Source organism: Pinus tabuliformis, chromosome 8 (genome assembly GCF_031772625.1).
Source record: "Pinus tabuliformis cultivar Carrire ecotype Pingquan chromosome 8, CPIR1, whole genome shotgun sequence".
Classification (NCBI taxonomy): domain Eukaryota; kingdom Viridiplantae; phylum Streptophyta; class Pinopsida; order Pinales; family Pinaceae; genus Pinus; species Pinus tabuliformis.
In genome coordinates, this window is record NC_142294.1 from 2,074,579,566 (window position 1) to 2,074,651,654 (window position 72,089).

Below are 72,089 nucleotides of genomic sequence, written 5' to 3' on the forward strand. Positions count from 1 at the left end.
TCCCTCCTCACAGAAGACACAAGTTATTTCTTCTGACTCTTCTTTGGGAACTGTTAAACACACATGGGCAGCAATAGAATCTGAAGAATAAAACATGAGAGTACATTTTTATTAACAAATGATATACATTTATGGTACATGGTTTGACCGTTGGGTTTCACATCCCAAGGTCTCTTGGACTTCTTTTTGTTTATTCGGCTTCCACACTAACCCATTGAGGATTAGGTGTCCAACATTCCCCCCCTTAATCCGAAGGGTTATGTATGAGTCCAAGAAGAGAGTTATAATACAAAATGTGCAAAAAATGCATGGCAGCACTAGGCTGAATGTGTTCTCTGAAATGTTGGTATAAAGGGTGGTGGTTTAAGGATAACCACCAACACTGGAATGCTTAGTGCAATTCCTAAAACTCTTCCAAAACTGGGAAGAAGCTGAAGTCTTCTACTAGAGGAAGTACTCCTATTGTTTTGAAGAGGGAAACCTTCAACCATGAAAGGGAGGTCTCACCCCTCATAAAAGGGAGAACTTCAACCTGAAAATGGAAGTCTCAACCTGTGATGGTTTACTGATGACCAACAACTCTGAAATGCTTAATGCAATTCCTGGAACTCTTCCAAAATTGGCAAGAAGCTGAAGTCTTCTGCTAGAGGAAGTGTTCCCAATTCTATTTCTGGAATTCTTCCGAAACTGGCAAGAAGGTGAAGTCTTCTGCTAGAGGAAGTGTCCCAGATTACCAACTGAAGGCATGCTTAGGGGCATCTTTGTCTCTGGTTACAACTCTGAAACTGGTGTGACAGGTTGTGGCTCAGGCTCACTTGATGTGGCTTTGAAGCTTGTAGATGACCATCATTTCCCCCCTTGTCAAATACAAGGTGAGATGATGGAGAAAACTCAACTGCAAAACTGTTCAATACTCTGGAACAAGTTCTGACATGTGATTGGAATATCTTATTGACTGTTGATTCCCATTGCCAAGAAGCGATCCATCCAAGATGAATTTTTGTTCTTGCAGGACGCTTGTTTCTGAAGCATCTGTGTGAAGAATGGGTGGTTTTATGACAATGCTTACATGGATGAAGATCAAAACGGTGATCTTTCAAATGGCCAACTTGGTCATAGTGTTGGCATTTCACAATCTGTTGTTGTTGCTGTGGAAGAGGAGTAGAATCTGGAACAGATGGAGGTGAATTGTCATGAAGGAATCCAGCACTTTGAAACTGAATGGGCTTTGAGTATTCTGGAATATGAAAGGACAAGTCCTTCTCATATCCGAGACTAGTTCCGTGTTTGTTGTGGACAAGCTCTTCCCAAGGTCTGATGATGGGCTTGGGAAGTGCAAGTTGAACTTCTGCATCTGCATGTAACCTTGCTGCTTTATGGGATTCTGATTCAATCTTCTGAACAAAAATAGGTTCAGAATGACTCCTCTGTTTTAATTCTTCTCACTGTCGCTGAGATTCGAGCTACAAAAAATCAATTTTCGCTTATGCATTTTGTAGACTGGACTTAATGTCTGTGAGAGAAACTTTGCTGACTTTTAATGTATCATGAGTAGTATACAATATCAGAGTTTTGAGGAACTCTAATACTTCATTGATTTTGGCCATTTTCTCCAATTTTACGCTTTAAACCAACTATGAACCAATATCACTACAAGGTATTCTCAAAACGTGTTCTCCCAAAAAACTACAACAATCAAGTGATATTATTCCTTGAGGAATGAACCAAAAGCAAGATTTCAACTCTACAATTATTCCCCAAATCCACACACAACGATGGTTGGTTGCATTCATATACAGGGAAAGTATATTGTGCATTCCCAAACAATGAGACTCAAATGCTACAACAAATAAAATACTTGTTTCTCCATTATGAATACTCAGAAATATATATCAGCGAGGATGCAAACTTTACACAGTCATCTATTCAAGAAATACAATGCACAAATTGAAAAGGAACCTGACCCAACCACTTGTATAACAAATTCAACTTCTAGAGAGTCTGCTACAGCCCTAGGATTGCCTGCTATGCCAAGGGAATGATAGTAAACTTCATAAAATTGTCCACTGTTAAATCTGCACCAGAACTTGATAAATTTCGTCCCACTGATTTGAAGGTTTAATAATAGCAATCAGCAGCCCATTTATCTTCATGAAAATTATCCCTGCATTAGAGTTGAACTCGCCACCCCTCCCCCCCTTTTTTTTAAGGATACAATCTAGGTGCAAGAGGAAGTAAGACCCTGCTATTCTTTTCACAGCCGCCAAAGTTCCAGCTCGAGGGGACTTTTCTGGAATCGCAGCTATGGCAACTTCTCTGGAATCACAACTTAAAGCTATTGCCTCCACCCATGTGCAAGTTGAGGATTTGAAAAAGAGGCCTTTCACGCGGCCATCAATTCTTTTCGATCCCACTGAAGCAGCAGACGTTCGTTTGGAAAGCGTTTATGATATTGCTCTCAGAGGGCTTGATGAACTCTCCACAATTGAGATCCTTTGCTACATTTAAGAAGACTTTGTTCAATTCAGAAAGCCTACAGATAGACCGGGAGTTTCAGAATAGAGAATACAATGCAAAACTAGATAAATCTATTGCCACATTCTTGCATTTACTGTCTGGATATCTGCTTCTTGCACATTCTCACAAGACGCTGGAGTACTTGATTCGGTGATACAAGATATATGCATACAATGTAGATGATGTGATACTGATGAAACAAGCTTATTTGTATCAATTTAGGGTTTTTGCATTGTTGAAGTTGGTCTGAAAATGCCTGGTCCAGACTTCAAAGCCAACAAAGAGTTCTGCAAAGACTTCTTGAAGAATTTTGTAGCGGAGAATGGAGTTACGAAGTACATGGATCTGCTGCAAGATGTTGCAAATAGGAAAATCCGTTCTGTTGATATTGAACTCGATGACATCAACAACTACAAGGGGTTGGATGAGGAGTTCTTGGATAGAGTAAGAACAAATACTCGTCGGTACGTCGGCATTTTTGCGGAAGCAATAGATGAATTGTTGCCCGAACCCACTGAAGTTATTGCAAGGGACGACGATTATGATATTCTAATGAGACAGAGATTGGAAGAAGCGGGTGAAAATGTAGACAATGTAGACCCTTTTCAAAAGATGCCACCAGAGATCAAGCGTTTCTTTGAAGTTCATATTAACGGCTTTGCAAAACAGAAGGCTTTCACACTGAGGGAAGTGAAGGCCTGCCACATCGGACAACTTGTCAAAGTTGTTGGTATTGTTACTCGTTGTTCAGATGTCAAGCCATTGATGCAGGTCGCTGTCTACACTTGTGAGGAATGCGGATTTGAAATATATCAACAAGTCACATCTCGTAGTTTCATGCCACTTTTTGAATGCCCATCAAATCGTTGTAGGACAAATAATGCAAAGGGCAACCTCATTCTGCAACTGAGAGCCTCGAAGTTCTTGAAGTTTCAAGAGGCTAAAATTCAGGAGCTGTCAGAGCATGTGCCCAAAGGGCATATACCTAGATCAATGACAGTACACATAAGAGGAGAACTTACGAGGAAGGTTGGGCCGGGTGACCTAGTGCAAATCTCTGGAATATTTCTTCCTATTCCTTATACAGGATTTCGAGCGATGCGAGCAGGATTGGTGGACTTGGTAGCAACGTTCCATTGCTCTCTCTGTTTGCAGCAAGCTCCATACGCTGCTCTCTGCTGTCTAGTTTTGAACGCCCGGAGAATAGCAAGACAATCCAGTCTTCAACGCTAATTCCAATGCACCAACTGAGCTATGAAATGTTGTCAGCATATGAACGAATGCAGGTTGAAGCTGGTCTGAAAATGCCTGGTCCACTTGCCATGGCAGATAGGAACGTTATATCAGGCTATAATAAGGTGCAGCGTTATGTGAAGGATTAATAGCTGTCAGGATTAGCTCTCAGGTAAATGTAACGTTTTTGCAAGAAGATTGTATGGAGAGAGCCCAACTCAAAAATAGATGACAAAGCATCCAGAATGTCAGATCAACAGGACAGTGCAGCGTTCAAATAGTGCAACGTTCAACATGGTATGCACACAGTGCGAGAATTATGTTATTCACCATTCAACTGGAGAAATCACAAAACTCAGTTCAAGATGCTCGCTCGCTCAGAAACGCTTTTCCAAATATGCATAGAGAGACCACAAAACAAGTGGCTCAAATATGAGATTGAGCAGGTTAGGAAGGTACCCGCTCTGATACCATGTTAAACACACACGTGCGGCAACAGAATCTGAAGGATAAAACATGAGAGTACATTTTTTATTAACAAATGATATACATTTATAGTACATGGTTTGATCGTTGGGTTTCACATCCCAAGGTCTCTTGGACTTCTTTTTGTCTATTCAGCTTCCACACTAACCCATCGAGGATTAGGTGTCCAACAGGAACTGCCCATCTCCCTGTTTTCGCATCTAAGATGATGGGATTCGGTCCTTAGTTGTGCTATTAAAATCTTAGTCTTTCCCTTGATTGCGGCACTCAAATAGGTCTTTTCATTATGCGACCATGTTGGGTTGAAATTATTGACATATATCATTTTTTTACGACCAACCTATTTTTCCCACATGGCAGTCCTGAATTTTTCAAGTACCTAATTTTTTATTTCCACGTTAGAATTAGGACAATCTGGCCAATTGATTCCCCATTTTCCCATCCACTTGTCATTTTGCTTCCTCCAAGTTTTCTTCCTACGCTTTAACTCTTATGCCACAATCAACTTGGGCCATCAGTGTTCATCCATGCCATCTACCTTTTTTAAATACATTAACAAACGAATGATTGTTAAAGCTTCCATCGAAAACAAACCAGCCTCCACTAGTAAGATCTCATATGGCACAATTGATTTGACTTTAAGATTACTAGTGATTAAGTGTTTTTGAATTCTTTCTACCTATCTCCATTTGTTGTCTGACATGTTGCTCCCCCAAACTTCGCACCCATAGAGGACAACCGGAGTAACTAAGAGTCCAAAAAGAGTTTTGTTGGCTTTCCAATCCCATTACTCTGAAGAAGGTAAGAAGCTCACCATCCCCCTTAAATCATTTCAGTTCCTCTTGTCTCCCAACTGAGCTTGTTGTGAAAAACAATTCCCAGGTACTTGTACTCTTCCACTAACTCCAAGGCTTTTCCCTCAAAAATAAAGCTAACTTGTTGTTTTTTCCGCTTCAAAGAGAATATCATGACTTTAGTTTTGCTAGTGTTTACTTGCATCCCCACCTCTTAACAGAAGAACTCTGAGGCTTTCAAATGCTTTTTCAAACCATGAGGAGATTTTTCAGTTAGAATAAGATTGTCTGTGTACAAAAGCAGCTTCACTACATATCCTGCTAATTGAACACCCTCCCCACTAGCATTGTTCACCCATTCTTCCAGCGTATCAATATATAAATCGAAAAGTGTGGGGGAAAGAGGGAACCCCTGCTTAAACCCTATGTCACTACCAAAGCATTCAGAGAAGCCTTCCTTAGTTTTGATATTTGTGTTAACTTTATCATAAAGTTTATGCACGGTTGCTCTATACTCCCTTGGAATTTTGAGCTCTTTCATTCTTCTCCAAAGCTTATCTCTAGGGATAGTGTCAAAATCTTTCTTGAAGTCAACAAAGCAGCAAAAGGCCTCCACGCTCTAGACGTCCCAAATCTTTTCGATGAAGTGCCTAAGAGTGATGAAATGATCAATGGTAGAGTGCCTTGGCCTAAAACTAGCTTGAACTCTTTTACCCTTTTTTCTGCCTAGTTGTTGATTTTGCGCTCTAGCATGCTCTCAAACAAATTTCCAAGAAGAGGGTTGACCATAATAGTGCGGTAATTAGTGGGATTATTGATGTCTCCACTTTTGTAAAGAGGGATAACCACACTTGTAGTCCATTCCACTGGAAAATTTCCTTGTGTGACCCTATTGAATATCCTTTTAATGATTGGAGCCAAGGTCTCAACACCCCACTTTAAAAATTCTGCCTGCAAACCATCAATGTCTTGAGCCTTACCACTTGCTAAATTTTTTATACCCTGCTTGACCTCCTCCATTGAGAATAACTCGATTGTAGAGTTGATTACGGGGGAAATATTTTTCTCTTGATCTCTCTCATAAAGGAGCTTTACATAATCTAACCACTACATAGCTGATATATTATTATCTATTTTCTTTGTCTTTTGTTCTATCTCCCGCCAAAACCCTTTGGGGTTGTACTTTCCCAAAGTAATTAATTCCTTCCTTCCCGCAGCCACACAACTTTTTTTGTTTTAATCAGATTTTTATACTTCTTCAGGGTTTCATTATTTGTCTCCTTCTAAAGCGACCTTTTAGTTGCCTTGCATTCTTCATCATACCAAGGATTAGTTGGAAAGGTGTTTGAGACCTTCTTCCTAGGCCGAGATCTTTTGCACACCTCTAGGGATTTGTGTATTAGGGGGATCAATATACTGCTGCAGAAGCACTATGTTCCCACACTATCTTCTTTGACATCAATGTTGTTTTTTGTCACCTGAAAGTGTTGTTCCATAGTTGCATCAAATAGCTCTTGATTTCCCTGGTTTATGAGGATTCTTCCACTTGCATGTGCCTTATTTTGATATTGTATGATTTGCACTTCCTGTAGCTCACTTGTGCACATGCCCAACTTAATAAAGAGAGGCGAATGGTTTGAATTCATCTCAATGGGACAAGCCCCAATCCTGAAATCCAACAAATTACAAATCAAGCTCTGGGAGCATATCACATAATCCACCACACTTTGACCATTGTAAGTTTTACATGTGATGCCACTAGATCTTGGCCAAGCTTTCATGCCATTGCAAATAACCATGTCGTAGAGGCTACATAAGCCTAACAACTCAATGCCAAAGTGGGACACACTCCCATTCCCATCCTGAGAGGTCCTTGTCCACATGTGATCCTCAATCTCCTCTAACCAAAGAAGGTTGTTGTCCATATTCTCATCACTTCCCAATTGAATAGACTGATTGTTTGTTGTCCTAGCATTAAAGTCCCCAATTAACACTATATCTCCTAACATCCTGAAGGCAGAGATATCTCTTTTCAAAGCACCAAAAGGGTCTTCATTATCTAAATTTGTCTTCTTGTAAAACTTTGAATTTTTTGGGGCAAAGTAACATGCAGCCAGCCTGAATGTTACTTTGTTGTTAGTTATACTCAACCATATAAATTGCTTATTTGGATCTTCTTTTTCCACTTTTACTATTCTACCCCACGATTCTCTTATTAGAACTGTGATCCCTCCGTTCCCTTTACCAGTTCCTATTCCTTCATTCCACACTGAAACTTTATTGAAACCTTCATATTCTGGAACCCTGCAGCCCTCATGCTCATGGGTTTCTAAAAGGATAATGATGTCTTTCCCTTCTGTTATGGGCCCCAATCCTGGTCCTCTCCTCCATGGAAAACCTCTATAGTTCCAACTTACCATGCTTAGATATTCCCAGGGGGGCGAATCCCTATTTGTGATTTGTTAAATGCTCGTTAATTTGGGCTTTCCCATTTTTCAGCCATGCCCACTTTCCTGCTTCTCTTGTTGCTTTCACCTTCTCCCATTCCTTCCTTCAATCTTCCTGTTGGTCCCATGTCAAGTCATCATCTAGATAAATGTGAGTGCCTCTAAGTAGCCCCCTATTTTTTAGGATAGCTATTTTGTCTTTTGTGCTTCTTAAAGTAACTCTCACATGTCTATTCCTTCCGCTTTCTTATTTCCTACGTATCATATTTTCTCGTTGAATGTAACTTGTCCATTTCAATTCATCCTTGAGAAAATCCCTTGTTAAAATATTTTTTCTCTCTATCCATAATCCTTCAAACCTTTGATGATGAAATTTGTGGCCTTGTCTTGTCTATCTTTTTATTCTCTTATTTATCTCTTGATTTGGCTCTCTATGGTTTCTTTTTTCTCAACCAATGGTTCCTTTACTATTTGAGCCCAAGATTTAGCCTCTAACATTTGTTGTCTTATTTTGTTTTCTTTCATTTCCCCGTTTGTAGTTGTTGACTAAAGCTCTTCCATCTGAATTTCTTTGTTAGTTGTCCTTGTCCCTGTGTCTTTTTCCTCTACCACTTTTGCTTGCTCTAATTCTTGTTTCAATGTGACTAATTCTTGTTGCCCTCTTTCCAAATTGCTTTGAAAGTTTTTTTTTCTAAGTTATACTAATTCTATTAATGAAAAAAAGATATCATACACTGAGGCCGGAACCTGTACTTAGCTATGCCAGAGGAATGGCAACAACCAGCAGAGTCTGGATCTGAACTGCCCAAAAGGGAAACCAATCTGTAACAAAAAAGAGTTTAGAGAATTAGCTTGTTGCCCACGCATGGGAAACCAGCAAAGCATCCAGTTTTTATCATTGTATCTAATGAGACAAAAAAAACCAACTAAAGAGCCAAAAACTCATAGTTTTTTCACCAAAACCCATTGAAAACAAAAAACTGAAAAACAGAGTCCCAAAAAACCTGAGACACGTAGCATGCTGAGTGGCAGACTGTGTGGCAGACGCGTGGTGCGTTGAGTGGCAGCAAGGTGGCAAACAATGAGGCGGACACGCGGCATCAAGGTGGCAGACTAGGGACGTGGTGGAGATGGAGGGTGTTCCTCCACGATGAAGCACCTGTACTCCTCCATGTCGCCACCTACCAGAAGCGAGGTCTCCATGTTGCCTGCTTGCAATGCCTGGTGTTCTTCCTCAACGAGACAACAATATTTGTCCATTACCCAATTCACCTCCTTCCCTGCATGTCTTGTCTTCTGCTCCCCTGCTCCTTGAATGCTCGTCTGAGCCAGTTCTGGTATGGCTTTGGTGTGGTTGCACCCTGTTGTGGTGTGCCCACCACTAGCAATGTCCGATACCCCAATTTCCCTAGTGCTGCCACCCCCGTCGTTCCTTTCTCCTCAATTACATTGGTGCATCCACCAACCTCAGTGGCTTGTTCCTCAATGATCTTTGCTTCATGAAAGAGAATGGTTATGGTGGTCGTGATGAGGGGCTAGTTTAGGGTAGAGCGGAAGGTGAATTGGGCATTCTGGGAATGCAGTTGAGGAATGGGTGGAGTGCCTCTGAGAGGCGAGGCAGAAATGGAAGGGAAGTTGCTGGGAGGCGAGGCAGAGGCCATCGAGTGGAGGCGACCTCTTCCACTGCACGTATTTGGGTAACGTCCAGGGATTTGCTCAGCCAGAGAGGAAGTGGTATCCGAAGCAGGAGAGTGCTGGGGGCGACTCAGGCTCCCTCGGCTCCCGCCCCTATGGCTGCGCATACGGTGTCGCACCATACTGTCTGCAGGCGTATGCGAATTTCTTCCAGAATTGGGCACAATGGGGTGCAACGACACAATGGAGCTTGCAGACTGCTCAGCAGAGGGGTGAGCAGCCAGGGCCGAAGGGAAGATAAAATGACAATCCAGGCTATGGGTGAAGTGGATGCTCGGGCCGAAATCAATGCAGCAAAGGAGGTGGCAGCGTCTCCCTGTGGTGGTGCGGGAGCTGGGTATAGTCACGGCTTGAGGGCAGAGGCATTGCAGTGGCAAAGGTTGCAGAGGTTGATAGGCAGAAGCAGAGGTGAAATTCTCTCGAGAATTCATGTTTGCATTGAGCCGAGGTTGATGGCGGTTAACAGATTGGAGGTAGCGCTCGCATAAGGTACATTTATGGCAATTATAAATGCCATTTTTGGACCTCTATGCCAACCTGCGGGAGGCCATGTGGTCTCGCCACACGCCAACCTAGTTGGCTGCCACCTTACTATCCTTAATTGTCACCTGCATCTTGGATGCTTTGAAAGTTTATTACCTGCTCTTTGAAGATCTTGTTTTCCTTTTCAAGTGTTTGATTGGCCTCTGAAATTTCTTTTAACTTAAGATGATCGAATTGTCCTTTTAGCTCAATGAATTCAATTATTTTTTTCATGCTCATGAGTTTGCATACATAAAGCTCAGATGACCATAATAACAGAGTGGTTGTGGGGTTGTATGTGTCCATGTTTTTTTCTTCTCTATTTGCTGGTGTAACTTTGATTTCACCCTGCATTGGACTAGACCCCTCATGTGCCGATAAGATAGCCTTGTTTTTACTGTTGACCACCCTCAGCCCTGCATGTTCCTCTACTAATAATTGTAACTTGGTTGTAACACTTGCATTACTTTTAGCTGATTTCGGTAAGATCCAAGTGAATTTTTTTCTCTATGATTGTCTCATCTTTTTGGCCTGTCTGTGCCTTAAAATCCCCTTGCACTGCTTCTCATTCACAAAAATCAACTTTTCCTTTGTGTCGAATGCTTTGGCTTTATCCACCGCAGGCAAAAGGGGGCTCCAAGCCCCGCTTACATTCTTAGTAAGAGTGTTTAGGTAGGGCTCCCTATCTCCTCCTAATATTGGGAAAGTGTGGTTACAAGGTGTGCACCAACCCTCCTCTTACAACCCCCTTAGAATGAAACCTGGTATTTTCATTTGGAATCCGTTTACTATTTCCCAACTGTTTGATATGACTTTCTCTACCTCCGAGATTTCTGGATGTTTGTTTTCCACCAAAACCAATGTTTTTTCTGCACTAAACCCCATTGTCTCCATACTAAAATGCTTTTGCCTTTAAAATTTTCTTATTAACAAAGGTTTAATGGACCCAGTTTTATAGAGCTCTAGTTTGAAGATTTGAAATGAAAATCTTCAAACCTAAAACATGCTAAGAATAATATGTAAATGAGAGAGGTGCGAGCCTGACCTGCCCCTTCAGTTGAAAAAAACCGAAACTGTGGAGCTGGCCTATTCCTTCAATTACCCTATAGCTCACCACAGTACTCTCTTGCATCTCACAGCTCTCTCAGTCTCACAACACCTCACAACACTCTCTCGTAGCTCACAGCTTCGCCCTCCCAACACTCTCTCGCAGCCTGCCCTCACAACGCTCTCTCGCAGCGCCTCACAGTTTCCTCACAGTTGTCTCTCACAATGCCTCCCTCACAGCGCCTCTCTCATAACACTCCCAACAGCGCTCTCAAAGCTCCCTCTCGCAACGCCTCTCTTAGAGCACTCTCACAATCACTGAGATTGACAGCAGCATACACGTCTATTAAAAGTTCACAACACTCTCCCAGCATCTCTATCACAACGCCTCTCTCTCAAATCACCTCTCTCCAACAACACTCTCTCGCAGTGCTCTCTCAACAGCTCTGCCGCAACGCTTCTCTCACAGCGCCTCTCCCAACAACTCTGTCACAACGCTTCTCTCACAGTACCTCTCCCAAGAGTGCCTCTCACAACGCTCATGATTGTCATGTGTTCCAGTCAAATGGTCAAGAAGAAAGACAACAGACTGACTACATTGGTTGATGGTGACAGTGGTGGTAAGAGAAGACAGCGATGGCAAAGGTCTATTAAGCGACAGACAGGTAGGGTCAGGGGTTAAAATTGACGCCCGTTTACCCGTTTTTGCCCATTTTAACCGTAAAATACTGTTTACTGCAAAATAAACCCGTCATGGTTAACTGGCTAATTATTTATAAAAGTGTCAAAATGACGGGCAGGTAAGAAAATCGAAAGTTTCAATTATATATACATATTTTATTTTATATTTATTTACTCCAGACTGGCGCACTCCAACTCTCATCTTCGGCATTTAATTCATCAGATTTGATGTGAAGCTATATTTATTATTCAATCTATCAGATTTGATATCAGGTGATTCTATTATTCTATCACTTTGGGTGCAGAGAAACTAAAACCTTTTGCTCTGAATTAATTGAATAGAATATTGATTTTGATTTCCCATTATGGTATTAAACAAAAGTTTATGGATGCCAAAGAAAGCTCTTTCACTAAAAAAATTACATCGAAGCTCACAAAGAAAGCGGGAAGATGACTCTCACAAAGGGAAAATTACATCGAAGCTCACAAAGAAAGCGGGAAGATGACTCTCACAAAGGGCGGGAAGATCACTGTTGCAAGAAAAGTGGATTTGAGAGTTGCGTTTACCATTCTCAATTCTCTTACTTGTGCCTTGAAATTCTCTAAACGCTTTGGGAATTTTATAATATCCCTGGTACAGAGTTTCATACCATAATAAACAGAAATACAAGCACTCCAGCGTTCAAAGAAGGAGTAAGCATTTATCCGAGTAAAGACTTCTTCAGATTTGGGTTAATGGCACGGTGTTCAGGTATGCCCAACTTTTTCTCCTCGCCCTTTTTCATGTAGCAGAAGCAATGCGTGATGAGTGTTTGCGGTTTTGAAGATAAGGCTATTTGTAAACTTGTTTGTTAATTTATTTGGATCAGCGACAGTCTTGAATGTTAAGGTGGGTTTGGTTGGCAAAGAACATTTAAGGGAATTTTTTTTTAATATGTCAGTTTTTTTTTCTTCTTTGTGTTTCCAGGCTATTCATTGCATTTTTATTCAGAGTACATTATTTTTATCTTAATTATCTTTTAAAAACAATAGACTAGGTTAGTTGAGATTATAAATAATAATATCTCCAAGTTACTCCGAAGTCAAACTCTATTGGGACAAGCTAGTTAGACATTCCAAGTTTGAATCTAGAAAATAGTTGTTTTTTGTGAGTATTTTATTTACAACAATTACGGTAAAGGTTTTCCACTGGGTGTTGGAGAACACATGTCCAACATTGATAATTTTCTGACCAATGCCAAAAAGGTGAATGCCAACTACAAAACAAAACATCTAAATACTTAAAAATTGCACTTTGAATGACATTCCTAAAAGATAAATTCTTAGAAGAAACCAAATTGAAATCACTTCTTTGTAAAAGAGAAAAAAATGTATTTTGCATTATGGAAAAATTTAGAGTTTTTTTTTATTCAATGGAATTCCTAAATCAGTTAAAAACTTGCCTTAATGCATATTAATTAAATATAAATTACGTGGTTTATAATAAAAATATAATAATATACTGAGGAAGATTTGATCCTCGTATTGCATCGCTTTCTTGGAAATAGATAGATTGTATGACCTTATACATTTCTAAATTGCAGAAAATTTGATAAAACATATATCTATAAAATGGGACATGGATATAAACTATGAATCTGTTACATTAGATTATTAGGGGTTTGTTTATCAAAGTTATGGAGTGTTTTTCTTATGAGAATATTACACTCTATAACTCCATAAATATAGGTTTTGCTAATATGGAGTTATGAGAATATGGATTGTCATTCCATTACCAACCTATTTAGTTATGGAGTGCCATATTTAGAATATTTAGTTAAAATATTTCAAATATTCTAAATTATGTGACACAAGCTACCCGTGGAAGTAAAATGGACTTAAATAACGGACTGACTTGGGTTTCTTGCTTTGACAACTCTTACTTCATTTTTAACCCTATCATATATTATGAATTCGAACACCTACATTGCCTTGACTTTCACAATTCCCATTAATATCCTTTCTTGAAATTTGTACAAAATTCATTTGTCAAAATATTTTTAATATAAAGTAAAATTTATATATAAAAAATATTATGCAAGGCAGAAATAAATATCAAAAGTCATCTGAAGGGCGATTTAAAAATAAAGTCGTCAGGAAAAAATTTCGTGATGGGCAGGGGGACCCGTCAAATTTAACCCCTGGGTAGGGTGGTTGCGGCTGCGTACCGTGGGAATCTAGTCAATAACATTATGTACACAACTAATGATCATACACACATATATATAATTTTTTATATCTTTATTTTTTATAATAATAAAAAATTATGGCCCAAGACATAATGGTAAAATGGAGAACCTCCAAAACTTGTTTAGCTAAAAGCCTCAATCAAATGACAACGAACTTGACGAAGAGTTGATAACCAAAGGCCAAGATCAAAGAATGCTGCTCTGATACCAATGTAACAAACAAAGTTTGTATACACAGCTGAATATTCAGAATATCTAGAATATAAGAATGTTTGTTATAGGACAAGTAATATATTTATATAAGAAATGTTGAATGTACAAAAGATATGATATCATATGTTTACAAATTAAGACACGCTTATCTACCTAAGACATTCCTCTTTAGTGTCTAATCATTATTAATTATTATTATTCCTTCCACAATTGGGTTTTTAGTCAAACCCATATTAGTTTGGGTTTTGACTAAAAAAAATTTCACATTTTGTATAGTCTAACATTGCACATTAAAAATTATTATTTTTTAAAATATTTTCATACTTTTGATTGGCTATCATCTTATCGATCCTATTGTGTAATTATAGCTAGAGTACGAGGGTTACATCACTTTGCAAGGTAGGCATTTATGGCTTCTACAAAGCACAAATCCTCATCAAACCTCTAAATTTCACAGAAAGACGAAAGTTCAAAAACATACTCATGCAAGGCAAATGTATTTAACGAGATGATTCACTGCTAAAATGTTTAAAGTCATTTTGATGCAAGGTATAAATTACATGTTTTTCAAGTTCTAATGGGCTTTACAAGTTATTTTCTATGAGACCATAAATAGAAATTAAAAAGGACTCGAGTCCTAAAGATGCGTACTCCAAAATTTGCAGAGAATGTAATTTATACCTTGCATCATAATGACTTAAAACATACAAAATAGAATCCTCATCAAACTTCTAAATTTGACAGAAAGATGAAAGTTCAGAAACATACTACTGCAAGGCAAATATATTAAATGAGATGGTTCACGTCTTGTCGTCCTCATTCACTGCTAAAATGTACCCACTTCTGGCATTTTAATGGCATTCAAATAAGTTATCTTTTAGTTAATTGCATCTTTACTTAGCCACAATCAACATTCTAGAATTTGGATGTGCCAATAATGTACGTTTGACTCGCAATAAATTTCATCCCTACTCATGAGTCTTAAATCCCAACCTAAAGACCCCGTACTGCACATCTGCAAATATCCTTAACAATTTCTCTATATTAGATGATAAGCTCACTGCCCTCAACCTAACCTCTTACCTAACACAAACACATATAATATAATAAAATTATCTCTTACTTGCCATATAGTCATATTAATATTATTCTTACCTCTGTTTTGCATTCTAAACACTAAAATCAATCATTACACAGCACTCGCATCCTTCGATCAACAATTAACCCTCCCCGCCATATCACCATATTATAATTTTTTCTTTTCACTTCATTTGCCATTTCAAGCTGTAATGGGCTTTACAAGTTCTTTTCTATGAGACCATAAATAGAAATTAAAAAGGACTATCTTAAAGATGTGTACTCTAAAATTTGCAGAGAATGTAATTTATACCTTGCATCATAATGACTTACACAAAGCAAATTTATGTTTTAAAAATCAAAACAATGGACACTTCCACATAATAACCAGAAACCTTCCACACACGATAGAAAATACATTAGTTATGTTTGAGATACATAATAATTTAAGATATTATTGTAATTTATTTTAAGAAAATGATTTTTATGTTAATTTGTCCTAATGAAAAGTCATTTTTTATGCATTGTTTTATTTAGAGAGATGACAGTCATAAATTTTCTAGATAAAAAAATTTCCATAAAATTGCAAATTTTGGTATATTAATTTGGCATACAAATTTATTTATTGAGTTTTTATCTGTAAATGTGCATTAACATGAATATATATTGTGAGATGTAATTATTGAAATAAAATTTTACCATTTCTTTTAAAAAACATTGAATCAATTGATAATGAGTGACTCTTAAGATGTCATATAACAGATAAATTTTATCCATTTTAATTTTGACTTTTTAATTTCATTTTTTTTAATTTTAATTTATTAAATATTTAATAAATCATCATAGTGAATCACATCTACATCTTATCAAAATGGTCACCATAAATATCTTATTAACTTTGTTCAAATCTTTATTACATCACTAAAAAATCACACCATATACTTTCACAAATTAATAATAAAAATAACCTATTTAAGAATAACCTATATTTTAATTTAGTTATATTTAAACTTAGTAGGAAGAACTACCTACTATGTAGCACTTGTTTATATTCATAACAGTATCAAACTGTACAATTTTTCATGATACAAAATATGCACTCGCAAAATACATTGGTATATAAGGCTTTCATTAAAAGCTTAAATTTAAGTTAATTCGTTGAAAATTACATAAACTTGCAAGGAAGCATAGTAGATGCCCTGGGGCACCCTAAAGGAAGCCAAAATTTTCATAAAGGAAAGAATAATATAATAGCATAATAAAATTTAGATATATTTTAAACTAAACAGCAAGAACTAGCTACTATGGAGCACTTGTTTATATTCATAACAGTATCAAACTGTACAATTTTTCATGATACAAAATATGCCCTTGCAAAATACATTAGTATATAGGGCTTTCATTAAAAGCTTAAATTTGAGTTAATTCATCGAAAAGTACACAGACTTGCAAAGAAGCATAGTAGATGCCCTGGGGCACCCCAAAGGAAGCCAAAGTTTTCATAAAGGAAAGAATAATATAATAGCATAATAAAAATTCAGATGTATTACTTTCGTAAAATCTGGATACAGTGGCACTGGAAATGACATAAAAATACATAGGAAAAATGTCGAATGTATAATGTAATGCTAGATATATGTGACAATATAAACAAACCAACCCCAAAAGGTACAAAAAAATTACAGACAAATTAGACATATTTCAACTCGAATGAGGATGCCTTCTGAACTTTGACATCAGGTAAATGCTGCTAAGGAAAAATACAATTTTAGAAATGGAGGATCTCTTCTTTAAGTGTATGAAGATGCCTTTAGGTATGTTGCTTTAACTGATTTCAATCTACGATTTGGTTTTACTCAGTTCAGCTATCAAACCATTCACAATGACTGTCAAGTTGGCAATTACATGGTCTAGTTGAATAGTTCGAATTTATTTGATGTGCGGTAAAAGTTTTTCCACTCATCAGAGCTATTTCCTTGTATAATTTTTCAAAATACCCAAATTAAGGAAAGATTAAAAAAAATGTTAAAAAAAAATCTATTTGATGTACATATGTATCAAAAGTTTTCCTTTATACAACTTTTCTTTCTTTTTCTGGGGATAAATGATATAATCAATACAGGTCGCATCTGTTATGATTCTGCACAGATCTTTATAGAACCGCACTGAATCCGTAAGAATTTAGCGGGAGGATAGATCTGACAACAACAATGAGAACCAAGATAGTAGTTTAGCAACAAGTCTGCATTTTTAGATGCAGCCTTGTGAATGCATATGATATGCATTTCTTGGAAAACAATACTGAATACGTACCAGACTTGTCCCACTATATTACAAATATTACATGAATAGTATATGTTCTTTACCCTTTTATGTACAATGGCTAAAACATTGAGCAAAGACTAATGTTCAGCTAAACAAGTTCAACATGGTAAAAATATTACAAAAGTACAATTTTCCCAAGGATGAAACCTCAATGATTTACCACCCAAAAGGCCATGTATTTTGTTATCAGTAAGCTATACCTCTTGTAACACCTTCACCATCATGGCGCAGACTTTCAGTCAGCCAATAGCCATCCCAAAAACCGCCAACCGGCTGGACAAAGAGAGCAGATTGTTAAGTGCAAACTAATTACATTGATGATAAACCACAAAAGAGAAAATGTCATTCGAAAGATGAGAAGAGACACCTGAACCATGGTAAACTCAAATATTTCTTCCTCCTCCGGACGCAATCCTCTCATCCAAACCCTTTGCTTGAAGCAGTTCTGCTTAATAAAATAAGAAAAAAATTCACAGTGCAGCCAAAAGTTAATAAAGATACATTGTACAGAGAAATAACAAAGTATGTTCCTGAGAATCAATTGATATTAAAATTTGTACAACAATATCATGGCCTTAGTGACTTGATTAGTTTCAAATATGCACTTACTTCCCTGACATACAAGCTGCTCAATATCTTTCTTTCCTTGTGAGAAAGCAACACTCTGTATGCAGAATGGTGGAATATGCGCCTGAATCTTTCAAACTGAACAGAATAATCCATAATCAGGAATTCACCCAATCATTGCTAGGATCAAGATATAAATAAAATGTTAATCTTCCATATAATAAAGGGAAATATCAGCAAAACATAGTCATAATGCCTACTCACCTGACCAAGATCAAAATCTGGTCCAAAATATTTGGAACGCTCAAAAGGGTCAAAACTGGCAAACTGCATTTATCAAACCAAAACGTAACCTTGCATCAAGGCCATAAACTTTATAGTATAATTTAACATACAGCCCCCACCTGAGCAAAGAAAGATTGTATTCCTGAAGTTTAACATAAGCAGCAGAATTCACCAATCTAACACTATTTAAAAGCATGCCAGAAAAAACTAGCTAGACTTCAAACTAAAGATTTTTCCTCGGATTAGCAAGAATCATAATCTTTTTACCCTGTACATCACTTCCACCCCATGGTCTTGATATGGCTCATTGTTATATTTTAGTGCCTCAAGCTGGCACTGTATAGTTTCTTCCACAGTCAGCTGAAATAGACATAAAAGATTCCTTAGAAAAGCAGTATAAGCATTTTCTATAGTGGTACAAAGCACGCCATAAACTGTTTCTGTAGAAAAATGGAAACAATTATTTGATCAAAACCCCAAGAAATTTAATTGAGGGAAATCAGAAAGACTATCTATAATTGTACAATAGCACATCATAACTGTTTCTGTAAAACAATGGAAACAATGCTTTGATCAAAATCCCAAGTAATTTTTAAATTGAGAAAAATCAGAAAAACGGACATATCCAAGCCATAAGTTCTCTAGAATTTATAAGTGCCTTAAGGTCTCAATAACTTCCTCCTTCAGAATTTGCAATAGAGGACATTCACAGAGCATACATTAAGTCTTGGACCAACAGGCCTTTTCTCGCGAGAGTCAACCCTGCAGCCAGGCAAAACAAACAACTTAATTAGTTGTAATCTCTCACACAAAAATCCAGATGAACTAAGGCTGTGAATCAAGAAGCTGAGAGGCCATGAAATCCATGTTACAAGATTCGAGTTTCAAATATTATGTTATATTTATCATTCTTCCTTGTTATTAAAAGTTATATTTCTTTGTAAATATTTTACTAATAATCATAATGTATTTGCAATGTTTTTGGTTTGACCAATGTTTGAAAATTAGAGATACGAATAAAACTATCACATGAACTCTTCGCAGACACTGCAAAGCTAAAAGAACACCAATTTCAAGCTTATGAAAAAATGAACCACTATGGAGGTGTTATTGGATTGTTGAAAAATTTGGCAGGGCAAAAAAATCAACAAGGGTCCAGAATACAACTTCTCAAAAACATCGGCAGAAAATCAGAAACGATTGGCAAACTGCAGCAAGCATTTAAAAATACAAAATATTTTTTTTTCAGATTCTTAAACATGTAAACCAACAACATCAAATAAAAACATTGGCACATAAATATGGAAAAAACACCAATATATATGTGTGTGTGATGTAGTGAATACAAAATAAAAAATGATACATCAAAATCAATACTGAATCCTAAACCCCAATAGCCGTCAAATAAACAACTTGAAAGTGGATAACCAGCATAAAATGACATCAAACATATAAATTTATCTTTATCATTATGAGTCATCTACAATGACAAGTCTAGCAGCTAGCTATCATTTATGGGAAAAGGTCATGACTCTCTTGCCAATAGAAGGTCTGATGTCGACTAGTGGGTGACACTTTATCAACATCTGTAGAGGTCATTCTGATGTTGCCACATCACCCTCCATGATGTCTCTGGCCCCCTGTGCATATTGTTGTTCCTCCTCTAACCATCCTAGTGCCTCCTCCATAACAGGTGCTTCGTACTCCACCTTCCACTCAAACAATATGTTAACATTGTCCAAGGAAATGGCGTCCACATCAAGTCGACCACTGTAGTGGACAGATACCAAATCATAAGCCGTGGGAAATCAATGTCAAAAGATCATAAATGATAATAATTGTAATTGCTTAGTCGAAGTTCTAAACTGCTGCACATTTTTTAGTGTAAATTTTTTCAAATACGTTCCAGTTGCACTCGCACATTGATGTGCTAAAGGTTCAGGTGTGATGCAGATGCATCTAACCTAGGTTAAGTGTTTACTTAGGGAGTTAGTTTAGAAAGCTAGGATTTAATTAATTAATGTATTTTTCCTATAGATTTTAAGAGAAAATGATAATTCTTGGAAATAGGAGAAGATTCGAGAGTATTGTGGAAGATTTGAGAAGATTATGGATTAGTTAGCTTTTATCTATAGGGATAAGGGATTGGATGAGAGATTTTAGGGACCAACAGAGATATTTTGGGAGTTAGTTTAGGCATCTAGAACCTACTTGGGTTCTAATCCATTTGTATTAATTGAGGTGAGCCTATGAGGCATGTAGGAGGTAAAAAAGTAAGTGTGAGGAATGAGAGGCCATGAATAGGCCATGATTTCTCCTGTAAATATTTTCTTTATTAATTAATCATTTTTTGAGGATTTTTATGTGTATATGCTTAGTGTGAGTTTCAATTCAATTTTATGTGTATTTGTGAAGACCCTATGGTTAGATGTTATTTTACCTGCGTCAAATTTTGGTATCGGAGCTTATAACTTGCGTTGGGACTAGATTGGTGGCTAGCTGCGTTTGATACCACTTACATAATTGCAGAAGCATCTTCGTCTGCTAATTTTAAGATGGAATGGCAAGCATAAGATATCGGATGCTTGCATCCTTGGATATCTGACCGCTTTCTATATGGGAAGGTTTTGTCTTAGCTATAAAGATGATCGATCTCTACAAAGCACCTGTACAAATTCCATTGATTTCTACGTAGTGTACCTGTACAAATTCCATTGATTTCTACGTAGTGTAGTGCCTGCAGTCACTCGTGAAGGATGTAATCTGGCCTAAAACACATTTGCAATTGCTTGACTGCGTGTCTTCTGGATTCTACACAGCTGCAGACAACTTGGGCTCTTGAACGATTACGGCCAAAGGTGATGCGGACCCGCAGGGTTTCCCTCTGTGGATTACCTTGAAAATACATACAATGGCTGTGTGGAGAAACCAGGCTATAAAGTTCTGAGTGGTCCACAGATATGCATTGAACGGTGTAGTCCATAGCGTGTTGTTCCACATCGTGTGCTCCACGTCATACTGTTCTAAAAGTTTTTTTGGAAAATCTTTATGCGATCATTTCACGAGGAGGTATCGTTTATGCCTGTATAAACAAGGGAGATTTGATTATGTTTGACTGTATTGTATGTATCAATAGAGGCATTCATTTATTCATGTTCCATATTGATTGATTGGTTGGTTTTAATCACAATCTCCATGAAAGTGGCAGTTTTCAATATATACATTGCCAGTTTAGTTCTGCTCAAATCATTCTGAGCCTTGGTCCAGGAAATTAGTAAGACATTCGTTGCCTGCGTAGAGCTTGCGTGCTTCTATGTATGGCTAGAAGCGTATTTGCATGAATGAATTCACATTTTAGTTGGATAGAGCAACACAACGAAAGCAGTGGAGAGTCTGCAGACGTCTCGTGGAGTTGAAGAACTGTGTGCAAGAGCTGACCGTCACTGTGGCCTGGACGTTTAGCTAGTGTGGAACAAATTTCGAGATTCATGTTCTGTGAACCAGTGCGTGGTAAGAGCAAAAGTGTGTTGTCTGCTTTGATTCAGATTTAGCTTTGCAAGGATCATCATCCCATTCATGACCAAGTCGTTAGACCCATTGATCATGCATACCAATATGTAGCCATTTTCTAGAAATTTTAGTTTGCTTGCTCAATGTTTCTCTCTTCTAGCCACTGCCATCATTCTTAGTGTAATTGAAGCTCCAACTAGCCATGAAGAAGAGGATGAAGACGATTATGAGAACAGATTTTGGAGTAGTTCGGATTTAGATCCTGAATAGTTTCAAAAAGCCTGCAAGCGGAAAGTTCATCCTCATAAACTGGCGATCTCTGTGTCCAAAACTGTCAGCCGAAACAATGTCAGTGACTTGCAGTCTACGGATTTAAAATCTTCACATGGAATATCAAGGGTTAACCTCAGCAAATTGGAAACAACAGCCTTTGGAGATATTGGAAGCACTTTAATTTTGTTGAATTAATTGCAGGATTTGTGCAGGCTGCAAAGCGATTGAAGACAGTTTGTGGTTAGATCTATGCTTCGGTGAAGGGTAGATATATATCATAAAAATAAAGTTGAGAGCTATGAGGGATTTATATAAGACTTTGTAAAGGAGTTATGTTCTTTGTTTTAAGCATTTTTGTAAAGGGTGATACCATAAGGATTGTTGAGATAAGATTATTGAGTCATGAAAAGAGTTGTAATTGTGAAGTCAATATCTAAAGCTTGAGTTAAGTCAAGATAGAGTCTAAAGTCCACCATTAATTATTGAGTTATTGTACAAAAGGGTGCATTCTCGGTTGTAACCGACACCCGAGGTCTATTAAAAAGTTGACGTCAAATTAGAAGTCTGGAGTCAAAAGGAAATATAGAGTCAAGTCAAAAGTATGTTTAAGTTTGAGTCCTTGGATGTAATGGGTGCATGATTGGCAGAGCCCGACACCCAAAGTCTGGTCATTGTGAAGACAATTTGAAAGAGATACTGCAATTGTTTCAGCGAAGGAAGCAAAGGAGCAAAGGAGTGCTCAGAAAGAAGGTTCAAGTGAAGTGAACCATTGACCAAGTTTAGAGGAGATAACTTGGTAAAGTGATTCAATTGCAGGTTACAGTGAACAAGGTGAAGTTCACGAAAGGAGAAGAATATGAAGATGCAGATTCCAAAGAAAGGCCATGATGATGCCATAGAAATTGGCATTGGTGATGACGAGAAAGAGATTGTTGAATTAAAGGCACAACTTGATGTGCTAATGGAGTTGTTACAAAGACAGATACACGGATGGGTAATAAAGAAAACAATTAAATGGCCAATTAAACAGTTGATGGAAAGAAGACTGAAGCACAAACTGAAAGTTTTAGAAGCAGAGAAACTCCAGACAAATATATACATTTGTGAACCAGAGAAAGGACCATTGTTGGGTGACAACGATGATGATGTGAATGTGGGAAGAGTCAATGGACAACTTGAAGGGTTGTATGCTACATAAGGAAGGGATGCAGGAAGTCATAAGAGAGACCTCCAAGTCTCATGATTTTGAAATTAATACTTATTTTGTGTTTGCAGGTAGTGGAGAATCACAAGAAACCGAGAGTAAGCTGGAAATTAAGAAAGCTCAGGAACCATTGGAGGAACCTGTAGTGTCCACTCTAGTTTATCATAATATTAATAGATAATAGAGTCACGTTTCTGGATCCTCAACCTGAGTTCCTCATAGACTAAAGTATCTAAGATAATGTCATATTAGGATCAGGAAACTAGAGTGGACACTACAGAACCTATGCAAGTCTACAAAGGTATAGATATGGAGGTTGTTGCTGCAGAAATGGATTTTTTAGAGGATTGGTTGGACAATCCAAAGAATAGTTGTGAAGCAAATGAAATGATGATGGACTGCAACAATTTCATAGAGGATGAGGATGAGGTTTCAATGAAGAAAATGCAACAGCAAAGTGGCAGTAATGAGGACGACTTCCAGGAGAAGAAGCAGAGAATGATAGAAGATGAGTGGTATCCTAGTGAATTCATGGAGGACAAGAGTCATTTTCAACAAAGAATGGGTGATTTTTACCAACAAGAAGACAAGTTGGACATGGAAATTGAAGAGATTAGAAGATTGATGGTGAAAGTGTCACAAAAGAGACATATTGCAGGAAGGAAAGAAGATGGCAGAAGTTTTTTGATGACAACAGAACAAGCATATATCGGCAAGGAGAAGGGATAATTACAACATAAAGTTTGGAAACCTGGAAAACAGAAAATGACAGCCACGGAATATCAACAACATAACAAAGTACATGATCAGCGACAAACTAAAGTTTGAGATCCAAGAGGGTTTTTGTCATCTCATGAACACTGATGGTTGGGAGACCATGATTTTCTTTTACTTGGGGAGTCTGATGCAGGTGCATTTAACCTAGGTTAAGTATTTACTTGGGGAGTTAGTTTAGAAAGCTAGGATTTAATTAATTAATGTATTTTTCCTATAGTTTTTAAGAGAAAATGATAATTCTTGTAAATAGGAGAAGATTCGAGAGTATTGTGGAAGATTTGAAAAGAGTATGGATTAGCTAGCTTTTATCTAGGGATAAAGGACTGGATGAGAGATTTTAGGGATCAAAAGAGATATTTTGGGAGTTAGTTTAGGGATCTAGAACCTACTTGGGTTCTAATCCATTTGTATCAATTGAGGTGACCTTGTGAGGCATGTAGGAGGTAAAAGAGTGTGAGTGAGTATGAGGAATGAGAGGCCATGAATAGGCCATGATTTCTCCAGTAAATATTTTCTTTATTAATTAATCATTCATTGAGGATTTTTATGCGTAAATGCTATCTTTGGGTCTTTTACGGGCATTTTGCTTATCGCATTTCGTGGATTCTGCCTCATGACTAACCTTCGTTATTATTAGATCCTGCAATTTGCGATAAAGCAGGAATGTGTTATCATAAAATGACTTGGTTTGATATCTTAGTTTATCCAAAGTTTTAATCTGAATGTTTTCTAAAGGCAAGCTCTTATTCGCTAAGTTTTTTGGAAAATTTTTTAAAAGGGTCCCCATTTATTAATACAATATTAACTATTAAATCAATAAATGGGGGGGTTGTTGAACAATACAACAAAAGGCTAAGCAATAATCAAAACAATAAATTTAAAACAAGAGCAGTGTCATAAAGAAATAAGTCTATAAAGTACTTATCTTAAACGACGATTAAAGGAAGAGATCAGCTCCCTCTTGATCCTCTCACCGAGAGTTTATAGAAGAGATGTAACCATTCGCAAAATCATTGTTCCAAGTCCTTTCTTAATCATGAGGTGCCACAAGTCATCAACAAACATCAATAAAGGAGAAGATGCCTCAACTATCAACAACCAATCCATACATAGTCTCCTGGAGTGAATCTAGAATTATACTAAACCTGGCACAGGTGCTTGTGCTTATCAAGCTAGAGTTTCAAGACTTCAGGCCTTCAACATTTCCAAGCCATACTTCAAGGTTTCTTCTGAACCCTACCAAACCCTAACAAGGGTGCCTAGGGTTTCCTTCAAACCCTGGGATTCCTTTAGGTCTCTGCCATCTTTACTAGCTTCCATCAACAGTGTTTTCATAGGGGTGATATCCATCACTTTCCATCAACAGTGTTTTCATAGGGGTGATATCCATCACTTTTCTTCAGCCCGACATGTTAATTTTTCTTAGACTCATATTGTTCTTTGCTTTAGATAATTGCATTCATCATTCACATATAGAATTCACCCCATAACATCATTACATCATTAGCAATTGTGCAGAAAGAAAATGATATCATAGTAGTGGAAAAAAAAGGAACATAAGAAGAAAAGCAAGCACAAAAGAACAAGAATTTTGGTCAAAGACCAAGGAAAACCCCCACAAGTAGGAAAACATATCCAAATTATTCTTCTTCTATTATATTGTCATCAAAAGTTTGACAGAGAGTTACAAAGTACAAATATCATCATTGGGTTGCCCAGAGCCTATACATGACTTGTTCACAACTACGCTTGTGAACAAGTCTTATCGAGAATACTGCTACACCACACTGCCATACTAATAAAACACCATCACTGCTTCTGTACTGAACAATACCATACATCTACTTGAACTGTAATGCCAATAGAGCCATGTATACACTGTTGGACCATGATATTAATAAATTTAAACATATACCCTAATTGATGACAAATGCCAATGTTGTAACTGAATTGAGATGCCAAAACTGTGATACCAAACCACTGAGCTGCCATACGACTGCGATATCATACCTAATACCACTGTGATGCCCAATCATTGAACTGCCATACCACTATGCAAAGGTCCATTATGCCATAGAGATGCCAAAAGCAAGACTATACATCCACTGAAGCGAGATTGTACACTGTGAACGAGACTATGCAAACAACTGAGAATCTGTGATGCTATGCATATTGCGATGTTGTAGATATTACGATGTCATACTTTATGCTTGTTATGCCAAGTAAGACATTTGCTAAACTGTGATGCCAATGCATACAACAAATGCCATATATCTATATACAATAGTGAAGTCATACATGATGTGTACATGTACAAAGAATATATATATCAATGTTACATAATAGCCTAGGCCGACTGAACCATCACGCTGTAATTCATAAGATGTGTTACCCTTATATATATGTTGACACCTAGACCATAGCACGGAATTGCCATGAGCATAAAACTAAACTATAACAAGATCATAAATCACACTGAGTGCACTACATTGAGCTATGATGCCAAACAGAGTCATACATCTACCATGATTGTAATGTCAATATGCTATCCATACAGTTGACCTAAGGCGCCATATACATAACAGTGACATGGTTGAGATACAGAGGTTCCATACATAATTGTGATGCCATACGATTTGTACAACTGTGATGCTCAATGTAAACCATTCAAATGATACAACTGGTGCGAATCAACTGGAATACCATAAGGCATAATAGAGAACCATAGTGCAAGTCATAGAGCGAGCACAGAGATGCCATAACAGGGATATTTTTGCCATGCGAGGAAGACCATAAGCGAAGACCAGACTTTGAGTCACAGAACTTTGTGCCATGCGGAACCTAACGCAGGAATATTAAACTTCAAAGTCAAAATGTATTTTGACTAGACTAGGGGACATTTCTTTACATAGGGAGTTGGTTCTTTAATTAAATGTAATTGATTAATTATTTGTATTTTCCTATGTTTTCAAGGATTTCTAGAAGAATATGTAATTAGGAAAACAATTGTAATCAGATTTATTCCTTAGGATAGATCTCGTGAATATTTGAGTGAGTTGGAGAGATTTGAGGGTAGTTGGATTCCTTGAAATATTGGTGGATCTAAAAATCCTAGAATAGAGGTTTAGGTGAGGATTCTATGGATTTGAACTGAATTAGTTCAGAATCCATTTTTTTATAAATGTAATCAATTTCAGAATGGTCAGTAGTGTAGAGAAGTGTGTGGAAAAGAGAATTCGAGATATGAGGGCCAATGCAGGCCTCAAGGCCAAGAGGGGCTTCCTTAAACCAGGCTAAGAGGGCCTTTGTATTTATTTATGTGTACACGTTAACAGAGTAAATATTCTATTCGAGTGGTTTAAAATCTGAATGTTAGCTTTTGGTTGATTATCACAGACTTTGTTGTGATGTGTGCCATTAGTCGAAGTTTTTATAGGTCTGGCTGAAGCTCGGGAGAGACTAGTGCATATATATATATATATATATATATATATATATATATATATATATATAGATATAGATATAGATATAGATATAGATATAGATATATATATAGTCTTTGCAAAGAATCAGAGTGTGTGGTTGTAGAAGCCGAGAACATAGAGGAAAGAGGGCACAGTAAAGAGGAGTGCAAACTCAGGATTTAATTCGAAAAAAGAGGGCAATTTTAAAGGGATTTGAGACAAAAGGAAGATCAGAGTCACAGCGAAAGCAAACCCAAGCTATTGATAGAGTACCAAGAGGAGTAACGTTAGAGGAATGTGTATAGAGGACTTTATCATAGTGACACAAAAGATGGAATAAGCCCAGGAGAGATAGGCGTTGATCCTTGATCAACGAAGGATCAACTATCCACTAACCAAAGGAGTCGAAAGCCAAAGGAGGAGTTGAGCACAGAGGAGCGAGTCCCAAAATAGTTGTAACTCCCTTTTGCCTATTGCTCTCTGTCCACTGCCTACTGCTCTCTCTCCCCTTCACTGTTGCTGCTGTGTGTTGTACGCTGGTCTGTCATATGCATTTTTATTTCTGAACGCTGGCCCTGTCCGTCATATGCATTTTTATTTCTGAACGCTAGCCCTGTCTCATTTTTATTTCTGAACGTTGGCCCTGTCTGTCATATGCGTTTTTATTTCTGAACGCTGGCCCTGAACGTTGCCTAAAGGCGCAATTGTCAGCTATTCAAACCAAGTCTACCGGGATTCGCGGTACATGAAGATATTCTGAAGTTTGAAAATCAAATGCCACTGTTTGTGGCCATATTCTTGAACGTTCACTGAATGACTGGCCTCCTACGCACTGTTGCTGTTATGCTCTTAACCTGCAAAGCGATACCCAAACATAGAATTTGCGAAGAAAAGATACCGAGAACACAAAACATGCGAAAAATATACCCAGAGCACAGAATAGCAATGATTGTATTATCCAGAAAGAAATGTTCACAGGCCTCTTCGAGGGGGCAACCTCCAATAGAGCAGAGCTCGATTACAAAACAAGACACAATGCTCCTCGCAGGGAGTCTCTATCCTTTATATATGACTCATACATGCAATACCACGAGCCAATATCGTGGATTTTATTAATACCATCTATCTAATACTACCGCCCATTTGCAACTAACTGTGGTCCCGTCATTAATTGCGGGTTAACCACTTACAAATATTAATATGGGCTTTATTGACTCTTGACTATGACGTGATCCCATGACATAAATAAGGGGGTTAGGGTGGGACCCTAACATGCCCTCCCCCTTAAGACTAGCCTTGTCCTCAAGGCTGAAGCTGCGGAAACTGCTGAAGAATAGCGGTTGGTTCCCAAGTTGCATCTTCCGGCGAGGTGTCTTTCCATTTGACGAGGACCTCCTTAATCATGCAGCCGCGCAGGTGCTTGTTTCGTGTGTCTAGAACCTGTTCAGGTTGAAGCCAGATTGATCCTTCTTCATCCAATTCAGGTAGACTGGTTTGAACTCGGCAATTGTTCCCAATCACTTTCTTGAGGCACGATACATGGAAAACTGGGTGGATTTTTGCTGTGGGTGGCAAAGCCAGCTTGTAAGCCACTTCTCCAATGCGCTGAAGTACTTGATATGGTCCGTAGAATTTTGGAGAGAGCTTTTGACATCCCTTGTCTTTGAGTGATGTTTGCTTATATGGTTGCAGCTTCAAAAAGACCTGATCCCCTTCTTGAAATTGGCGCTCTGAGCGATGTTGGTCAGCCTGTTGCTTCATACGGTTCTGAGCTTGATGAAGATTCTCGCGCAGGTGGGCAAGCATGGTTGCACGGTGTTGTAAGAGTTGATCCACTACTTGTACTTTGGAGCACCCCGTGAGATAAGAAGTAGGGGACGGCGGCAGTTGTCCATAGACTGCTTCATAAGGAGTCATTTTGGTGGTGGCATGATAGTTGGTGTTATACCACCATTCCGCCAGAGGTAACCACTGTACCCAAAGGTGTTGTTTTTCTGAAGTGAAACACCTAAGGTAGGTTTCTAGACATTTGTTGACGGCTTCGGTTTGACCATCTGTTTGCGGATGATATGAAGTACTGAGTTTGAGTTGAGTGCCTTGTATTCTGAAGAGCTCTTGCCAAAAATTACTGGTGAAGATTGGGTCGCGGTCGGACACAATAGAAGTGGGCATGCCATGCAATTTGAAGATTTGATCCATGAAAGTTTGAGCCACCAAAGTAGGTGTGAATGGTTGGGGTAGAGCGCAGAAATGAGCATACTTCGATAGTCGGTCCACAACCACCATGATGACTGATTTGTTCCCAGACTTTGGAAGACTTGTAATGAAATCCATGGAGACCTCCATCCAAATTGACGCCGGAATGGGCAATGGTTGTAATGTGCCTGGTGTGTTGACGGTTTCCCCCTTGTGGCGTTGACAGATGTCACATTCTGCTACAAAAGTAAGGATGTCCTATTTCATGCCGGTCCAAAAAAATGATCTTCTGGTGCGAGCGTATGTCTTCTGAAAGCCCGAATGTCCTGCAATGGGAGAGGAATGCAATTCTGCCAAAATGCGACTTTTGAGGGTGGATGTTGGTGATATGATGACTTTGTCCTTGTAGCGAAGAATATCATTCTGCCACGAGTAGCCCTTGCTGGAATTAGGATCTGCCTGTAATTGAGAAATGAGTTGGGAGAGCCCAGGATGTGAAAACCATTCCCTGCGAGCCTCTTCAATCCAGTCTGGAATGGGGAGGGATATTGCAAGCAGAGTACTTTCCTCCTCAAATTGGCGTGACAATGCATCTGCTACCCTGTTGTCTTTCCCTTTCTTGTAAATGATCTCATAATCATAACCCAGCATTTTGGCTAACCATTTATTTTGTTGGGGGGAAGATAGGCGTTGCTCTAAAAAATAGTTAAGACTGTGATGATCTGTGCGGATCTGGAAACGTCGCCCCAACAAGTAAGGTCGCCAGGTCTCAACTGCATGTAAGATGGCCATCATTTCCTTCTCATAGGTGGATTGGCCCAAGTTCTTCCCACTTAGTTGTTGGCTGGTGAAGGCCACTAGTCGCCCTTCCTGCATTAAGACAGCTCCAATACCTGTTCCCGAAGCATCAGATTCAATGACAAATGTTTTGGTGAAGTCCGGTAGTGCTAAGACCGGAGTGGAACACATGGCGGTTTTGAGAGCGGTAAATGCCTGTTGTGCTTCTTTGTTCCAGAAGAAGGAATTTTTCTTTAGAAGTTGCGTCAGGGGCTTCGCTATGCGGCCATAGTTGTGGACAAATTTACGATAATAGCCTGTGAGACCCAAAAATCCTCTCAAGCTTTTCAAGGTCTTAGGTTGAGGCCATTCTTGCATTGCCTGGATCTTTTTGGGATCCACCTTGACACCTTCACGGCCCACAATGTGGCCTAAATACTCAACTTCTTCCATGCCAAACGCACACTTAGACATTTTGACAAATAGTTTATGCTTGCGGAGCAGTTGCAAGAGGATATCTACATGCTGAAGATGTGCCACCCAAGTGCCACTATAGATGAGGATGTCATCGAAGAAGACCAGGACAAATTTTCTGAGATATGGTTTGAGGAGGTGATTCATAAGGCTCTGAAAAGTAGAGGGGGCATTACAGAGACCAAATGGCATGACCAGGAACTCATAATGGCCTTCATGAGTTCTGAAAGCTGTCTTGGGAATGTCGACTTCCTTCATGCGAATTTGGTGGTAGCCTGAGCGAAGATCCAATTTAGTGAAGAATTGAGCCCCATTGAGTTCGTCCAGCAAATCGTCAACCACTAGGATGGGAAATTTATCTTTGACTGTTAACTTATTGAGGGCCCTGAAGTCTGGACACATCCGCCACTCCCCATCTTTCTTGAGGACCATGACGACTGGAGATGAGTAAGGACTAATGCTAGGATGAATGACACCTGCTTCCAACAATTCCTTGATGATTTTTTCTATTTCATTCTTTTGGGTGAACGGATGTCTGTATGGCCGCACATTTGGGGGTTGGGCCCCTGGAACCAATGTGATGCTATGATCATGTTCCCCTCGCGAGGGTGGAAGTTCATGAGGTTTGTCAAAGACCGTCCGATGTTTATTCAAAATCTGTTGCATCTCAGGATGAATTGGCGAAGACATGGTGTCTACTACCTGGATGGCATTAAATTGAGCTATTACTCCATGATGGCCCTTTTTTAACAACTTTTCCATACGATGCGAGCTTATGATAGAGGGGGCTCCCGCTTGTAGTCCACGGAGGGTGTGTGTGTAGTCGTTCTGCTTAAAACTCATATATAACTCCTGGAAATCCATTGTGATTGGCCCAAGAGTGCGGAGCCATTCCGCACCTAGGACAATGTCGCAACCCCCCATGTGTATTACAAACATGTGGGTTTTCAAGTGATAATCCCCCATTTGAATTTTGACATTTTCACAGCGACCTTCAAATTTCATTGTGCCCCCATCTGCAATCTGGACTTGGAAGTTAGAAACTGCTCGGACAAAACAATGTGCTGCTTCAGCGATCTTTTGGTGGATGAAATTATGGGTACTTCCACTATCAATCAAGACTACGACTGGGCGATGTTTAAGAAAACCCCTGATTTTGAGAGTTTGAGGGGAAGAAATTCCTGCCAATGCATGTAGCGAAATCATTGGTTCATTTCGATACCATCTCCTGTTGGTTATCTTCTTCGGTCGCCTCTGGTTCCTCAAGTGGTGGATCTTCCTCGGTGGAGCTGTAGTCAGTGGCATCTATTTGAAAAAACTTGTGCTCTTTGCATTTATGACCCGGGGAATATTTTTCATCACAGTAGTAACATAGTCCTTGCTTCCTTCTTTCGGCCATTTCTGCAGGTGACACCTTTTGAACCTTAAGTGTTTGGGTCATATTGGGAGCCTGTGAGGGACGACCTTTAGCGGTGAAGTTGGGGCGGCTGGATTGGGCTGTTAATGCCCGTTCCACCTTACGGGCTACCTGGCAAGCCTCGTTCCATGTGGGGGGGTGGTGGAGTAGAACCTGAGCTTTGATCGCTTCTTTAAGACCGCTGATAAAGCATTCCATGTAGAATTCATCTGTGAGACCCTTAGTGCGGAAGGCTAAGGCTTCAAAAGCGGTAATATATTCATCTACTGTACCCGTCTGTCAGAGCTTAGTGAGACGCCCCAAAAAAGAGTCTTCCTGTTCAAAGCGATTTCGAAGAGCTTTGGTAAATTGGCCCCAATTCTGAAATTGTCCATTGCAACGCTGATACCATTCCTTCCATTGCCATCGTTCACTGTCCAAGTACATGGTGCCCACCATAAGCTTAGTCCCTTCATCTATGATATGATTCAATTGAAAATACTGCTCCATTTGTGCTAGCCATGCGGACGTGTGAGAACCGTCAAATTTATGCATATCCAACTTGGGAGGTCTCTGATTGGGTGGTGGATGGGTGTGCCAGACGTGAGGAGAGTGGCTAGATTCCCCCTCATGGTATTCATGACCCTTATACGCCTCCTCGTGGGCTGGCTCCTTGCCCTTGTCCTGTAGTTGGAGACCTATTCCTTTAAGCTGATTTTCGAGCCTTTCCACGGCAGTGTGGAGGGAGTGCACATGGTCTTCAATTTGGTCTAACCTTTCATTGGCCATTGCTTGAGCGCGAGTTTCTACCATACACCCGCCTGACGAAAATTTGGGACCGCCTAAAAATTGTTACTAAGAATTGAATGGTACCACCTTGCTCAGCTCGTCGTCCTGATTCTGATTTTTAAATACTGCAGTCGCCAAATCCTCAAAATGTCAATGCCGCCAAAAGTCCTGCGAAAATTATATCCAGGTACAGGAACCCTTCCCAACTACTCCGATCTAGCGAATCTGAGAGATCTGAATGGTGGAACAACTGCTGCTGGAATATCCGATCTGGTGGATCTGAGAGATCTGAATGGTGGACAACTGCTGCTGCTCCGATCTGGTGGATCTGAGAGATCTGAATGGTGGAACAACTGCTGCTGCTGATCTGGAATAGATGATGTGTGATCCCCCGATAGAAAGGGAACTATGGTCTTGGGGAGTGTCAGGTGCTACAGATCGCAATATACATAAGGGTCTGACAGTAGTACTCGGCCCAATGTTTCAGGGCTCTAACTAAGGAGGATCGACCGTACAACCCGACTACCCTATCGTACGGGCGAGTAATCTCTCCGAGTGTTGTTCTCGGTGTACTGTAGCCACAAGACGGCCGAAGTTTTATCTATGGCGAGGTTTCAAGGGAGCTATGGGGCTTCCTATATACCCAGAGGGTACGTGGAAGACAGTCCGTGCGCGGTTCTGTCTAATGTGCTACTACTCGAAGGGGTACCCACAGGGGTTACAAGGGAGTCCAACAGACGTGACCACCTCTTGTATTTCCTGCGTGCATGCCTCCCCAAATCCGCAGGTTTATGCGCTTAACGACAGATCCCGTGGTTTAAAGACGCCGGAACACGTCTCTAGCCTAAAAAAAAAATTTGCTAAAATTTGGAGATCCCACCGAGCCCTGGAAAGTGCTCTGATACCACTTGTTATGCTCTTAACCTGCAAAGCGATACCCAAACATAGAATTTGTGAAGAAAAGATACCGAGAACACAAAACATGCGAAAAATATACCCAGAGCACAGAATAGCAATGATTGTATTATCCAGAAAGAAATGTTCACAGGCCTCTTCGAGGGGGCAACCTCCAATAGAGCAGAGCTCAATTACAAAACAAGACACAATGCTCCTCGCAGGGAGTCTCTATCCTTTATATATGACTCATACATGCAATACCACGAGCCAATATCGTGGATTTTATTAATACCATCTATCTAATACTACCGCCCATTTACCATCTAACTAATACTACCGCCCATTTGCAACTAACTGTGGTCCCGTCATTAATTGCGGGTTAACCACTTACAAATATTAATATGGGCTTTATTGACTCTTGACTATGACGTGATCCCATGACATAAATAAGGGGGTTAGGGTGGGACCCTAACAGTTGCCCTCCATATCCCCTCGGCATCATGCCTATCTGCTCTCCCATGCCTAGATGCAAAGAACTTCCATAGGACTGGTGCACAGAACCAACAGAACTAGAATCATCGTCGTTGTCTAAGCTGTCTAAGCTTTCTTCCTTGTATCCATTTGTCAAGCAAGGCCATAATTCAAAGTTAGTTCTGTGTTAATCTACTGAGGGTAGGGTTAGTCGATATATAAATATATATACCTTTGAGAGCCACGAGAAGGCCACTCTGCGTCCACAAGCACTGTGCGTCCATAAGGCCACTCTGAGAATTCCAAGCTTCCTGGCAGTCTTCTGCGGGAAAGATAGCAATCCGTCGAAATACAGAGGGACGTCATCAGTCAAGGACCGACATAGCTCGGGTAATTTGGAGGTTCGGACCTGCTCCGCAGGTAGGCCATCGGGAATAGTCTCGAATCTAAAGTCGGGCCGAGGTGTAACAGAATCGACTGATCCAGATCTGAGAAGTGGAGGTGCCGTCAAGTGTTGAGGTCATGTATAGAGTAAGGAATTTTTCCTTGATCTCCGAATATAAATTATTTATTTACATTGATTTTGGAGGGCCGGCCGTGCGAGCCAACCCTATAAATTTCCACAAATTTCGTCGGCCATATGTCTGGATAGACCATACAGCACCCACCACGAAGGTAGACGTGGCATATTTGGCAGAGTTGAGATTGTAATGCAGCAAGGAACCCATGCGGGTTCCCATCTCCAAGTCACCGAGGGAGCAAGTATTGCATCAGAAAACGATTGATTCTGCTCGGATTGTCAAAGATATCGCAGAGTGAAATTGTCGTCTCCAACATAAAGTTATGAAGAATTGTGAGGTTTGATAATTCCAAATGTTTCAACAGTTAGTGTGACAAAACTTGTTGAATGTGGTCTACCATTATCTTGTCCTTGGAATAAATATTACTACATTTTTGGCTTTTAAACAAACAAACCCAAAAAATTACCACCAGAAGTACAATTTTACTGTATATTGGTAGCAGTATTTTTCTATCAGCAAAAGTTTTTACAAAATGCATTCAACCATATCCATGGTGGGAATAGTTCTCACTGGCAAGGAGAACTATCCTAAATGGTCCCGGATGATAAAACACACCCTCATTTTCAATGAGTTGTGGAAAGAAGTGTGTGTCGGAGACGGAGACAATGAACCAATACAGCCTACCTCAAACAAAGAGCTCCTCATCTGGGAAAACAAGAACAGCAAAGCTTATGCATTAATCGCAGCATTTGTAAATGAAGAGGTGAGTCGCCATATTTCGTCATATTCAACTGCCTTTGAAGCCTTACAAAAGCTGAAAGAACTCTATGACTCACATTCTGCACTTGAAGTTGTTCAACTCATGATTAAACTCTTCACTCTTGAACTACAAAATAATGATCCTCTTGCTCTTGCATCTGAAGTAAAGTCTATAATGCATGATATCAAATCCACTAAGGTTGAATTGGATATTCCTCTTATCGATTTTCTCAAGGCACTTTATCCTACTTACTCCAATTATCTTGAGTCATTGCAAGAAAATGGAAATCTCAAAGAAATAACCTTTGACTCTCTTGTAAAAAAGTTTGTTGAAAGAGAGAAAGCTTTTGGAAAGAAGACAGCACCTGAATCTTCTGAAGAGGCTGTGTGCCTTGCTCATAAAGAAAAGCATCCTGCTCAAGATTCTTCAAGAGGAAGAGGTGGTCGAAGAGGAAGAGGAAGATATTTCGGAGGCAGGGGGGGCAGACATTGTCGAGGAGAAAAGGCAGATTTGCACTGCATTCGCTGCAAAAGAAATGGATCACATGATGCCTCTACATGGAAGCTACCATGGGACAAAATTGAGCAGAAAAGAAACCAACAGAAAGGTAAAACTGATGATACAAACAAAGGTAAAGCACCTAAATCCGCTCACTATGTTGTGGCACAATGTAACATTGGAGTAAATGAAGATTTATTTAAAGCTTCACTTGCTTCTTGGAAAAATGATTGGTTGCTTGATTCAAGAGCAACCTGCCACATGACTCATAGAAAAGATTTTTTTGAAGATTTCACTGACAATGTTGATGGAGCAGTATACTTTGCAGACCAATCAAAAATCAAGCCATCAGGGCTTGGCACAATCAAGCTTAAACTGCCTGGTCTTCCAGACTTTCTTCTGCATCATGTTCTATATCTCCCACAGCTCAAGAGAAACTTGTTATCCTTGGTCCACATCCACCAGCAAGGTCACTCCATTCATATGTTCGATGGCAAGCTTGAGGTAAGAAAAGCATCTGACCACTCACTTGTCATGAGGGGAATAGAAGAAGAAAGGTTTCTCAAGCTGCAAGGAACCTCTGCTCGTGCACAACATTTCTCATACAATTCTCATCATGAAGAAAGTACACTTCTATCAAGTTTATTATGGCATGCTAGATTTGGACATTTGAACTATGACAGTGTCTACTTGTTGAAGAAAAATGGTGTTGCTGGTTTGCCTACAATTCCTAGGAAACTTAAGCAATGTGATGCTTGCATTCTAGGAAAGCATAGCAAACAATCTTTTCATGATTCACATTCAAGAGCACATAGAAAACTTGAACTCATTCATTCAGATTTATGTGGTCCAATGCTTGTTCCTTCTGTAAATGGAAATAAATATATCATGACATTTATTGATGACTACACCCGAATGTGTTGGGTTTATTTATTGAAGAACAAAGCTGATGTTTTTCAAACATTCAAGAATTTTCATAAATGGATTGAAAATGATGCACAATCTCATATTGGGTCTATTCACACTGATAATGGAAAACAATACACATCAAATGAATTTGAAAACTATCTTCGCCAACATGGGATCAAACATCAAACAACTGTGCCTTATAATCCCCAACAGAATGGTGTAGTTGAAAGAATGAATAGGACAATCTTAAATATGGTACGATCCATGCTCTTCTTCAAAAATGTAAAGATAATGTTTTGGGCTGATGCTGTTCTATGTGCCGCATATATAAAGAATAGATGTCCATCTAATGCTATAAGAAACAAAACTCCATATGAAATGTGACATGGACATGTTCCTTCGGTAAAGCATCTCAGGGTCTTTGGTTCCACCTGTTATGCCTTGATACCAAAGGTACATAGAAACAAACTTGGTGCTAGAAGTCGTAAGTGTATCTTTCTGGGGTATTCAAACACCTCCAAAGCATACCGCCTCTATGCTGAAGTAAATAAGAAGTTTGTTGTATCTAGAGATGTAATTTTCCTTGAACCATCCAAAACTGACAATATTGTTGAGCGGCAACTTGATCACTTGGATAGATTCGCAAAAGCAAAATCATTTCAAGAATTTGATAATCAGATTCCATATCTTGAAGGGGGGATTCCTATACTAGATCAACATGAGGAATCTTCTTCTGAAGAACACTCTCCCCCGCATGAAACTCCAACAACAGATGATGCTTTAAGTGATGTGATTGATAGAATTGGGAGACTCAATCTTGATTCAGTCCCAACTCAATCAACAGAGCAACCTGGACCATCTAAGAAAGGTCCCCCAAAGTGGCTGACAAAGACACTTGAAAGAGTTCGTCCTAATGAGGTTGGAAAGACAGGAACTAGAAATTCAAATCGCCAAAATGGAGGTGATGTGGATGACTCTAATTCACCTGTTGATATGGATGTTTCTTATGATTGTGAATTGAACTTGTCTACAGGTTTTGAACCAACTTCCTTCAAAGAAGCTGCGTCTCATGATGAATGGAAAGAAGCAATGCAAAAGGAGGATGATGCCCTCATAAAGAACGGCACTTGGACGCTGGTTGATCCTCCATTAGCAACCAAACCAATTGGCTGCAAGTGGGTCTACAAGAACAAGTATAAAGCTGATGGCTCACTTGACAAGCACAAAGCTAGGCTTGTGGCAAAAGGTTTTGCACAGAAGGAAGGGGTTGATTATGAGGAGACTTTTGCCCCCACAGCAAAATGGGCTACCATCCGGACACTCTTTGCACTAGCAACTCAGAACGGTTGGAAAGTCCACCAAATGGATGTAAAAACTGCTTTCTTAAATGGAGATCTAAAAGAGAATGTTTTTATGTCCCAGCCTGAAGGATTTGTTGTGAAAGGACATGAACATAAAGTATGCAAACTGGTGAAGTCCTTGTATGGCCTCAAACAAGCATCACGAGCCTGGTATGAAAAACTAACCAAGCATCTTCTGAAACTCAATTTCAAACATTATGATCTTGATGATGCAACTTTATTTGTCAAGAAAGTTGGCAAAACAGTTGTATATCTTGTGGTATATGTAGATGATCTGTTGATGACAGGGAACAATGATAGCTACATTGCATCCATAAAGAAGGAATTGGGGAAAAGTTTTGAAATGACTTATTTGGGCTATGTTCATTACTATCTTGGCATTGAAGTAACCCAACATCCAAAGTCCATATTTCTTTCTCAAAAGAAATACATTGGAGATTTGTTGAACAGGTTTGGCATGACAAAGTGCAATCCTCTTACTACTCCAATGGAACAAAACTTAAAGCTCACATCTATTGAAGGAAAAGAATTTGAGGATGCAACAAAGTATAGACAGCTTGTAGGAAGTCTCAACTACCTAACTACTACCAGACCAGACATTTCATTTGATGTTGGAATCCTCTCCAGGTTTATGCAAAAGCCTTGTGAGGGACATTGGTCTGCTACAAAAAGAGTTCTAAGGTACTTGAAGGGAACTCAAGACTTTGGAATCAAGTATACACAGGTGGACAACTTCAGCTTGATTGGATACTCTAATTCAGACTTCGATGAAGACAAAGAAACCGAGGTATCTACTTCAAGATATGCTATGAGTCTTGGATCAAGAGTTGTCTCCTAGAGATCACGCAAACAATTAGTTCCAACTGATTCCACAACAGAAGCAGAATACATGGCAGCAGCTGAAGCAACAAAAGAAATTGTGTGGCTCAGGAAAATTCTTGAAGATTTGCAGGTAAAACAAGTACAATCAACTCGACTCATGATTGACAATACCTCTGCAATAAAGTTGGCCAAGAACCAAAAGTTCCATGATCAAACGAAGCACATCAATACTAAATATCATCTGATTCGACATCATGTTGAGGCCAAAACAATCCATCTCCGTCATTGTTCCACAAATGAGCAAACTGCAGACATCTTCACCAAAGCGCTTGGAAGAGAAAAGCTTGAACGATTCAGAATGATGCTTCGACTCACCAACATCCCTTCAGATTAAGGGGGGGAATGTTGACACCTAATCCTTGTGATTGGGTAAATATATGTAAATAGATAAATAAGAAATATGAACAGTCATCGAGAGATGAACTGAACAGTCTCTCCCTCATGTATATAATGAAGACTTACCTGATGGAATAATACACACGAATCATTTTTGCCTTATGGAGTTACTGCCTGGCTTGACATGGTTATGGGCCCACCATGCTTCTGCTGCACCACTCTGATACCAAGATTGTTGGGCATTGGATAATCCAGCACTCCCCGTGTGTTTCGTGACATGGACTAACCGCCTCTCGAGGATGCGTTAACTCTGGCAATGCGTCCATTTACTAACACCTGCGGGGTTTTGGTGTAACGGCAATCGTGATCCCAACAAGTGGTATCAGAGCCAAAGGTCTCGAGTTCGAATCACACCCGGCTAGCGCTGGGGGGGAGATTGTTGGGCATTGGATAATCCAGCACTCCCCGTGTGTTTCGTGACATGGACTAACGGCCTCTCGAGGATCCGTTAACTCTAGTGATGCATCCGTTTACTAACACCTGCGGGTTTTGGTGTAACGGCAATCGTGATCCCAACAAGTGCGTAACATTCACAGATTGCCATTTTAAAAAAAAACCATCGGGCACTAGGGATCCATCTATCGACGAAAACTGCAAGAGACGAGAAACTCTTTTGTTTCCCTGGACTGTCGAACCCAAAAACAATTTTAAATTGGAGCTGACATTGCCAGTATATGTGGCGCAGCAAAAGACAGGAGGAAAGGTGGGCCATACCCGAAAGCCCAGAACTTCCAATTAATTCCAAAAAGGAAAAGAGCAGGTATTTGAGAGCGGGTTCACATGACAAGTGGACACACATAAGAGAAGGCGTAGGAAGGAGCATTACGGTGGGCCAGCCTAGAAGCCCGGGACTGATTTTAATTGTGTGTCAGGTATCAAAAAGACCATACCAGAATGAGGGAGCGAACTTTTTAAGCGCATGGCCACGAGGCAAAGATATTAATGAAGCCTTGGGGCTTAAGGGGAAAGCCACTATAGCGACAGGTGAAATAAAGGGCTGAGTTAAAATATTAGGGCATATGTTTAAAGGTGAATTAGACCCTTTTAGTTCCTCCTTGTGATTTGGATAAAAGGAATTTATTATCCCGGAAAGCGACTATAAACAGGGTAATAAGGAAGCGCTTTTTGTACCAAGACTAGGCATTGTGGGTAAAGCAAGATCAAAATTTCAGCTTGCATCACTTTCTCTCAACCATGGAACTCTATGCCATGTGAGACCCTTTCTCATGCGAAGACTATTTCCTGAGCCACTGAACTTTGCGCCATATGAAGACGACCTTTCTCTGAGCCATGCAAAGACAAAAGAGTCATGTCAAGCGAGACACTGAGTTGTCATGACATGCGAGAGAGAGAACCTAAGACCCATCTAAGAATTCCAGATAAAAATTCACATGCCTCCTTGAGGATCACCCCAATGGAGTTTATATAGTTGATTGTCACCATGAAGGGTCACAAGCCTTGAGCGAAGCCGACATGAAATTTTGGAGGCCAGCCTAAGTTGAATTCAAATTTTAAAAATCTTTTCCCTCCAAAAATATATTGAAGCCAACTTAATAAATCCCTTGTGTTTAAACATAAATGCCTTAAGTATGGAGGGCTAGGGAATTTCTTCCTAGCTGCCAAAAATTAACACTAACATCATTGTTGTCTCTATACTACAAATTATATCTTTTGTTGGCAATCTTCAAGGGACAACTGCAAAATTTAGACTGCATTTTATGAGGCTTTGAGTAGTTATATCAATAGTTTTCTCAGATAGATTAACCACGATGTTTTTTCTATCATTCAACCCGTGTGTTTTGAGTTGCCCCTCGTTTAATCAGTGAAATTTCTTGTTTTGTTCCCTGGTGGTTTCTCTGTGTTTATTTTGACATTCCATTCCAATTGTCGAGTTCATGTTCTCCAACAAGTCCCCACAAATCTAGTTGGCCAATTCCAAATGTAAACCATATGCTTTTTTCATATAGGTAACTAAGATCTGCATGCACACTCCTCATTAAGTCTTTCTATAGTTGGGGAAAAAAGAAGAGTTGAACAAAGACAATGCAAGCACTAAAGCGCAAGAAGAAAATAAGAAGAGGAACTTTGAAGTGGAAGACTACCAGCAAAGGATGAAGTGGGAGAAAAGAAATTGAAAGGGGCAAGGGCAATTGGCCATCTTGTGACCTATCCATGCTTGATGCTACTTACCCCCTCTAGCAAATTAATTATGAAGAAGTATTTGGTCCAGAGAACCATCACACTACAAATCTTTGCTATGTAATCTTCTAAAATGGCCAAGAAAACCATGACACTGCATTGTAATTTAGCAATTGTCAAGAATAAGGATTGAACAAGACATTCAAATGTTAGCTTTCCCATTTAGGTTTCCAATGTAAGTATTGTTGTTTATTATGTTGATCATTGTGTGATTACAAACTCAACTTTTTGGTTGTTTGGTTGCTTGACCACGAGTGTAAGTAATCACCAACATATGTCCATCTAACACTAACATGAACATCTCCCCCATACTAGACTATAGAGCGCCTCTCAATGCAACTAGCCACACATTGAGCACAATGTTTGAGCTTATGCTCTATTTGTCTAAATCAATCTAAAAGTCCATTTGTTAATGCATACTTCCACATAGAACAACAAATATGAATTGTCATTCCCAAAGATTTGTTTGTTGGTTTGTAAATCATTAAACCATCAATGGTAACCAGATTGCTCACTTGATTACTTGTTGAGAGAGGGAAGTGATTGTCTTAAACTAGATTTCCGTGTGTTATCCACCTACAGTGAGCTTGCATGGGCAACTATTTAGTATTTATAAGCCCGTGTACATTAACTCATCATTTAGCGATGGTAGTAATAAAATTAAAGCTATCACCTCTTAATATCCATTGCTTGTATCATGTGAATGAGTTGATGAATGGTTGCATAACTACTATTATATTGCTATGTAGGCGCATTAGAAAGGGGAGAATCAATTTAGAACCATACCCATTTTGCAGGCATATTGATGCATAATGTTGTGGGCTAGTCAAAGACATTGTGAATTCATTGATGAGTTTTGGCATTGCTTATTTTAACCCAACAGAATTGACTTGAAACCAAATCTGAATACAGAATCTTAGTGATCACAGAGTGCAATTGTTTTCCACAATTTAGCATTGAACTTGGTCCATGAGATCCATTAGGAGTTTCCTTCTTGACCTCAAATGCTAGGAGTATCCCTCGTTCATGAAAAACCCCCAAAAAGATCATTTAGCCAGACCCCTCTATGGTTTCAAATGACTCCGATAGTGAGTCAGTGCCCGGTTCTCCTCCCTCACCCTAGGCCATCATACTTGGCTATAAGTCCCTCATTTATGGATTGATTTTGCACCAAGTGAGCATGTTGACATGCATGTTGATATGTTCAAGGCACCACATGGATGACCAATGGAAGGATGATCCATGTCATGTTGAAGATTAGGAGTTGATTGTGCTTGTGAGGATCACAAGTAACACGTGTCAATGATAGAGGGGGATCCAGAAAAGCCTAATGTAAGTCTTCACTTGGTCATGATATAAACCAAAAAAAGCATCTTGCAATCCAAAGTCCCACCAAGGAAAAAACAAGGGCCCCCCTGCTTGAGTAGAAATGGTCTTCCTTGAAAGGTAGAAACAGTCTTGTAGGCAAAAACATTGAGTGTTTGAGTGGAAATCTGTCACGTGAAATATTTGGTACATGGAAGGAACTGACCCACTTTGACAATAGTATAGAGTTCTACATCCTTGTTTCCGATGTGTTGATTTGTTTGATCTATAACTTAGTAGAAGGGGCTGATGTGTTGAACTCGGGTTCAATGTCGACTGTAGGGGATGTGGCCTTGAGAATAGGTTGGTTTACAGAAAAGTAAGGCATGGAACAAAGAATAAAAGGCAAAAGAAACATTGTTCTTTAAAAATGGATAAAAAATTGTCATCTATCTACATTTTGCCATTAGTGTAATGAAACACCAATGAATCTGAATACAAGAGCACTACCATTAGAAAGCCTGGTTTAATATATGATAGTGATATGGCTTAATTTTAGCTTTGTTTTTCAGTCCCATTGCAATAAATGAAATTGTAAATCTGGGAAAAAGATTTTCGTATTTCACATTTGCTTGATGAAGGAATATAAGTTTGCCGCTTTTCATGTACTCAATTGGTTTTAATCTAGGTGGAACTAGAGGAAGAGTTCCAGTTGGAATGTTAACACATCATCAACAAGGTTGTGCTGCTCCAAAACTTTAAACCAACATCAGAGTGGTGCAGTGGAAGCAACCTAGGAATGGATGTTTCTCTACAATAGCAACCTGAAATATGGCCACACAGTGAAGTTAGTGTTATTCCTAACGGGGAGGGGATGTCATATCCCAACTTTGGCCCTTTTAAACCAGTTATAATTGTGCAACTGAAGGGTTAAGATCAAGCGAGATTCCATCACACTGGTATCATTTCAATGCATCCAGACTTTGGCATTGATTGGAGCTTCTTCCAGACTCAGTGTCATCAAATTCCAAAAAACTGCTATTTCAGTATTTTTAACAGTTTAGTTTTTTTTCCAATATCTAAACATCTAGGGCCTGCTGTCAGACATGATTACATATGTGAATCCAATGAGACTGCTTTCGCTTGAATGCAAGATGATTGTGCCATGACAAGACAAGATTGATTCAATGCCAAGATACAAACAAAATTTCTTCATGCATGTATAGGTAAACTTTTGTCTACTTGCCTCCATCGTTTCCAAGATCTCAAGTTCCATGGCACCTTCAAGAAGGTACTTTGGAACATGTTAGATACGAAACTTTATACAGATACAATATAACAAGATTGATTCAATGCCAGATGCAAACAAAGTGTTCTTCATGGGCATGTGGGCAAACTTTTGTCTACTTGCACCCATCGTTTCCAATGAAGATCCCTGGTTTCTTAGCACCTTCTAGAATTTACTTTCAAACATGTTAGATATCAAACTTGATATCCAACCGATGGCCACACAAAGGTAGAGTAAAGAACCATTGAGCATTTACTATGCATGTATAATCGTAAGCACGCATGTAATTGGGATGACAACTTGGCATTTATTCAACAGAACTATCATAGAATTCAATATAACTCTACAGGACAGATTCTTTTGAAGTCTGTTTAGGCTTCCAATTTGTAGCACCGATTGATGTGGCTTACCCTGTGTCAATCATCACAGAAACTTTAGCTTTAGGCACAAAGACACTGATAAAGCAACAAGCAAGTTCAAAAGATCGAGAACATTTTGGAGCAAACAATAACTTAGTACAAGAAACAACACAATAAGCACTACATCCCTCATAGTTACGAAGTTGACAACAAGGTCTGGTAGCACATCCAGAAAGAGTATTTCAAAGGAAAGCACCGGTAGCTATGCCCACTTTGCAATGGTCCCTACACAATCATTAACCAGATTAGCAGCAATCCATTTGAGCTGGAATTACCACCATACTTGGGATTGCATCCAATTTTCACTGTGGAACTAGTCTGACTTTACAGCACACCTCTGCCAAAATAGTCTACTGTCCAACGTGAACCACAAACTGATATTGATCCAAATTTCAACATGCCAATAGAGAAAGATCAAATTGTTGAACGAAAAAGTAAGACTGAACGCAACAAGGGCATTCCTTTGCTCTAAATTGTTAAGGTCGTGCCTTTTCTTTGCATTGTCAAGGCCATTCCTATGCACAACAAGGCAATTGTTCCACACAACAAGTCCATTCCTTTGCGCAAGCTAAGTTGCTTACAATAGAACAAATCCAAAATAAGTATCCTCACTTACACACGACTACAATGAGGACTATTACATACTCAGCGGAATCAACGTGACACTCTCGGTTCAGCTTAATTGTGAGAGTTTTTTCAAGCAGTGTTGATAATATTGGTATCGGAAATATCGGTGAAAACATCGGCAAAATATCAGAAAATATCGGAAAATATAAAAAATGCATAATATATTTCATTCTTTTCATCTTTTTAAACATATAAAGCAATAAAAACATGAAATAAACACAAGTCAAGTCCCACTAGCACAACCAGTTGAGGATGGGCCTCATTAGCAAGGCGACCCAGGATCAAACCTCACGGGGGTGGTTGTGCCCTGTGCTAGGGGGAGGAGACATGCTAAAAAATCAAATCAGCATAGGGATGGTGCGGCCCAGGCTGGATGCGATCCCCGGGTGACTTTGATGGCTTAGATGCCCCTGGGTTGTGGCTCCTCAAGCCACAAGTCAAGCTTGGAGGATCACAAACAACTTGACAAACAAACAAAAACATGAAATAAACACATTGGCACATAAATATGAAGAAAGCACTGATATATATATATATATATATATATATGACGTAGTGGATGTAAAGTAAAAATGATACATCAAAGGCAATACCAAATCCTGTTGATCCCTGATAATTGTCTAATCAAGGACTCAAACGTCGAGAACCAATACAAAATAGCACTAGATATATAAAAGCATCTAATCGTCATGATTTATATGTAGCAAAACAAATAAAACTAGCAATTTTCTATCTAAGATCAGTGTCCTCTTCCCCTTTCACGGGAAAACATGATGGGTTGTTTGCCAAGCCTGTCCCTAGCAGTAGAAGGCCCTGACACTGCACCTAATGTCAAATAATGACTGTTGGGTATGGAGTTGTGCTCTCCTATATCTGTAGCAGATGGTGTTGACGTTGGCGCTCCCACAGTCTCCTCCTCCTCCTCCTCCTCCTATTGTTGCTTCTCCCCCAAGTCCTCCTCCTCTTGCTACCCCTGTACTAATGGATCCTCCTCTAACCATGTAGGTGACTCCTCTAAGATGGGCACCTCAGACTCCACCCTCCACTGAGACAATACATCAATATTGTCTAAGGAAATGGCATCTGGATCCATTGGTTTCTCTATTTGCTTCACTCAAAGTCGGAGATTGTAATGCACATACACTAAATCATTGAGGCGTGAGAACTCCAACCTGTATGAGTGTCAAAAAAACTAATGAGTCTTAACTCTTGACACTTGAGGGTCATAAATTAAAATTAGAATAAATGTAATTGCTCAATTGAAAGTTGAAGCTCAAGGTTATAACTGTTGCACTTTTTTGAATGTATTTTCTCAAATACACTCCAATTATGCTCACACCCTGAAGAGCTACAAGTTTGAATCAGGATGCATATGGCCAATTTCTACAAATTTGGTGTTCTTGCACCATAGCTTCGCCCCCGCAACTCCTCATATGTAGCACTTTTGCACCCTTGGCCCACAATAGCAATAGCATCACACGTTGGATACCAAAATGGATTGTTTTTGGTGATGTTGAGAGGTAAGTCACTGCAGAAAAGACACCTCCCCATAACTCTATTTGCTTCATGTTTCTCCTCTTTTTTAACAACTGATTTTATGGAAGGTTGTGCTCAATGTCTGATTCATGGAACAAAAAAGGATGACCTCCCACTCCCAGTGACATCAGCAGAAAACACTGTGGAGCCCCTCCCACTACCCTCAATTTCAAACTCGGAAGAAGATATCCCGAAAGATCTACCTGCACGGTCAACCTTCTTTCTTTCTGCCTCTTCTTTCTTTCTATCTTTTTCATCAATTGCTTCAAGAGATTTTTATATAAGCTCCGCACTAGAAACTATACAAAGCCCAACATCATGTCTAGGGAGTCTAGCCAGATGGTATTTCAATCACGTAATCCCTCCTGTCATCTAGTCCCCACACAATTTGCATGTTAAATATGCCCGATTTGTCCCACCATTAGGTTCCCCATACTCCCAAAATGGGTACAAGGGCTTCAGCATATTTGTAGTGGATTAATTCAAAACTAGGGAACCAAAAAAACAAAAAATTGGCGTTAAACCCCCATAAAGAAAAAATAACAGTGACCTCATTCGAAAAATATTTTTTACTACATTATTTGCAATGAAAAATGGCAATAAGAGGGTGCATAAGAAAGTTATAAAAAAAATGAAGCTTGTTGTCCAAATATGGAGAAAACCCTTGCATTGGCTCATGGGCATGAAAATCATAACAAATGTACCAAAAAAAATATGTTGGTAGGCAAAGAGGCAAGCAAGCATAACCCTAAATCTATGAAAAAAATCATTAACATAGGGGCTTTTAAGAACATACCTGTTAATGGAAGAAATGTAGTTTGTCTCACTGTTCCAGAAATCTTTGATCCACAAAAAAAAATTGGTTGGTGATGATAATGATCATTTGATCCTCAATCCCTCCTTGAAAACCACTACAAAGCTCTTTCCTTACTTCTCCAAGACTAACAAAGCAAAATGAGCAAATAAAAGTCAAAATTTTCGTTTTGTAGTCGTGGACTAGCTTGCCCAACGATAAATTCAATCGTCATATGATACTTTGCTGCGATATCGTCGATACTTCGGAAATATTGTGATATTTTCAAAGTGGAAAATATTGTGATATTTACTCGCCGATATCTCGTTTTACAAAAAATATCGTGATATTTACGAATATTGGCGATATTATCAACATTGTTTTCAAGTACCCATGATAGCAACAAGGAGGAATCCCATCAACAACTAGTATTATTGTATTGTGCTCACAACTGGTAAACAAACAACATCGACAAACCTTGTGTCTGTCACATGCAAGAGCTATGTGCAACCATAAGACTTTCTTGCAGATCTACAGAAACTTGTTGACCTTGCCTTTCAACACACAACTCACAAGGATCATCTCGTGAATTTGCAACAACACCCAAGGCTACCTCTTAGACACACAAGTCTACCTTCTAAATCTGTAAGCCTCCTCTACCACCTGTTACACTCAAATTGTCAAAGTTCCAGGGAAGCGGAAGTACCAACTTTTTCAACAAGGATCAAATCACATATCAGCAGTCCATGTGACATGGTCATCCCATTCTGCAAGTTATATATTGTAAATGATCTTAGTAAAACCTTGAGTCTATGTAACAACCTAGGTAAGCCTAGAATTTGATGACGAATTCCATTATGGGAAGTTTTTTTACCTCGTTGATTACCTGTGTTTTTAAACACGGTTAATCAGAAGAGTTTTTTTCCCTCCAGCTTAAACCTCAAAGCTAGGGTGAAATTTAGTGTCAAATTATTAGGTGAGTCCTAGTGTTTTTAGTCGAGTCTAATGTAAAAGTGGTTTGGGAATAATTTAAGCTAATTGGCTTAATTATTTTATTACAAATCACTTGGTTTACTAGATCATATTGTGTCACAGATGGGTTATGTGTCTTGAGGGTCTAAGCCAAATATATATTCCCTCTTTGAGTTTTGTAAATGAAAAATCTTATGTATTAGAGAGTTGGAAAAATAATTAAATCCCCTTGTGTAAATTAATTAATTTTTCTAGCAAAATAAAATTATTTCCTAAGCCAGAAAATTAATTAATTAAAGTCAAATTAAATTGTCTTGGAAAAATAAACTCTCCAAATGGAAAAATTCGTCAGTAAGAGTCAATTTTTAAAGGTCCTCCACCAAATGAATATTGTATATTTCACGAAAATTTGGACCCTTGGACCTTGGTGGTTAAGTCAAAGTCAAATTTTGAGGAAATTAGCTCAAAATAATTAATTTTGAGCTAATTAAAATGGAATTAAATGATAACGAAAATTCCTCAAAAGTGAAAAATCAAAAACTGAGATTAAAAGATCATGAAGTGTTTAGCAACATCCAAGATTATTTTGACAAGAATCAAAGAAACTAACCGTTATTTTTCGTTTGGAGGATTTACCTATAAATTAGAAAGACAGTGGAGTCTCTAGTCATCTTGATCTCTGGCTAGAATTGTTGTAGAAGCTTTTTGTAAACTATTGCCCGCTGGGAACTATTTTTTCTACTATAATAAAAGACTTTAGGGTGCAACTCGATGTGCTCTTGTTCGTTGATTTGTCGTATGTATTGACTATGGGCTTCCTATGTGGTGCTTTATATTATTATTTTGAGATAATACGTAGCGTTTGCAAGTACTCAATCCTTGGTCTCCAAGTTCAAAGACTGTGGGCAAGGGTTACTTTGCTTGGATCCTTGGTTTTTATATGGTGGATTGAATCTTCGCGGGGGCTATAGTGAGCATGAATTTTTCTAAAGCATTTTAGCCATTCTTTCAAGGAAAAAAATAGCATAAAAATAATTTGCTCAAAATCTATTTTAAAACCCTTGTATAATTTGTAAATAATTTTGTAATTTTAATTGGAAATCAATTTTCTAACTTGGGTTGGAGTTTTTAGATTATTTTGTATATATTTGGGGTTTGGGTGTTGTATTTCTATTTTTTGCAGATTGGATCAAGGGATCAAGTGAAGGAAGAGCTATAACTAGGCCCTTGAGGTTAAAATCTAGCCTATTGACAATTTTGCAAGGGCTTTCACTAAAGATTTGACGGCAAAATCAGATTCGGAAGAAAAAAAATAGAGACAAGGGTTTTTAGTTTTTGGCCTTCCCAGGACTAGATTTGCCTCATCCAAGCCCAGCATCAGCCTTCCTCCTCCCTGCGTCAGCCTTATGACCCCCTGCGTCCAAGTTTTCGGCGTCTCTGAGGCTGGTCGTGAAGCCTAGGGGCCTCGGCCTCTTCCCTTCCTCCCTGAGCTGAGGGTTTTAGGGTTTCTTGGGCCTCGACCTTCCTCAGGAAGGCTAGACGGCTGCCCTTGAGGGTTTGTCGTGGCTTTTCAGCCCTTAAAACCTCAACGACATCCTCTTTTGGCCCCGGAAACCCCAACATCCAGCTTTTTCTTGCCTTAGTGTTGACCTTTTATGGCCTTTTCCAACGTTCTTGACCCCCGATCTATCATCTTGACCCCTTTATCCCCAAACGTTGGTCTTCCTTGGCCTAACTTTGGCCTTCCTTAGCCATTTTCAGCCTTAGCTTGACCTGAAATCCTAATCTGAATTTTAAAGGCTAAATACTTGGTGGTTTTGCAAGTTTAAGGTCTCAAAATTCATATTTTTCAAGCAGCAACCTGATCCCAAAGTTTTAACAAATTTCAACCACGAGACCTTCAAGGCCTTGGGCCTAGGGTTTGACCTCTAAACCGTTGTTTTGCTTCTGTTTTATTACAGCAATCAAATCATTAATAATTCAATCCCAAAATCACATAATAAATGGTCAAAATTGGTCAAAGTTGATAAATCTTGATTTTCATGAGTTTTGGCCACTTGGGCATCTCAAATTTGACCTAGATCTAAACTTTTTGCTTGCTGGAATTTTCTGCGTAAATTGTTGAATCAAGTCTGCAAAATTTCTGAATCAAATACTTAAAAAGCGTTAAGAAATTTGAATTTTCAATTTCCGGCAAAATTTTACTATTTTTGGATATATTAGGGATTGTCTTAAGCATTGTTGGGTTGCTGATCTGTCATTGTTTCACTGCTGTAATAAACATATTAGTTCTGAAATTTCTTAATCACATCCTCTAAATAGCTCCAAAAAATTATTTTTTTCAGCTTGGCAAAATTTTAATATTTTTGGAAATCTTGGGCATTGTCTTGGGCCTCAGTTGTTCGCTGATCTGTGATTTATTTATTGTTGTTATAAATATTTCCGATCTAAAAAATTCGCTGAAAAAATACCTTAACGGCCCTAATACATTTGATTTCTCAGTTCACTTGGAAATTGGGCACATTTTGCAGCATTGAGTAAACATAGGCATCATTGAAGTAACATTTATTTACTGTTGTCATAAATTATTCATTGTTGTCATAACTTGTTTACTGTTGTCATACTAATCACTTACTGCCCATAAAAAGGATCATTGGAATATAAAGTGCCTAAGTGTTTTCATATCTTGTTACTTGTTCCTAGCATTTACATGGTTAAAGTGACTAACATTGTTGGTTTCTTAAGAGTTTAAGTTTCACATCTCTTTGGCATTATCACGTATAATCTTGTTGAGCTGTGATTGGCATCTTGATTGATAAGTGGATAAGTTGATTTAATTGATTAAACATCTTGTGGAATATTGTTGAAGTTTACACGTGTCTCGTTTAAGGATTGTCATTTTAATATTGTTAAGTACTCTTTCTGTAAGAAGATTCTCACTAAGTACTTAAATAACTCAAACAATCTTAACTCAAGACAAATATCACTCATAATCTTTTGCATAAGCATACTAGATCTAAATTGCACTAATAACTGTAATTTTAGGTATGTTCTATGCTAGAGCAATTTATTTAAATTTCCACAGCTAGCTCAATATTTTTTCCAGATTAGCAATCACATCAGCATTAATGTAAACTGCAGATAGAACATAAATATAAATCGCAGAAGACAAGCCAAGACAAGAGGACACAAGATGTGGCGCTAGCCAGGGACAAACCCCAATGTGGGGAAACCCTTGATCAATTCTTCTTATATGTTCTTCAATAGTTGAGCAAAGAGAGATAGTACATATACATTAGAAGTCAACACTTTGACTTGACAAGATAAGAGATCAGACATCAGAAATCTTCACCATGAAGATAACACAATGCAGCAGATGATAGGCCTAGAGCAACTCAACCAATTGCCCAAAATGCTGAAGCTTTCCTTCTATAATGCTCTTCCTCCTTTGCTGCTTCACTGATCATGTCAAGTCTGCCCATCTGGCAACTTGTGTAAGCTGAAAGGACTGAAGCATTTCATAGCAAACCTGGACACTGAATAGAGCACAAACACTGTGAGCTACAGCATTCTAAATCAACCCCACAGTCCATCTATTGACTGCATCTTGCCTGCACATATTTGCTCCAACAATACCCTGCCTTATAGGGTCTGAACGTGGCGCTTAAGGAGGCCTCCCACTGCTGGCTATAGCCTGCGGCCTAGCCCAGCAATTGATTATAGCCTTGTCCCTTTATACAGTGATCCAATCAGCCTTCAAGCAGCAGCCTCATAGTTCCTCCTCATTGGATACTTTTGCCCAACATATCATACCCAAACATGGCCCTGCTGTCACCTACAGCAACAGCAACTAGGTGACTGTGTAAGGCTTCTTTCTGGACAGCAACCAATTGTTAGTATTGCCTATGACCATCCTCCTAAAGTTGCGGATCATCCTCTAGCTGTGAAACATGTAAGGGCTTCCTAGAACAGTCATCCTCAATTGCAGATTGAGGCCTTTAATGATAGCGTATTTTAGGACACCTTATTATAGCGAACAAGGGCTTCTTTATCACCCTTCACTGCGTATTAAGGTCACCTCTTCTTGACAGCGTTTAGGGCTTATGACTGTGCTTTGAAACAGCAGTTAGGGCATCTCCCTTTAGCCCTACGTTTAGATTTCTTCCTAACTGTTTGAGGGCTTCCTTATGACAGCGTAATACATCTCCCTTTTGCCTGCGGCCAGATCTCCTTGCTGCACTTCCAGCGTATAGGACTCTTCTCCTAGAGTCTTCATTATGACAGCGTATTAGAACCTTTAAGGATTGCGGATTAGGAGCTCCATAGACACCAGATCAAGGTTCTCTTCTTGCTATGTTTGAGGGTCTCTTGAGACGGAAAATTAGGGTCCCTTCATGACCTGCGGCTAGGGCATTTGGGACAACATATGAGGGCTTTACCTTCAGTTGTGTGAAGGCCTCTTTTACTGCGGCTAGGGCTCCCTCTAGGATTCCTTAGATTTGCGTTGAAGCTCCCTTAGACTAGGGAGCCTTTCCTTGGCTGCGTTGAGGGCTTACACTTCACTGCCCTTCTTGACTGCGCTAGGGCATGTCCAAGACTTCTCCATTAGGGCTGCGTAGAAGGCATCTCCTCTAGACCTCCCCTTCCACCAAAAACCCAAACAAGTGGAAAGTGAGATCACAAGAGATGAGTGTTAAATGATTTGAAGTCCACCTCTATTTATACTAAAACTTTGAGCGCAAGTGGGGTTTATTTGGTTACTAGCTGACCTTGACGAATTGTCCCATAACACTAATAAATTCATATCTCCATTAATACTTATCGGAATCGGATGATCTTTAGATCAATCCTACACCTCTCAATGAGAGGGATCCAAGAAAATTATCAATTGTCATTAATAAGATGACTCACATGGAGTTTGGCCCTAATTGCCAATTTCATCAATAACATACCTCCTAACATAAGCTAGGTTGATAGAAATATAGGGCAACCTCTCATTTAGTTTGAGGGAACTCAGCAACTCTTCGATGGTTAACACAGTGACCTTGCAGTCGTCAAAGCCACAGCCTCTGCAGCGCCGGAGGCATCAAGTGAAAGGAGCACAACAGAAGGTATCATTAATCAGGCCCTAGCCTGCTTCCTGTTGGTCTCCTTCCTACAACCTACCTTGGAGCCCAGCTTCAAAATAGTTGATGGAAGGTTACATCTAGATTAGGCATTTAACTAAAAATAACCAAAATCTCTGCATCACACATAGGTCATAGGTTTGCATATCATTCAAGTTAGTCAATCATCTTAAGCAACAGGTGTCCATCCGGTCATTTGGCTCCAAATTACTATAAGCAAGAATTTGTGACTCCATTAAGGCACTGGTCTCATACTTTAAAATATAATCTAATTAACAATCTTGCTCAAATTTTAACCAATTGGCTAGGCCACTCATCAGTGTCTTCCAAACAAGTTGGTTTCCAATTTGTTTTTCTTCATCGCATCCCATAGCGACTACCCCCCATAGCCTATTGTTAGGAGACAGCTAGAACAAAGTGGGCGGGGATCAAAGTGACAACCCCCACCCTGAGCGTTGTCGCGGTGCCTATACAGTCCAGGTGACAACACAACCCATATCCACCTTTTAGAATTCAGCATCAGAGCCTCAAGAACACAATTAAGTGCAGGCTGCAGGACAACCCACACCCAATAACAAAAGTCATATATGGATTGACACCTAACGCCAACATCAACTACCATAACTACCAATCTTGTACCGAATTTGAACTGTAAACAAATCTCGGCTTGTAACTGCGTATGCACTACACATATGACCTTGCTGCTTACTGTATACTTGCTTTGCAACTTCAGACTTAGCCTCACTTGACAAGTGTGGACTATGCACACGATTTCCACCTCAGATTCCTCGTCGAGAATTTGGCACACAAAGTGTCTCCCCCTTTTACAGTTTCTTATGAACACTGATGTAGTGTAACATATTACAGACAATGCAGTTGTATAGCTTAGAGTAGGACATTTAAATCTTCATCGTTCTACTCGTGTGCTTAATTTTCAAATCTCCTTGGGCTTTTGGTTTCCCTCTTGGAATCAGGATCATTATTTTTCAATAGATTCTTAATGCCCGCATCAATTTTCAATATCTGAATATTAGAAACATTTTTGGAAGAAATCACATTGGAAGATTTCTAATATTCAGAATATGGATCACAGAAGTTTGAATTCAAATATAACTTCTTATCTTTTCCATATTCTGCTTGCATATCGCTTGGACGGTTTAAAAATACAGTAGAGATTGAACAAATGATTGATTTGTGTATTTTCCTGGATAGGTTGACCACTACACATACTTTTCTTATACATTTGTATTATTTTGCTCACTCTAACGACAGTTGTTCCGGCGGAGATAAACAACCGTTGTCTTACAGAACATGCATAATTGAAAGCATTTATTATCATAATGAGACTTCATAATCTCAAATGCTCCTATTCATTCACATTAATAATTACTCTACACTACTCTGGACTTTGAAATACAATCGGGTTTTTACATTGGATTTCAACTGCCACTTAGCCTGCTCCGCATCCCATAACTAAGGGTTTAAATTACTTGGGAGGCAACCAATACTAGGGTTGTTGACAGCCCGTTTACACTTCCGAAGCAAGTTTCCTTACTTCAGTAACTACTTTGACTTTTGCTTGATTGTCTTAACACCCTCTTCGCCCTGACTTTGACATCTCTTTCTTGAGGCAAATTTATATTCTTTCAGTATCCTTTACACGTGCTGAAATATACTGGATATCAATTTTTTCCAATTTCTTGGAATATACAGCAACTAAGAGAAATCTAAGACGAGTTTTTAATGCAATGGTCCAAAAGACTCGGGGATTAAGTAGAGGCATTGATCATCCAAGAGAAGTCTCACAGAACCCTTCCCATGTTAAAGTCGGTAATTGTTCCAGTGTTGATGCAGAGTTGGGGTCCACAGCACCCCATAGACGAACAAAAACGTTTAAACTTACAAAAAAGGATCCTAATGACTCATTCATAACAACTAGGAAAGACCACGGTTATAATTAATCAAAGATTACAGATATTGTCATTTTCAAGTGGACAAGGCAACTTCCATCGATGAAGTGGACTGACAAGATTGCTAAGACCTTGCAGAGGGGCTTTTTGCCTTCCTAAGCCTAATGTGACAAAGGAGCAGTGCGAGCACAGAAACACAGTCTCCCAAGACTTCATCCGGCGATTCGTCCCAAACGATCAAGATTAAAAATTGGTAAACTGAATACTTACGGTTAAAAGCAAATATGTTAAGTGAGTTCCCCTATCTGTATCAATTAAGTATACGAAAGACTTCACGCTGACCGAACATTTTAAAATAATACCTGAACGCGAATAGGACCAAAACCAAAATCTTGAAGAAATATTTTTCAGGCCATTTTAAATGTAAAGAGTTCGGCGAGCCGACGAGAGGGGAATTCTCACCATGTTGCTGGTAAGTAGTCTGGCACGTCCGATGAAGCCATTGCGAGATGCATCCTGCGGTCGTGCGAATAGCTTAAGAGAGGCAATTGCACCATTCCCCAAGAACGCCGAACTGGGCCAGATGAGCAGCCATCAATTGACCGAGGAATCTTAGGGTAAGAGTGCTGACAGAAAGATTGACCATGCAACAAGGTATTTGGCGCAGAAGACAGCACTGCCATGACAGTCCTTCACGCGCGTTCGGGGTTTGATGACAAACACAAGCTCGGGCAAGGACCCCGTTTCAATATTTGTGGTCAACATAATCGCTTGTACAAATACATTAACGTGCTCGGTATACGTAGATAGGCATATATATGTGAATGATTGTTTTCGTTTTTGATTTGGATTTTAGTTCGGATGGTTGGAGTTTTGTTTGAATTGGGTTAATTTTTTCTAAAGGGTAGGTTGGTCTATTGTGAGTTAAAAAGGTGAGTGTTTGGTTTATTTTGAGTTAAAAAGGTGAGTGTTTTATTATGATGTTTTGTTTTTTTAAGTTATAAGTTATTTGTTAGGTATGGTCTTTAGTTGTTGGTATTAGTTTAATATTTATAGTTGTAATTGTTGGTTTTAAATTTTGGATTTGGATTTTAGTTTGAGTAGTTGGGAGTATGGTTTGTTTTTCTTTACCTAGTTTCAATTTTTACAGAGGAATATGTTGGTTCATTGTGATAACGCTAAAAGGGTAGATGCCCCTACTACAAAGAATGCCTCAACCCTTTCGCAAGGATAAGTTACCTATTAGAGACATATTTGCAGGTTGTTGTGGCAATAACCTAAAAGCTATATGGGTAATCGTTGACTTTGAATCAAGACCTCGTAAATTCCCCTAAAAAAAAAATACATGTGATATCACATATTTTTTTATTTTGATTAATGTTAGCATGTTTAACCAAGTTGTGATTTTGGAAGTATAGATTATAGATATGAGTGGTAATGTTTTTTTTTTTTTTTTTTTGGTTAATGTTAGTATGTTTGATGTAGTTTTGACTTTAGAAGTGTAAAATGCAGATATGATAGCTAAAAGAGACACTACATAAGGATGGCAAGATTGGGTACTCTCTTTCTTTTTTTAACAGGAATGAGTACGTAGATTATATTGAAAATTTGCACTTGGATGATGCAAGTACATTAGGAGTTACATTGTTTTTGCCTCACATGATTCTAAAAAGACTAAAGCAGTCTCCTCCCAATAAGAACAAGTGCGGAAAAGGTCCAAAAAAAATCTTTGAATGTTTATTCGTACTGCTTCCTAGGAGTAGGAGTAAATTTTAACAAATTGCTTGCACAAGAAAATGCAGAAACAAAACATTTCTATAAATTGCTAGAAGATGGCCCATGGGAGTTAGGACCGAAGTTCTTTCTACTATGATCTTTCTTGTTTCTTATCACTAGTGGGGAGGAAGTATGGTTTTTAAGCAGATTTGAATAGAAAGGGGAAGAAAAGGAGGATTTCAACTTCTTCTCGACCATCCTACCAACTTCTTCATCTTTTAATGCAGAGGAGACCTTTGTAGAAAACTTTTCCAACGCATGAGTTTTCTTTGGAGGATCTTGATCCGGGTCTTCTTCATCTTTTGAATCAGGAGGGACCTAAGCAACATGATTAGTCTTTGTTAGTACTAGTTAATCCGCTTGGGCCTCAAGATTCTCAACTTCTTCCTTTGGAACATTCAAGACTTTGTAATGTCCCAAATGGGATATTTTGCTAATTTTTGCAAAAATCTATCTTGACCGAAATTTCTCCATATCATTTACTTAACAAAAGATTGCCATGTAAAATATATAACTAATAAAATGCATACAATTCAATAATACAATGAGCAAAAATCTCAACTTTTATTATAATAAGGAACTGGAGTTTACATGTTAATACAACAAAATCGCTGAGATGGAAAATTGACGTCAAGAATCTGCTCCAATGTTATGTTGGCCTTCCAAAACTGAACTAAATTGTCACTGTTGAGGTCTCCTGTGAATTCTAGATGAATTCACCAAGGGGAGATGGGTGCTCGCCCAATCTCACTGAATCACCCAAGGGTTTTCGTCCTAGGGCTACAGCTGAAGTAGAGAACCGGGTTCTCAATCTCTCATACAAGAAGTAATATCAAATCCAAGATGTCCTCTAATGGTCTCCTCCTCCTCTTTTTATAGATCTGATGGACCCCTCTAGAAGCTCTTATTTTATTATTATTTTAATCACGGAGCAAATTTCCCTTAATTAAAATATTCTTTTTAATGTGGGAAAGTGGTAAATTGGCCACCATACCTCCTTAGGTCACTAAAAATCACTTTTAACTATCCATCTAGTATATATTCTTGTTTCGGTTCCAATGAGCTATACACTAAGGTGTTCTGCCAAGTATTCCTCCTGAAATGCCACCTTAAGCGTAACTAATTGAGTCAGGCCCATTAATAACTCTGTTTTTGAAAGTTGTCGGAATGCAACGGAACGAAAGGCAAATTGTGCAGATGATGGAATATACCAAGCGAATGCCATCAGACCTCATAAAAACTCCTCAAAACCCCTCCAAAGGCCCCTAGGCCAACTGATGATGCCAACCTATACATGTGACTTGTTTGTCCACAACTCTGAAATTCCATCCTAACCATGCCATAAGGAACACCAAAAAAAGGAACATAACAAATCCTCCACCCCAAGATTGCTTGCCCTCAAGCAATCCATATCTGTCGACAAATCTGGCAATCCCATGCAACTGAGAATCAATACCTAGATCCCATACAAACCATTGGGTGATGCCATACCTTTGTGCCACCCAACCAAGAACGGATCCCTCAATGCCTAGATCCCAGACTAAACTCTGACTCGACCTACCATCAACAAATCCTCCCAGATCCCAATGCCACCATGGCCACTCATCAACACCCCTATCCCATGGCTCTAGTTGTGCTTTGTCTCCAGCTATGGTTATTGCTCCCTCAATTGAATATCAGCTCATCACCTCTCTCCAATCCAACCCTTGGTATAGACCTAGGTCAATCTCACCATGTTGATGTTGTGTTGAAATACTAATGAGCGGCCAGCTTACATCCTGATGCCAACTGGAGCATATAGTACCCCTCACATCTAAGGGCTCACGCAGTACAATGATCCTGACTAAAAATGATACTCCATCAATAGGATACCAACTCATAATCTCCCGCCAATCTGATGTGTTAGCGCTTGGAATTCACCTAGGCTGAGATAGACAAACTCTCAAGGCTACATCAAACCATTTCACCCCGTAGCTAGCCCTACGAGGTATGAGAAGGCTCTCTCGGGTCAGATTCGATAGATCTTTCAATATGATTAGGCTGACCAATTAATAATAAAGATTTTAGGCTAGTAAATTGATAAGGGGGTTGATTTAATGATTTTTGGGGTTTTTGGTGGCAATTGGTGGAAGTGCAATTCAAGGTGCGGGGATTGAGCACAGTTTTCACAGGGGGATCTAAGGGGCAAGGTAGGAATGAGTGCTGATGCCTTAATCTGAGATGGATGATCAGAGATGATAGAGGAGAAGCTAAAGAGGGCAAACACACAATTCGAATCCTCTCTAGACAGTAGAAAACATTAAAATTGAACAAACTAAAAAGCTGAGCATGTCAAAACATGAGTTCAAACTTTACCACTTCATCTGTCCAATTTAGAAGCATAAGAGAGATGTGAAACACATAAACAAACTTACAAGAACATGTAGAGAACACACCATCAACAATCAGATCCACAAGAATCCTCAAAGATGTCTGTAAAACCCTGGCTTTCCTTGCCTTCAATTGCAGAAATAGATGCACAATATACAATGAAGCTTCCTTACACAAGAGTCCAACCATCAAAATGAGAAAGAGAAGGCATAATATAGAAGGTCAAACCTCTTCCCCCACCTCTAGGGGTCGAGCTCAGCTTCCTAGGAGCTGTTACAACTAATTCTAAATCAGTCACTAGATAATAGGCCAGCACAACAACTTGCCTCTAAAAGTTAGGAAGCCTATCCATGCATTAAATATTAACTATTTACATCAAAGAAGCTTCTAGAAGAGTAAAGAAAGATAAAGCCTATCAAAGTGCCATGAAAATATTACATTTATCCATCATCTACAAGTAAAAATGGTCAACCATAGTCAAAACAGTGTTTTTTGACCGAAAATGGCAATTCTGGCAAATCTGGAAGTTCTGGTCGCGCCCCTGGAAGTTCTGGTCGCGCCCCTTTACAGCTGTTTTTGAGTGGGTTCCACTGGTCCAAATCAGGTGCAAGATGGCTCATTGGAAATCTTGGCCTGTCTACTTTCCATCCCAAGTGGAATTTCTGAATTTGGTGTTGATTTGACCCCTCAAAAACCATTTCTCCCAAGGTCACTTTCTGCAACTCAAAAAGTGGGCAGAAAGTCATTTTTTAGGTGTATTTTGAGCTTTTGGAGGCTCAAAACTCAAAATCAGGCTTCTCCCAAGTATTGGTAATTTTTCTTTTTGAATGCCCTTTCCAAAAATTCCAAGTTTGCAAAATTCCGAGCAGCCCTTCAAACTGGTCTCACCCGGGGTGAGACCAGTTCTTGGGAAAAACCTGTAATTTTACCAAAAATTTTCAAAATGCTCAAAAATCTTCAAAATTTTCACATTTTGATGCTAGATCAAGGCTGATCAGTACCATGATGAGTGAGAGATGCCTCAGCCAAGATGCGGAGTGGGTTTGTCCTTTTCTTCCTCTTCCGGGCCTCAGACAGCTTCCTTTGGAGAATTTTCATTTTAGCCTTGCAAACATGTAACCACTATGATGACCACCTTTGCCACCCTTACGAGGCCTCTGTTGTGTCTCAACCTCTGTAGAAGAAGACCGGTCATCACCTTGCTCATTAGTCTCAGTGGTTGACATGGTGTTATCGAGCAAGGTGGAATAAACAAGTCAAGATGACCGCTGCCTTGCCTGCAAAATGCTGTGAAGTATGCTGTTTTCAAGGGGAAACATCATGAGGGATACGTTAGGGGAGGGAATTTACATATAGGAAAGGGAAAAATATATACATAAACAGGGAATTCTGAAGGAAAAAATCACATAATGCTAAACATGTCATTCCATCTCTCACCATTTGCAAATTAAAATTTTATTAGGGAAAACTTGTGTTTTGAACACCAAGGGAAAGGACAATGAAAATCTCCATGATGGAGGGAAGGATGTCATGAGCATAGGGGGATAGGGCAGCATCAGTTATAAACCTTTAACAGGCTGCTCTCCTTAAATTTTGCCTTTGCATGTCATCTAAGAGCATACTCTGTTTTTTCATAGCTTTTGAAATGGTCATTGATACTAAATGGGAAACAGGATTTTGTTATTTTGATTACAAGGGGAAGAGAAGGGTTTTTATGACAATTTGAAAAGGAAATGGGAAAGGGACTGTATCAAGGGAATTAGGGAGATGGAGGGATATGGGAATTAGGGTTAGGGAGTAGGAACCCATCAACAATGCTGCCAACCATATTTCATAACAGCAGTCCTTTACAATGCTGGCAGCTTTCATACTTTTGTCATATGTGAATTAGGGTCTTCAATTACATACTTTGTCAAAAGGGAAGGGTATCAATTGCATAGGGATTTTAGGGGATTAATGAGCAATTGAATCAAGGTTTTTATGAGGGGAAAGGTAAGGGAAAACAGAGTTTAGGGATAGGGAGATAAATACCATGTCACTTTGCAAACCCTAGCACAGCAAAACTGCTCTTTTGATAACTATGCAGCTGTATATTTAATGAATTTTTGTCATGAGCACCATACAGCTACTAATCTTTGACATTTACACAGCAAGAGGTCATTTTTCTTTTGTTTTTATAAGGCTATGCAAGTTACATTTTTCACTGTTTTTTGTGTGATATTCATAAGCATGCCTTGCTATCATTTTTTCTTTTTCTTTTTATATTGTTTCTTTTCATTCTGTTGTGTATTTACATATGTAAATTTGCTGTATATACTAGTGTAGGGTTTGAACATGACACATGGGGGGAAACTAGGGTTTTGAAATGGTTTAGAAGGGGTTAGGGTTTCATAGGATTTAGGGGTAGGGTTGGTATGATTAATTTGCAAATGAGATCAATAAATATGACATGTTAACATATGTAATTTACATGGGAAAATGAAAGGAGGGACATAAGGGAAAAATTGCCTTGAAAAACAAACAAACTGTCCATGCATATTGCTTGCAAAACATCAAGTCATTTAGCTTATTCTCTATTGATTCCTTGCATAAAATCATGAGCATTACCTTCCTTTGCAACCACAAAACCATCACACAACACGTGGAAGAGACATACCTCAACAAAATCGAGCAAATTTGAGGGAGATTTGGCGTTTGGGTGAGTTTTAAGGCGGGCAGACTTTTTGGTCGCGCACCTCCCCAGAATGGTCGCGCACCAGCAAATGGTCGCGCCCGTGTATTTTAACACAGAGAAAAGCGCTTTGTTTGGTCGCGCACCACCCAGGTGGTCGCGCACACCTGTGGAATGGTCGCGCACCTTCCCAAGTGCTGAAACTTGCAGAAAATTGCCACGAATTGCCTCCTTTGCCTCTAGCACGAAATTTTGACTTTCATGTGCACAATAAGAGTGACTAGAGAGGGAAATTAGCTTTTATAGGTTCATTTAAAAAAATTTAACTTTAGAACCCACTTTCTAATGTTTTGAACCTGCTTTTCTCTTTAACACTGTTTAGAGTCTTTTTGTCCTGGGATGAGCTCTTTTGATGCGTTTGACTCCGTTCTTTTTGCAGGTTGACCGCCTGATGGACTGTAGTGAAGGAACCAGGGTTATTGCCGGCACTTTTACAAATTTTTGAAAATTTCTTTATTTTTCCAAATTCCACATGGCCTTGGACTTAAAAACAGGGTTTTTTAAATCCAAGGCATAAAATGAACTGTAGTTGAAGAAAATGATAATGAAACATATGTACAAAACTCCTTCCGGCTTGCTGGGCACTTGCTGACCATGACTCATGACCTTGAAAAGATTTTGACTCAAAACCCTAGACCTAAGACCATGGGATCTCAAGACAAAAAATAAGAACAAGCATGACTCAATTACATTGTTGTATGACCTGATCCAGCAAAGCCAAGAAGGGAACAAAGACCAGCTCCTCCATTCAGTGTTATGGCATGCCTAATGAGATGCAAAATTGACACTGAATGAGACACCTAACTATGCATATGCAAAGAGCTATTGATCACTGATGGAGGGCTCAAGACCGACACTAACATTGGCTCCAATGGGGATGACAGTTCCTTGGAGGTGCCAAGAACCTCAGACCTCTTGGGAGAGCAGACCAGTGCCTTACAATCATTGGGCAATGGAGTCATTATTTCGGCAAACAACACAAGACTTTGACTCATTTATTGAATGATAAATTGACTGAAACTTGACTCAAATCGACTCAATGGCAAACTGAAATAACTTGAAAAACTTACTCAACAGACCAAACACAAATGACTCATGACTTGACTTAAAACAAAACTTACAAAGCTTATGAAGGGCAGCAGTCCATCAAGATTTGAAATCATGATGACAACCACCTTGTTTCTTACAAGACAAAATACCATCAAACTATATCAAAATGCCAATGCAACCAATCAAGCAGATGCCTTCTTGATTGATTCTTCCAATCAGATTTTCTGGTCAACAATACAAACCTATCCCTGGGCATCCAAAAACATAGCTGACCGTGATCTCCTTCATCACTGAACACTACAATAATCACTTTCACCGCTCACTGTAACAAATCTGCCATTGAATCCTGGAAAACATGAAGATTTGACATTGCCACCTCCTGCTGAAAGAACAAGGTGTCCTTTGCTTCAAACTCTAATCTTCCTTCATCATGTGCTTCGATAAAAGTATGCTCATGGGCTTCAAAAAACTCCGAACAAATGGATGAGCAGATCTCTTCGTGGAAAAACATTTCAGCACATAAAACATATGAAGAATCTGAAAGGGAATCCTGTATGCTCTGATCTTCGGTAGTCAGACAATATGGTAAGTGATCTTCATATGATATGACAGCCGGATTCTCATTACATTCTTCAATCATAAGGAAAGAAACTTCAGCTGATTCTTGAGATGCAAAAATGACAGTTCTATCATCTACCATAAATTCATCCAAAGGAACTGTTTCACTTACTTGAATGAAGATCTCATCTTGATTTTCATGAACTGACTGAATTACCTCCTCATGCAGGCTTTGCATGTTGTCTTCTTCTGTGGGCAGATCTGAAATGAGCTCTTCTCTTTCACCATCTTCAGCCATATAACAAATTTCAACCTGCTGATCTATAAAGCTGCTTACAAGACTGTCATCCTTTTCAGAAGAGGAAGAAGGTCCACCATCATCTTCTTGACCATGTGTGCACTGCAAATCTGCATTAACTTGAGCTGGAGCAAGACCTCTCAAAAGCTGATCTATCTCCTCTTCAGACAAAGGAGACAATGCCTTTTGTTTCCCTTTGCTCAAACAAGTCTTGTCTTCATTGATTTCAAGTGAAGGAGTATACAGATTTTCCTCATACTGCTGATCCATTTCATGCAATTTCTGTTGATTGTCTAGAGGCGAAATTTTTTCATTTTCCACCATACTAAGATCTTGGTCCTGCTGCAAATTTTCATGATCGTCTCTATGGGAATCCTCTAGGTTCTCTTCATGTTGCTGAAATGGATTCTCATACAAAGCCTCCATGATCTCATCATCCATGAAATTATCATCTTCATAAAACTTCTCAAGGCTTTCAATAAAACTATAAGCATGCTTGCAACAGTCATGAACCAAATTTAATGATGGATAAGATGCCTTATATCTTTCAATGAACAAGGCATGAAAATCCTTTAAACAGTAAATACAAGCAGACGGCAAACTTTCATACCATATTTGGGCTTTACCTTCCAGAGTGGCCAAGAATATCTTCATCAAACAATCTTCAGGAAAATCGATCTTGAATTTGTGAATATGCATGTGAAATCTGACCAGATGTAGAGCAGCGTCCTTCCGACCATCATCTTTAAATGTAGGCAAATTCCTTGACCAATCTACCTTCGGAATTTTATTCGGAAAACCTGGAATGTGATCTCGGCTCAAGGGAGCATATCTTCTTGCAATCTGATCCATCTTGAAAATCTCAAAGCCACTGATCTATCTGCAGTGAAGTCACCATGAAACATCGATCTCTGGAGTTTTCAGTGAAGGAGTCGCCAGTGAATGATTTCAGCCTTTCAAGTGTCTGATCGTTGTCCACTATCAACCATCAGATCTGGACTTGATACATGTACTGGGGTAAAACAATACAAATGAAGTGGTCGTATTCACAAGCTCACGGAGATTGACTGAAGCAGCGTTTATCTACTAACGCTGATGTAAAACAAGAGCGTTTTCGAAGGCTTCTGGCGTAACTTCAGGCTCCGTCTAAGACTTGCGAAACTCACACATCAACACACAAACAAGTTTGTTCTCCCCAGTATGGTCGCCAATATGTTAGCGCTTGGAATTCACCTAGGCTGAGATAGACAAACTCTCAAGGCTACATCAAACCATTTCACCTCGTAGCTAGCCCTACGAGGTATGAGAAGGCTCTCTCGGGTCAGATTCGATAGATCTTTCAATATGATTAGGCTGACCAATTAATAATAAAGATTTTAGGCTAGTAAATTGATAAGGGGGTTGATTTAATGATTTTTGGGGTTTTTGGTGGCAATTGGTGGAAGTGCAATTCAAGGTGCGGGGATTGAGCACAGTTTTCACAGGGGGATCTAAGGGGCAAGGTAGGAATGAGTGCTGATGCCTTAATCTGAGATGGATGATCAGAGATGATAGAGGAGAAGCTAAAGAGGGCAAACACACAATTCGAATCCTCTCTAGACAGTAGAAAACATTAAAATTGAACAAACTAAAAAGCTGAGCATGTCAAAACATGAGTTCAAACTTTACCACTTCATCTGTCCAATTTAGAAGCATAAGAGAGATGTGAAACACATAAACAAACTTACAAGAACATGTAGAGAACACACCATCAACAATCAGATCCACAAGAATCCTCAAAGATGTCTGTAAAACCCTGGCTTTCCTTGCCTTCAATTGCAGAAATAGATGCACAATATACAATGAAGCTTCCTTACACAAGAGTCCAACCATCAAAATGAGAAAGAGAAGGCATAATATAGAAGGTCAAACCTCTTCCCCCACCTCTAGGGGTCGAGCTCAGCTTCCTAGGAGCTGTTACAACTAATTCTAAATCAGTCACTAGATAATAGGCCAGCACAACAACTTGCCTCTAAAAGTTAGGAAGCCTATCCATGCATTAAATATTAACTATTTACATCAAAGAAGCTTCTAGAAGAGTAAAGAAAGATAAAGCCTATCAAAGTGCCATGAAAATATTACATTTATCCATCATCTACAAGTAAAAATGGTCAACCATAGTCAAAACAGTGTTTTTTGACCGAAAATGGCAATTCTGGCAAATCTGGAAGTTCTGGTCGCGCCCCTGGAAGTTCTGGTCGCGCCCCTTTACAGCTGTTTTTGAGTGGGTTCCACTGGTCCAAATCAGGTGCAAGATGGCTCATTGGAAATCTTGGCCTGTCTACTTTCCATCCCAAGTGGAATTTCTGAATTTGGTGTTGATTTGACCCCTCAAAAACCATTTCTCCCAAGGTCACTTTCTGCAACTCAAAAAGTGGGCAGAAAGTCATTTTTTAGGTGTATTTTGAGCTTTTGGAGGCTCAAAACTCAAAATCAGGCTTCTCCCAAGTATTGGTAATTTTTCTTTTTGAATGCCCTTTCCAAAAATTCCAATTTTGCAAAATTCCGAGCAGCCCTTCAAACTGGTCTCACCCGGGGTGAGACCAGTTCTTGGGAAAAACCTGTAATTTTACCAAAAATTTTCAAAATGCTCAAAAATCTTCAAAATTTTCACATTTTGATGCTAGATCAAGGCTGATCAGTACCATGATGAGTGAGAGATGCCTCAGCCAAGATGCGGAGTGGGTTTGTCCTTTTCTTCCTCTTCGGGCCTCAGACAGCTTCCTTTGGAGAATTTTCATTTTAGCCTTGCAAACATGTAACCACTATGATGACCACCTTTGCCACCCTTACGAGGCCTCTGCTGTGTCTCAACCTCTGTAGAAGAAGACCGGCAATCACCTTGCTCATTAGTCTCAGTGGTTGACATGGTGTTATCGAGCAAGGTGGAATAAACAAGTCAAGATGACCGCTGCCTTGCCTACAAAATGCTGTGAAGTATGCTGTTTTCAAGGGGAAACATCATGAGGGATACGTTAGGGGAGGGAATTTACATATAGGAAAGGGAAAAATATATACATAAACAGGGAATTCTGAAGGAAAAAATCACATAATGCTAAACATGTCATTCCATCTCTCACCATTTGCAAATTAAAATTTTATTAGGGAAAACTTGTGTTTTGAACACCAAGGGAAAGGACAATGAAAATCTCCATGATGGAGGGAAGGATGTCATGAGCATAGGGGGATAGGGCAACATCAGTTATAAACCTTTAACAGGCTGCTCTCCTTAAATTTTGCCTTTGCATGTCATCTAAGAGCATACTCTGTTTTTTCATAGCTTTTGAAATGGTCATTGATACTAAATGGGAAACAGGATTTTGTTATTTTGATTACAAGGGGAAGAGAAGGGTCTTTATGACAATTTGAAAAGGAAATGGGAAAGGGACTGTATCAAGGGAATTAGGGAGATGGAGGGATATGGGAATTAGGGTTAGGGAGTAGGAACCCATCAACAATGCTGCCAACCATATTTCATAACAGCAGTCCTTTACAATGCTGGCAGCTTTCATACTTTTGTCATATGTGAATTAGGGTCTTCAATTACATACTTTGTCAAAAGGGAAGGGTATCAATTGCATAGGGATTTTAGGGGATTAATGAGCAATTGAATCAAGGTTTTTATGAGGGGAAAGGTAAGGGAAAACAGAGTTTAGGGATAGGGAGATAAATACCATGTCACTTTGCAAACCCTAGCACAGCAAAACTGCTCTTTTGATAACTATGCAGCTGTATATTTAATGAATTTTTGTCATGAGCACCATACAGCTACTAATCTTTGACATTTACACAGCAAGAGGTCATTTTTCTTTTGTTTTTATAAGGCTATGCAAGTTACATTTTTCACTGTTTTTTGTGTGATATTCATAAGCATGCCTTGCTATCATTTTTTCTTTTTCTTTTTATATTGTTTCTTTTCATTCTGCTGTGTATTTACATATGTAAATTTGCTGTATATACTAGTGTAGGGTTTGAACATGACACATGGGGGGAAACTAGGGTTTGATAGGATTTAGGGGTAGGGTTGGTATGATTAATTTGCAAATGAGATCAATAAATATGACATGTTAACATATGTAATTTACATGGGAAAATGAAAGGAGGGACATAAGGGAAAAATTGCCTTGAAAAACAAACAAACTGTCCATGCATATTGCTTGCAAAACATCAAGTCATTTAGCTTATTCTCTATTGATTCCTTGCATAAAATCATGAGCATTACCTTCCTTTGCAACCACAAAACCATCACACAACACGTGGAAGAGACATACCTCAACAAAATCGAGCAAATTTGAGGAGATTTGGCGTTTGGGTGAGTTTTAAGGCGGGCAGACTTTTTGGTCGCGCACCTCCCCAGAATGGTCGCGCACCAGCAAATGGTCGCGCCCGTGTATTTTAACACAGAGAAAAGCGCTTTGTTTGGTCGCGCACCACCCAGGTGGTCGCGCACACCTGTGGAATGGTCGCGCACCTTCCCAAGTGCTGAAACTTGCAGAAAATTGCCACGAATTGCCTCCTTTGCCTCTAGCACGAAATTTTGACTTTCATGTGCACAATAAGAGTGACTAGAGAGGGAAATTAGCTTTTATAGGTTCATTTAAAAAAATTTAACTTTAGAACCCACTTTCTAATGTTTTGAACCTGCTTTTCTCTTTAACACTGTTTAGAGTCTTTTTGTCCTGGGATGAGCTCTTTTGATGCGTTTGACTCCGTTCTTTTTGCAGGTTGACCGCCTGATGGACTGTAGTGAAGGAACCAGGGTTATTGCCGGCACTTTTACAAATTTTTGAAAATTTCTTTATTTTTCCAAATTCCACATGGCCTTGGACTTAAAAACAGGGTTTTTTAAATCCAAGGCATAAAATGAACTGTAGCTGAAGAAAATGATAATGAAACATATGTACAAAACTCCTTCCGGCTTGCTGGGCACTTGCTGACCATGACTCATGACCTTGAAAAGATTTTGACTCAAAACCCTAGACCTAAGACCATGGGATCTCAAGACAAAAAATAAGAACAAGCATGACTCAATTACATTGTTGTATGACCTGATCCAGCAAAGTCAAGAAGGGAACAAATACCAGCTCCTCCATTCAGTGTTATGGCATGCCTAATGAGATGCAAAATTGACACTGAATGAGACACCTAACTATGCATATGCAAAGAGCTATTGATCACTGATGGAGGGCTCAAGACCGACACTAACATGATGTATGGACACATGTGCAAGGAATACGTCTACTAGGTTGATACTGGTCCATGCTCAACTCCTGATGATCTACCTTATCAACCAGCCAAATCGGTCCAAGGAAACCTGCCCCTCTTCATAATAGGCAAAAGTGGGCAAGATGTGTTACAAGCCCTGTCTATGTACTCCTAGAGAGGTCTATGGCCTAGAAATACCATAGTTCTATTGGTTGCCACTGCACCTATTTGCACCTCATCAATGGACGGGCCCAAATATGGATGCACCACCATCTCCAGAAAATCCTCTCTCATCTGTCTAAAAACTCCATGACCCTCCAGTCGACTAACCTCCTACAAAGTTATCATGTCAACCTTGAGCACCTCATGAGGACAAATGTCTGCAAATACTACCACACTACAATCTGTATGTACATTTGTCTACTCTTCATCAATGGCTAACCCTAAGTGTGGCTGCTCATCAATCTTGGGCTCAATATGAACCTCCAACTAACTCTCCCCAAAAGGCTCATCATGGATATTGTGCACATACTCCTCCTCGGCTAACTCATGCTCCAACCTATGTTGCTTAGTTGAATAATCACAAGCGACTCATCATCCTAACTGTCTCCTATAGGGTCCACTAACTGCTCACCATACATATCAGAATATAAACTTGGCCTGTTGACAACGACTCCACATGACTGCTCATGCTCCCTAGAGGCATGCTTGTATGGCCCGATGGACTCATCCAAAGAAGAGTCCTCATCCTAAAATACAGAAGGAATATCCTCTTGCTCTACCTCTTCCATCTCCTCTGCATCTCCCAAGCATGAGTGGTCAAGTCCCCAAGGTTCCTTGCAGATGAAGCAAAGGCCCTTCCTCCTTAGCTCATTCTCGCTATGAAGTGAAAACTTCTAGATGCGCAGAGAAATATATATATATATATATATCTATATATATATCTATATATATATATATATATATATATATATATATATATATATATATATATATATATATATATATATATAGTTAATTAACTGAAGATGATTGTTTACAGTGGGGGTTCCTGGCTTATATATCACCATGGGCACCCTTTGGGGAAAGGGCATGATCTTATTATCGTGCCCTTTCGTCTAATTAACCTAAAAAATAAATAATAAACCTAAAATTAAATACTAACTAATTTTTTACATAACATTGCCTTCCTCTCGAAAGAATGCTTTGTCCTCAAAGAATACGTAACAATGGATGTTGTTGAAAAAATGATTCATTCTCCCAAGAAGCGTCTTCTTCGGGTAAGTCCTTCCACTTGATCAGATATTCCAAGATGATCAAGGTCCCACACTTTAAAAGGTCTTGGATTAATCTCTCAATTTCCATTTTTTGGTGATGTGGATATCGTTATGGCTTGATGTTGCTGGGGTCTGACGCTGCCTTGACTTTTGTTGTATGCTCAATTTCCCTATTAGGTGGCATTTTCATAGGTAGGTCTTGAAATACTTTTTCATGCTTTTGAATTAGATCGTGTATCTCTGGTGACTCTTCACTGGTCATATTTGCAGATAACATTTCTAATTGGTGACGTTGTACTACATAAACGGGTGCTCCTTTTCAACTCATCTTCATCATCTGAGATGATGATACAATTTGATTTTCTGGTGCTTGGACTCCGTGTAATTTGTACTTCTGACCTCCCCATTTGAATTTTATAAATTGTATTTGATGGTTGGCGGCATAAGTACCTAAAGTTTGTAGCCATTGGATACCTAAGACTACATCTACTCCTCCTAACGGTACCGTGAAGAACATAGACTCTAAATTAAAGTCTTGAATCTGCAATTTGACCTTATGGCATTTCCCCACCTTTTCAATCTTCTTACTGTTAGCTACCATCACTTTCATGTTTGGTAAGGGAAATGAAAAAAGATTGAGTCTCTTTGCCACGGTTGCATCTAAAAACTTGTGTGTGCTACCAGAGTCGATGAGAACCACTACGTTGTTTTTCTTTATGTGTCCTTTTAACTTTAAGGTCTGAGGTTGTGATATACCTGTCATAGCTTATAATGACACTTGCGGAATACTTCTGTCATCTAATTCTGGTGAGAATTCTGGGGCATCTTCTGTTTCTTCTATGTCAGAATCTTCACTGTTTGAGTCATTGGTTGCTTCACAATTATATAAGTTCTTTGGTTCTTTTCCTTTAGCACATCTATGTTTGGGGTCCTACTTC

At 39.1% G+C, this 72,089-nt stretch overlaps 1 protein-coding gene across 3 annotated transcripts; it reads right to left on the minus strand.

The window, feature by feature from the left end:
* Positions 1 to 16,967: 16,967 nt before the first annotated feature.
* Positions 16,968 to 56,626, minus strand: LOC149244805 (uncharacterized). 3 transcript variants are annotated; one of them, XM_089375018.1, is made up of 8 exons: positions 56,310 to 56,626; positions 18,837 to 18,879; positions 18,385 to 18,477; positions 18,097 to 18,159; positions 17,875 to 17,970; positions 17,633 to 17,713; positions 17,466 to 17,538; positions 16,968 to 17,138 (listed from the first exon to the last, which is right to left on the minus strand). In XM_089375018.1, exons 1-8 carry the CDS (start codon positions 56,528 to 56,530, stop codon positions 17,122 to 17,124), a joined length of 687 nt encoding a protein of 228 aa, XP_089231144.1. In that variant the 5' UTR covers positions 56,531 to 56,626; the 3' UTR covers positions 16,968 to 17,121. The 3 variants fall into 3 exon arrangements, with proteins under 3 accessions (XP_089231144.1, XP_089231145.1, XP_089231147.1); XM_089375019.1 differs by having other exon boundaries at positions 17,633 to 17,710; positions 56,310 to 56,624; XM_089375021.1 differs by having other exon boundaries at positions 16,968 to 17,538; positions 17,633 to 17,710; positions 56,310 to 56,622.
* Positions 56,627 to 72,089: the final 15,463 nt, after the last annotated feature.

Coding starts and splice junctions, on each gene's coding strand:
- LOC149244805 (XM_089375018.1), bottom strand. CDS start 56,530: ATGGCAGTGCTGTCTTCTGCGCCAAATACCTTGTTGCATGGTCAATCT. Junction 18,160..18,384: donor GGGTGGAAGTGATGTACAGG/GTAAAAAGATTA, acceptor TGATAAATGCAG/TTTGCCAGTTTTGACCCTTT. Junction 17,539..17,632: donor TTGAGTTTACCATGGTTCAG/GTGTCTCTTCTC, acceptor CTCTTTGTCCAG/CCGGTTGGCGGTTTTTGGGA.